We start from the raw sequence: 58,249 nt of genomic DNA on the forward strand, positions 1-58,249 counted from the left end.
GCTGGTGGGGTGGTAGGTAAGGACAAGGCGAACCCTATCCCCAGTGGGGTGGCAGATGGGTGGGGTGAGGGGAGATGTGTGGGAAATGGGAGAGATGCGTTTGAGAGCAGAGTTGATGGTGGAAGAAGGGAAGCCCCTTTGTTTAAAAAAAGGAAGACATCTCCTTCGTCCTGGAATGAAAAGCCTCATCCTGAGAGCTACTGTGGTGGAGATGGAGGAATTGTGAGAAGGGGATAGCATTTTTGCAAGAGACAGGGTGGGAATAGGAATAGTCCAGGTAGCTGTGAGAGTCTGTAGGCTTATAGTAGATATCAGTAGACAGGCTGTCTCCAGAGATGGAGACAGAAAGATCAAGAAAGGGGAGGGAGTTGTCGGAAAAATTTCACCCTGCCCTCAAATTTACCTGGTAAAACATCGACGACTGCATTGGCGCTGCCTCTTGCACATATGCTGAGCTCGTCGACTTCATTAACTTTGCCTTCAACTTTCACCCTGCCCTCAAATTTACCAGGACCATTTCCGACACCTCTCTCCCCCTTCTTGATCTTTCTGTCTCCATCTATCATTTTGCATTTTCCCCTCCCCCACTACTTTCAAATCTCTTACTATCTTTCCTTTTGGTTAGTCCTGACAAAGGGTCTCGGCCTGAAACGTCAACAGTGCTTCTCCTTATAGATGCTGCCTGGCCTGCTGTGTTCCACCAGCATTTTGTGTGTGTTGTTATTTTCTCAAGCACCTCTGCTTCAACCACAAAAAGCAGAATTTCCCAGTGGCTAACCACTTTAATTCCTATCCCCATTCCGACATGTTGGTCCACAGGCTCCTTTCTGGTTGAAGGAGCAACACCTCATATTCCATCTTGGTAGCCTCCAGCCAAATGGCATGAACATAAATTTATCCCACTGGTAATTTTTCCCTCTTCTTCTATTCCCTACTCTAGCTTCTTAACTCATCTCCTCACCTATCACCTCCCCCTGATGCCCCTCCTCCATCCCTTTCTCCAATGGTCCACTCTCCTCTCCTGTCAAGTTCCTTCTTCTCCAGTCCTTTGCCTTTTCCATTTATCTTCTTACTTCTTACTTCATAACCCCTCCCACACACACCTGGCTTCATCTGTCACCTTCCTGCTTGTTCTCCTTCCCCTACCCCCCATCTTCTTATTCTGGCTGCTTCCACCTTTCTTTCCAGTTGTGATGAAGGATCCTAGCCCGAAACATCAACTGTTGATTCATTTCCAAAGATGCTGCCTGACCTGCTGAGTTCCTCCAGCATTTTGTGTGTATTGCTCTGAATTTCCAGCATCTGCAGAATCTTTCGTGTTTGCAATCAGATTGATCTTGTTGTGCTATTAAGATAATAGCAAATAGCTACGGCAACAATGAATATAGAATTGAGTCCGGTTTTTATATAAACAAAGAAACATTTATTTAAACTCAGCCAACAACAAATGGAAAGTAAACAAACGACTAACTTAACTGGAAGTTAACTGCTATACGGCAACTTGAACACTTCTTAAAGCTATAAATGCGAACACAGTTCTTAAAGCGATAAATGCAAAAGTCCAGTGATTTATAGAGTCATTTAGGAGAGACTTTCCTGAGTAGCAAATTCCTCGACAACATGATGTTACTGCTGATCCCAGCCGAAATATGCCTTGCCCGAAGGATTTACAACGAAGGAAATAAAAACGGCTTGAAGGAACTGACCTTTTCCTTGGTGAATAATGCTGTGCCCAACCCTTTCTGCTTTCATAAATGCAGGGGCTATCTCGGATGCAGGTTACTACCTCCTTGATCAAAGATTCAACAAGGTCGATCCTGTATTACCGCTGACGACACCAACTTTACTCGATCCTTCGGGTCCCTGTATCTCAGTAAATCTTCACTCTCCAATACTTAAATTAAATCAAAGAGACATCAAGCATAACCAGCAGTGATTTTCAAAACTGCCAGCACAACTTACAATAGAAAGCAAAACTCCACTTTGAAACAAAGCTGCGTCATGAAACCAGATATGCAGAATAATGGAGTAACTGACAACTTAAACGACGTCTCAACACAAAAAAACTCCTGCGTCACAGCAGGCTTTCCCATTTATACCTGTTGGAACAGGCCATCACATGACCTCTCACTGATGGGAAATTACATCAGCCCACCATCACAAGACCATTACATCATTCTCACCAGATACTCAATTACATCATGGTCATGAGGCAGTCACAAGATACCCAGAATGAAAAGTCCAGTGTCAGAGATTGTCCAGGTAAATTTGAGAGCAAGTTGGAAATTGTTGGCAAAGGTGATGAAATTGACAAGATCAAAGAAAATGCTGGATGAAGCATCAATACAGTCATTGATTTAGTGGAGTAAGATTGGGGAGTGGTGCTCTGAATTGATTTGGAGCAATGTAGCCAACTACAAGACAAGAGTAGCTAGGGCCAATAAGAGTGCTTATGGTGACACATTTGATCAATAAAGATAGGTCAAAGGCTAGGAATCCTGTGGCGTGCAACTCACCTCCTGACTCCCTGAAGCTTGTCCACCATCTACAAGGCTCAGGTCAGGAGTGTAACGGAATATTCGCCACTTGCCTGGATGAGTGCAGCTCCATCAACACTCAAGAAGCTTGACACCATCCAGTACAAGGCAGCCCACTTGATTGGTACCCCTTCTAATCCCTCCACTATTGACAAAGTGTGTACTATCTACAAGATGCACTGCAACAACACACCAGAGTTCCTAAGGCAGCACCTTCCACACAAACAACCACTACCATCTAGAAGGATGAGAACAACAGATACCTGGGAACTCACCACTTGAACATTTCCTGACTTGGAAACATATCACCATTCCTTCAATGTTGCTGGGTCAAAATCATGGAATTCCCTCCCTAACAGCACTATGGGTGTACCAACACCTTAGGACTGCAGCAGTTCAAGAAGGCAGCTCACTGCCACCTTCTCAAAGTATTCTGGGGATAGGCAATAAATGTTGGCTTATGCCCACATCCCATAAATGAATTATAAAAAAAAGGAATTGGGAGGAATCAAAGAGAAGCTGTTCAAAATGATGACAGTGATAGTAAAGGGGAATGGGTTAGTTCTTAGTTTCAAAAGACGCAGAACGCCCCAAAACATTTCTAATGGGGATCGGACACTGGATGTCCATGATAATGATGTTGTGACTAGTATGAAATCATGGACAGAACAGGTGGCACCCCGGAATCTTGGACAAGATAGAGTCAAGATATGAAGAGCATTAGTGGAGCAACAGCGAGCAGGCTCAATGGGTCTACCAAGGCGGTCTTGTTGACTGATTTTAGGAAAGAGGTAAAATGGGCAATGTGGGGTTGGGGTATATCAGTTAGAGGCTGATGAGATAAGATCTGTAATGGCCAGGGAGGCAGTGGCCTGGTGCTCCGCAGTATTGTCCAGGGAAATGGATGAGATGTACAAAGCCTACTGTCAGCCCTCTGCAAGGTAGAGACCTTCCATTGTTTTGATGATGAATGTCAGTCAACTGATTGGGCACTAATCAACTGGATTAAATTCGTCCAGCTTTGGTGAATTGCATAAAGCCATTTCTAACCTCTTCTGGCTTTTAAATAGAGGAACAGAGTTAAAAAATGCTAATTATGCCAATCCTTCACAACGTGCCGTTTAGTCCTCAGCTGGGATACTATATTTATCTTTCAGCACCAACCTTCAGGAAGGATGTCGAGACAACTTCAGAGGATACGAGAAGCTAGAAACTGTATCATTGGAACATAAAAAGGGCTAAGCGCAGCCTTGTTAAAATTTCTAGAATCATCTTCCATAACTTCTGATCATTACAGCACTTCACAATCAAGAAAATTAATTTTAAGGTATGACATACATTAATGTCACAAGAGCTATTGAAACACCCAGAAATTTATAGTGATCAGATAACCTTCTGATGATGTCACTTGAAGGATAGACATAAAGGACAGCAGGGAAACAAACTTTCTGATTTTTGACCTTTTACTTCTAAGATCTTGCTTAGAATTCAATATATAAAATACTCCATATCATCAGTATTATATTAATATGGCAGCATATTTTTGTGTTCAGATCCCTCAGAAAGAAATTGAATCCATGTTCTTTTGATAAAGAAATCAGTCCCTGCTTATTTCAATTTCTTTTCAAAACACAGTGGTCAACGTGAGTAATTTTTAAATGGAGTGGCTTGTTATTTAATGTAATGCACAATCAAAGAGGAAACAAATTCAATGATTCAGCAAAACCAAAACAGAATTAGATAATACTAGATAGGAAAAGTATGCACTCAGAGCTGAGTGGGGTTAATTGAATAGCTGTAACAAAGAGCCGGCACTAGCAATTTGCTACATGGTTTCTTCTACGATTTGAAAATAGAGGCATGTGGTCTTCGTAAAATATTTGCAGTTTTACTCTCTCCTCCTGAAACTGTGGCTCTTTGGGTCTTAAGCTGTCTCTGTAAAATCAGAACTGTTCAGATCAGCTGGGGTTCAAAGGTATTTAACTCAGCCTTAACCGCTACATAAATATAATCTGATTATATTAACAATTCCAAACTAAAACACACGGATCAAGACATGCGACGAATACTTTCCAGCTGGCTGCAATGCAGATAAGATGCCGTTTGTCCTGAATTATATGTATATGACTGCTATACTTAGCCATCTCTCTCCATGTTGCTTATTGACCACAAGTACTTCACCTCCGTGAACTTCACCCTGGCATTTATTTCTAGCCTTCACCTTTTAAAGATGAAAAACACTTTCATTGTTGGTACTCCTGAAACAACAAAGGCTGACTGTGGGTAAAGAAGATTCCCTCTACTGTCCACACATTTACTCAGAGTCTGGTGACATGGAACAGAGTTGGCTTTCCAAGTTGCCCCATAATTGCAGTTCAGTCTTGACTTCCTGTGCTGTCCACATGGAGCTTTGACCTTCTCCCTGTGACATGATGGGTTTCCTTCAGATACATTTGTTTCCTTCCACACTCAAAACAGTTGATTAATTGGCCATCATAAATTGACCCAAGTACGTTAGCAAGTTGTAGAGTATTGGATAAAACAGATTAATGTAGGATTAGAGCAAATAGGTGCAGTGTTATTCTCCTAATATGTGCACCCAATACAGTTCAAAATTCTCCAGGTTAAGTCCTAAATCCTGGTCATGAAAAGCAGGACAAATCTATTTGAATCCTCTCACTGTATCAGTATGTATTCAGTTAACAACAAAGCAATGAAAGGTGTCACAGACAGTAAAAGCAACAAGTAAACAAGTTAAAGTGTAACATAGGGAAAAATCAAACAGTGATAAATACAAAACTAAAGGAAACTATTTGAAAGCATGCAGTATGTGGAATTAGGTAATGATCTTATATTGCTTTTAGAGATTGATAGTAACAATGCTGTGGGCATCTGAGTTGTGGCTGAAGGTAGTTGGGAGCTAAACATCCAAGGTACACTTTGTATCAAAGACAGGGAGATAAGAAGAGGGGCTGAGTAGCTGCGTTGGTTAAAAAAAAATTGAATTAAATCCTTAGAAAAAGTTGACATAGGATTGGAAGATGTAGAAGGAAAAGAGGGCAGATAACATAGCAAGAATTAGTGGGAAGTTGGAGGTTTGGAAGGCCTAGAAAACAGAAGGCAACTTAAAAAGCCATAAGGAGATAAAAGATAAAGAAGATACCAAAAGTTATTTCAGATATATAAAGAGTAAAAGAGCAGCAAAAACACTGGAAAATGACACTGGAGAGGTAGTACTAAAGTACAGAGAAATTGCAGACAGACAAAATAGGTATTTTACACCACTGTGGAAGACACTAGCAGTATGCCAGAAATTCAAGAGTGTCAGGGGCAGAGGTGAACATAGCTGCTATTAAGCTGCTTGGGAAACTTAAGGTCTGAAGAGTTATCAATAATGACTAGATTCTGGAATGATTCTTGACAACTGGCAAATTGCAAATGTCACTCTACTCTTTAAGGGAGGCAAAAGAAAGCAAATGATAGGACAGTTAGCCCGATTTCAGTGGTTAGGAAGATGTTGGAGTCCATTATTAAGGATGAGGTCTCAGGGTACTTGAAGGCACATGATAAAATTGGGTGTAATCAGCATAGTTTGCTTAAGGAGGAAACTTGCCTGACTACCGTAAATTCAGGACTATAAGCCGCTACTTTTTTCCCACGCTTTGAACACTGCAGCAACACTGCGGCCTATACTACGGTGCGGCTAATGCATGTTTTTTTTCATGCCGCCAAAAACATTTTGCCTCATAACAGTAGACTTATGAATCCCGTAACTGGAGAACTTACCAGCAAAGATAGAGAGGTCCGTTGAAGTCTGATGTCACTATTTTCAAACGTTTTATTTATAAAGGGACACAAAAGTAGGGTTAATACATACATTCAGATAGTGCACATCGTCAACACTCAATCTAAAGCGCGGGTATAGTAAGACTCATCATTAAGTGAGCTCTGCTGTTGTCTAGGGGTTAATAGATTGTCCGTTGGAAATATAAAAGTCACTCTGAAAGTCTGCAGGCCTCAGCCCGTTGGAAATCACGTGGGGCGACCGAGAGAGAGAGATTGGGGGAGAAGAGAAAGAACTTGCCGAGTCTTGATGAGGCTTCCGTGAAATCGGGGGAGCGTTGGTTTCCTCTCCCCGATGTTAGTTAAAAGCGGTTTTCTGTGATTCCAGCCACAAATTCCAATCCCGGAATCTAACGCACGTGGCTTCCTTCAGAATGGCTTCCCACTGCTGCGGGTACACTCGTGTCTTCTTGGTGCGTCTGAGGGGCTGTCCCCCTGAGACCCTCCTTTATACTTCCTCATGGGGTCGCAGGTGTCAATCAGGTTGGGATGATGCAATCTCTCTCTCAACCAGCCCACCTTGCCCGAGGGCTTTTCACGTGGTCTCCATGAGACAATAGTCGCTGTCGCCTTATTCTGTATCCCGGGTGGAACGTGCAATTTGTATTGTTATGATCCCAGCCCCCTCCTTTGTGAGAATCGCAAGAGCACCCGTCGAAAGGTGGGGGGGGGGGGGTCAATAGACCCAGTCGGGGGGGGGGGGGGGAGAGAGAGAGAGAGAGAAACGTGTCAAATTGCAGGTCTCACCAGGGATACAGAATAACAACAGCGACTATTGTCTCTGAATGTTTGTATTAACCCTACTTTTGTGTCCCTTTATCAATAAAAACGCTTGAAAATAGTGACATCAGACTTCAACGGACCTCTCTATCTTTGCTGGTAAGTTCTCCAGTTACGGGATTCGTAACAGCACGTTTCTCTCTCTCTCTCTCTCTCTCTCTCCGACTGGGTCTACTGACCCCCCCCCGGACGGGTGCTCTTGCGATTCTCACAAAGGAGAGGGCTGGGATCATAGCAAGACCAATAAAATTGATGAGTAGTTCACAGAGGTCCAATGAAATTGTACGATAAATCAAGCACACTTTCACAATTAAATTATTGTAAATCAGTCATTTGTACTCACCCTCATCAACATGGAAAACACTCGAAGAAAAGCATATGATGCAGCTTTTAAGTTAAAGGCGATCAATAACTTTTCCTGGTAGGCTGCAGTATATATATTTTTTTACCAGTCGTTAGGAGATATTGGAATGTTGTTCGTGCACTGTTCAGTAAAAAAGTATACGCAACGTAATTTGTGTGCTACCGACACGTAGGTATATTTAAAAGTAGCTGTGTTACAGGCACTGTTCGAAAAAAAGCATTTGCAATATGTATTTGTTTATGTCACCATACGGATTTAATTAAAAGTTAAAAAAATCCTCACGTGTATTATCTTTCTGTGTAAATATCTCATATTACAAGGTGGGACACCTGCGGCTTAAAATCCGGTGCGGCTTGTACAAGTACAAAATTGATTTTCTTTCTAAAATTAGAGCGTGCGGCTTTTAATCAGGTCCGGAATCTACGGTAATCTGTTGGAATTCTTTGAGGAAAGAACAGACAGGATCGACAAAGGAGAGTCAGATGTTGTTGTTTACTTGGATTTTAGTTAGGCCTTTAACAAGGTGCTGCACATGAGACTGCTTAACAAGAGCCCACAGTACTGCAAGGAAGATACTGGCATGGATAGTGGTTTGTCTGACAGACAAGAAGCAAAGAGTGAGCATAAGGAGGGCCTTTTCTGGTTGACTGCCGGTAACTAGTGGTGTTCCGCAGGGGTTACTGTTGGGGGTGCTTATTATCATAAGTCAATTATTTGGATGACGGAATTGGTGGCTTTGTGGCAAAGTTTGCAGACGATACAAAGATAGGTGGAGGCGCAGGTAGTGTTGAAGAAGCAGGGAGACTGCAGGACTTAAAATAGATGGGAGAATGGGCGAAGAAGTGGCAGATGGAATAGAGTGTGGGGAAGTGTACGGTGATGCACTTTGGAAATAAAAGGCATAGCCTATTTTCTAAACAGGCAGAATTTCTTTTTTTTTAAATCAAAGTTGCAAAGAGACGTTGGAGTCCTTGTGCAGGATTCCCTAAAGATGGACTTGCAGATTAAATCAGCGGTAAGGAAGGCAAATGCAAAGCTAGCATTCATTTTAAGACGACTAGAATTTAGGAGCAAGGATGTAATGGTTATAAGGCATTTGTCAGACCATCTGGACTATTGTCAGCAATTTTGGACCCCTTATCTAAAAGATGTGCTGGCATTGGAGAGGGTCCAGAGGAATTCTCAAGGAGGATTTCAGGAATGAACAGGTTAACATATGAGCAGCATTTGATGGCTATGGATCTGTACTTGCTGGAGTTAGAAGAATTGAGGGGGGGGGGTTAAAAAGAGGAGGGGACTGGTCTCATTGAAATCTATTGAATTTTGAACAGCCTAGATAAGAGTGCATGCGGGGAGATTGTTTCTTAGAGTGGGTGAGCCTAGGACCAGAGGGTACAGCCTAGAAGAAGAACATCCATTTAGAACAGAGATGAAAGGGAACATCTTTAGCCAGAGGGTAATAAATCTCTGGAATCCAGTGCCACAGATGGCTGTAGAAGCCAAGTCATTAAGTATATTTAAAATTAAGGTTGATAGGTTTCTAGTTAGTCAGGGCAGCAAAAGCGACGGCAGGGAGAAGGCAGAAGAATGGGATTGTGAGGGATAACAAATCAGTCATGATGGAATGGTGGAACAGACTCAACAAGCCAAATGGCCTAATTCTGCTTCCACATCTTATGGTTTTATGCATGAACTGCACACAAATTGCTGGAGGAACACTTTTGCCTTCATTTGTGACTACAGAAAGAAATAAGCAGTCAACATTTTGGCCCAAGACTCTTCATCAGAACTGGTAAGGAAGCCGGGGGGGGGGGGGGGGGGGGAGAAGGGGAAGAAAGGAAGAAGACAAGATGCCAGAATAAGAAAGTGGGAAGAGGAGTTCATGCTAGATGATAGGCAAGTTGAGATGAAGGGGAAAGTGGGAAGGGGAACTATTTCTTACTTTTTAAGTGCTTATTTATGAACAAGCGCCGTTAGCAAGAGTAAGTTTATTAACCACCTCAAACTGCCCTCAAAGTGTTGATAAATTACCTTCTTGAACAGTTTTTCCTGTGCAGCTAGGAATGTGCAATAAATACTGCCATTGCTAGTTACATTTTTGCGAAAAGGAATTACTAAGAACAGGAATAATTAAGCAAAGAGTGGCACAGGTGCTAATTGAATGGTTGTATATTAACACATGTTAAAAGGAGAAATCAAAATTTAAAAACAAATGCCTAGGAAACTACAATTAATTAATTTTTAAGCATAACAGGACATGACATTTGGTAATTCATATTTATTTAAACAGCTGAGAAGGATTTCATTGAGGTGTAGCTTTAAGCCAGCCAACAATTCTGCACTCCATGAAGAACATTTACAATCCACCTTATTTTAATGCTCACCTCAAAATACATTGTTAAATATAAAGTTACAATCAATGAATGTCCATACATTTTATGATTCTTCATAGTGTGCATAGCCACTTGCGTAAGTGCTCCCCAGATTTAGACCAGCAAAAGTGTCCAGATACCCTTTATCATCATCTTTTTCTGTTTTTTCATCAACTTCTTCATCCTCCTCATCATATTCCTCATCATCTTCACCATATTCTTCATCTTCATCAACTGTACATGATCCACCTCCACCAGATGCCATATTTTTCCAGTACTCATCATAGCCAGATGCACCACTATCGTCTAAGCCACTCTGTCTGCCGAACTTCAATGCACGAGCTACAACATAAAAACAATTTACTTGACATACAATTTAGGACTTTTTGGGATTCAGTTAATGGTTTACAGTTCATATTCAATATAAGACCATAAGGAATATTTCCCTTTCTATATCAATTTGCAAAAACTAGTTTGCAAGTTCTACTGTTGTATTGAGATTTGAGGTGACACAGCAGTTAGCGCTGCTGTCCAGTTCTGAAGCTCCCTTAGGATCTTATGTTTGAATAAAGTCACCCCTTAATCTCCTAATCTTCAAAGTTTATAGACACAAACTGTTAAGCCTCTCCTGATAGGGCACTAGGCCCGGTGAATCTCCTTTAGACTGCTTTCACTGCCACTATATCCAAAATAATGTCTTGTATCCCAGTAATCTCATCAAAAACCTATACAATTGTAACAACAACTCCTTACTTTTAAATTACATCTCATTCAAAATATAGGCCAAATTGGTGTATCTGCCTGCTAAGTTTGTGCTTCATGCACTAGAACACTCAGGTCCCTCTGAAATTAACTCAGTGCAGTCTCTTTCCATTTAGAAACTGTAATAGTCCACCTTTTGATTCTTCTTAAAGTACATGATCTCATACTCCTTTATATTAAACTGAACTTGCCAGGTTTTCACCCAAACACTGAGTACATCTGCATCACACTGCAGCCCTTCCAAATCATTTTCATATCATTGGGAAATTTGGAAACCTTACATTTAATTCACTTCTGTGGATCATTGTTGTAAATGGTAAACTATGGAGAGCCAAGATTGATCTCTAAGGTACTCCATTAGCTACATCCTTCAAGACTGAAAATTACCCATTTATTCAACTTTCCACTGTCAATCTGATAGCCAGTCTTCAAACCACACTAACTTACTTTCTGCAGTACCTGGTGCTATTAATTTATCCACCAACCCTTACATGGCAGCTTATCCAATCTAAATATACAACATCTACAGGTTCCACACCATTAACCCTCTGGTCCCATCCTCTAAGAATTTAAGCAAATTTGTCAAGCATGATTTACCTTTCATAAAACCACGTGGACTAGGTTGATTATATTCAGCTCTCCTAAGTTATTATTTATCTTTTCTTTAATCGACTATTATACCAACAGTACATGTTAAACTAATTAGCCCACCGATTCTTGCCTTCTGTCTTCCTCCTTTTATGAACAAGGAAGTCATGTCGGCATATCCCCCACCTCACTGCAATTTTCTGGTATACCCCTAGAATTCAACAAGCTTTGAGGAATTTCATTCAATGAATCCACAAACTCTTAAGCCCAGGCCACTGAGTCCTGGTGATTTGTCTGCCTTTAACCCCATTACTTTCTCTAATACTTTATCCCTTGTGATTGGGATTTCTACAAGTTCTTTCATGCTATTTGAATTCAGACTGTCTGAGGGCCCTCTTCCTTGATGAAGGGAGATGCAAAAAATAACTGTTTCCGTATGTCTGCTGTCTGTTTTCCATTATTAATTCATGAACCTTGTTCTCTGGAGGTCCCACACTTGCCCTATCTGCTTTTTTTTTTAATGTATACATCTATAGAAATTCTTACTGTTGGTTTTGATATCACACAGTTTTCTCTAAAAATCTTCCATTCATCAGTTTCCAAGTCTTTCATTGCATTTTCCATTTTGCCTGCCCTACTTTTCAATTTTACATCATCTTCACATCCCTTGGCATCCCTCTTTCTAACTGTCATAAATCCCCATTGAACATCCTGGACCTGCTGGTTGATTTGTTGTCTCTTGGATTACTTTCTGTAGTCCATCTCAAATAACCCTGCCTTTATAGCACTGCACTATTTCTATACACATTTCTTCTTTGGAATCCTAAATTTCAATGCAACATTTGGTTGAAATGTACATCATTTGTTGAGAACAGGTCAATTTCTGTTGCATTTTATTGTACATCTTAAACTGCAAGAATTACCCTGTTTGACAATTAGCACCACTTGAGATCAATCAGGCCAGACAAAGTAACTAGCCTATGGCTTCAGGTGGTTGGCTTTTCACCCAACTGATGTCAATTAAACATTCATATGGTTCAAAACATTTCATTTCATTTTGTATTCTAACAAAGACAGGGCCAGAAATTAAACAAACTACAGCTGTAATAGAGTTCCTTAATAAGGTTCAGAGTGGAAGTTAGTTTAAAGCTGATGATTCAAAAGCCACTCGTTTCTTCCCCACCACCTCCCCATACATACAATTTTGCAAATTATCATTCGCTTTCTCTCTCAAGTCCAAGGTGAATTTGGATACAAGCCTAGCCTGCAATTTTACTGTCTGAGACAAAAATAACCAAAATTGTAATCTACAACCTGTAATTCAGTTATTTTATATTTTGGTTACAGCTGCCTGAAGATCTCTCAAAAAAAAGGGTCATGAACAAAGTTGAGGAAAGTGTGTCAAAGGAGCTCTTTTGACAAGGCACACAAAACTGAGTAATAATTTAAAAGTACAGAAGGGAATTTCAGACCAAGGGATTCAACAGCTAAAAGGCACAGCCACTATTGCAAGAAGAAAAAAGGCTGTAAATATAGGTAGGGAGATCTATAAAACCCAATGAATGCAAACAATGACTTTGAATTCACAAGAAGAGAAGCACAACCAAAGCGTGAAATCTAATAAGTTATTTAAAATCTCTTCAGCATGTTGAATAAAGTGGACTTTGAATTAAAGTAGACTTATCCAACCAACTCATTTTTTGAACATAGCATGAATTCCCTACAATAAGGTTTCACCTTGTTGTAGGGAACTGTTGGTTCAAATAATGACTGAACTTACTGGACATGCTTAAATCCTTTGTTTCCTGTGTTCCATGGCCACATTTAGGACAGGGTGGCCCCTTCCCCTTTTCCTGTTTGAAAATCTTGCTGCGAACATGATCATCACAGTAACAGGCCTTCAGAGAAAAGAGGGATTTAAAAAAAACAATTATGAAACAGAAACACAAAGCTCTGCAGATGCTAGAAATCCAAAGCAACACAAAATGCTGGAAGAGGAGTAAACAGTCAACGTTCGGGTCAAGATACCTTTTCAGGACTGAGGAGGAAGGGGGAAGATTCCTGAATAAAAAGGTGGGGGTGGGGGAAGGGGAAAGCAGTTACAGGCAGGTGAGAAGTGACAAGTCCAGGTGGGGAATGCGGGATTTGTTCACCGGAAGGAGAAATCAATACTCATGCCAACAGGTTGGAGGGTACTTAGATGATGATATACAAGGGGCTGTTCCTCCACTGAGGATGGTCTCATACTTCCACACTCACCCCATCTATCCACCACCGTAATAGTGATAGATTCCCTCTTGTCCTTACCTAGCACCCCATCAGCCTCCTCAACCAACACATTATCCTCTGCAACTTCCACCATCTCCGAAAGGATCCTACCAATAAACATACCTTTATGTCCCTCCCCAACCCCTTGGCTTTCCACAGGGATTGCTCCCCAAGTAATTCTCTTGTCCATTTGTCCCTCCCCACTAATTTCCCTCCAGGCACTTATCACTGCAAGTGGTCCAAGTGTTACACCTGCCCATACACTTCATCCTCCCTCAACTCCATTCATTGCCCCAAACAGTCCTTCCAGGTGGAGCAACACTTCACCTGCGGATCTGCTTGGGTGGGGGGGGGTCATTTATTTGAGCCCATGCTCCCGATGCCTCCTCTACATTGGTGACACCCATCATAAATTGGGGGACCATTTTTTCAAGAATCTCCACACCATCCGCCACAAGCAGGACTTCCCTGTGGCCCAACATATTGATTCCAATTCGCATTCTGATGTGTTGATCCATGGCCTCCTCTTGTGCCAAGATGAGGCTACCCTCCGGATGAAGGAGCAACACTTTACATTTCCTCTGGGTACCCTCCAATCTGATGGCATGAATATTAATTTCTTCTTCCAGTGAACCAATTCCACCCCCCCCCCCCCCGCCACCTTCCTCTATACCCCACTCTGACCTTTCACTTCATCTCATCTGCCTATTACTTCCCCTGGGTCCCCTTTGTCTTCACTTTATCCTATTGTCCACTCTCCTCTGTCAGATTCTTTCTTCTCCAGCCCTCTACTTTTCCCAGCCACCTGGCTTCACCCATCAACTTCCTGCTAGCCCCTTTCCCTTCCCCCAATGCTTCTATTCAAGCATCTTTCCCCTTAGTCCCGAAGAAGGGCCTCAGCCAGAAATGTCCGTTCACTCTTTTTCCCCACAGATGTTGCCTGAGGGGCAGTTCCTACAGCACTTTGTGGGAACCATGTGTCAAAGGAAATGGAAGCTTTACATGTCAATGGAAGTTATCATTTTACAAAACAAAACAAATGCTTCTACTCCCATTACAAAGAGGCAAATTAAATTACCCAGTTTGTGGATTCAAGTCCTATCTATGGAACAAAAGTATTTTAAACCCTTATTACCTTACAGCGTAGACAAGAATGTTGCCCTAGACGATTACAAGACATGCCTGCCAAGAAAGCAATTCTTTTAGTGAGGTAGAAACATAAACAAATCATGAACTGGCTTAATGATAGTCTTTTCCCAAGCCCCAAACTTTATTACAAGAAACCCGGGAACTCCCCCACCCATGCTTATTTTGTTGGTTGATTACAAGTATCATAACAGAGATACAATGGAAAGAGTAAAGCTCTTGTATTGTTAATCACAGTTTTCCAATTAAACCTGTAAATCTCTTAGTGCTGTGGTACATCCCAAGAAAAAATGAAAAACCTCTATCTTGAAAGCCTTTAGATAGCTGGAAAGCAAAGATAACAAGGCCTCCGTTTTGATTTTATCCCTTTTCACCACCTAATATCATTTTTTTTTAAATGTACACCGATATCCTAAGAAAATATTTAAGAGTTCCTCATCAAATGAGAATGTTGATTCCTGCCCATTGTAACATGTAACTGTATCTTGAGTGACTGCAGTGCTTTTGTTTCCTTGAAATTAACTGGTAAATGTAATTTCCTCTGCTGAAGTTCTCTGCCAGTACAGATTGTCCTGAAATCATTTAGCCACTTCCAGGCCACAGGCAAGATTTTTAACCAATATAGCTTGATTCCAATATGGTTCTAAGTGTACAGCATTTAGGACACATTTTACTAAACCTGCCTCTGGACAACCACCAAAATGAAAGCTTACAAATACCATCAACTGATTGGTGGTATTTTTTCCCACTACTTGCGGAGTCAATACCGAGAAGATCTGCATCTGACAACTAAGTACTTACACTTATAGGTTTCAGAGTCCAGAACTTGACAGCTGGCTTGATGCTCAAATTGATCATCTTCACAGAGGAAGTTGTTACAGAAGGAGCACCGGAATATTCTCCCCCCTGTAATAAAAGATGTGAATTATGATCTGAGAAGTTTAGAAAATCTCTTGTGAAAGCCAAGCTACCAAAAATTCAACTTTACATCAGATGGAAGCTGGTGCAACAGAAATTTAAATAATCCAGGCTAGGACCTGGAAAACCCAAGTTTAAAAAAAATTCATGGGTTATCATGAGCTTTCCATTCACTTAATCTGTCCGTAGATTTTGCAATTTAAAAAAATCACAGACAGAGCAGGATATGACATCTTCAGCATTAAAATATAATACACTTATTACATGGAATTGAGCAATCTACAAGGGGTGATTGATAAGTTTGTGGCCTAAGGTAGGAGTCAATTTTAGAAAACCTAGCACATTTATTTATCAACACAGTCCCCTCCTACATACGGATCTTGGATCTCTAGAAAGTGTCCACAGTGTTGATTGATAAGTTCATGGCCTGAGGTAGAAGGAGATGAGTTATTCAAACTTTCTGCTTACTCGCTCAAAAAGTTGCCCTGCATGTGCATGTAACAAGAGCTGTATAACTCATCTTCTACCTTGGGCCATGAACTTATCAATCACCCCTGCTGTGGACATTTTCTGGAGGTCCAAGATCCGTATGCTCCACAACTGCTGGACTAAGTGTAAATGTTGGAGGGGACTATGCTGAAAAATAAATGTGCTAGGTTTTCTAAAATTGACTCCTTATCTATCACCCCTTGTATTTTATTACAATGATTAAATGGATGCCAGCCAACAGTTTAAAATCTAAAGTGACAAGTCAGACATAGATTATTGGTTAATATATGGTAAATTATGTTCAGTATTTCAAACCAATTAACTAATGGGATATGGAAACAATCTACTTGACACATCATAAATCAAGTTCAGAAATAATTACATCCATTGGTTCACTGCTGTTTGAAAGGAGTTTGTACATTCTCCCCGCAATCACGTGGGTTTCCTCTAGGTGCTCCTGTTTCCTCTCAGAGTCCAATGACATACCTATTGGTAGGTTATTTGGTCACTGTAATTGTCCCATGATTAAGCTAGGGTTATTTTTTTTTTGGGGGGGGGGGGGGTTTGTTGGCTGGCATGGCCCAAAGGGCCAGAAAGGCTTATTCCACACTATCTCAATAAATAAACTTAATATTAATCTACTATTTTACCACGTGCATTTCATGTTGTAATGCTGGTCTCCAAATACAGAATGTTGCTATCCACACTGATGGAATTTACTAATAGAGCCAATGAGAGGCACTATGGGTTAATCGTCATTGACAGTGCGAAGATTTGCAGGGAAGAAGTCTAAATGGGAATGCAGAAAACGAATCTTTAGTAACATGTTGCACTTCATGTTTTTGTATGCTTGAAGAATATTGTCAACCAACTACATGTAGCTTGGTGCTTTGCAATTGCCAAGAAAATTTTCAACAACATCCTTGAATGTCTTCCATGCGATTTTCTCCAATCCAACTAGAAGTTCTCCGAATTGCCCGTCACTAATGACCTATTTGATTTGTGGACCAACAAAAATGCCTTCCTTAATCTTGGCACGAGTTATTCTGGAAAACATCAAATATCAAAATCTTTCACTGTCCTTGTTCATCGCTTTCACAAAATTTTTCATAAGCCAAACTTTTATATGAGGAGGCAGAAATATCTTTGATCTACAAGTGGCTTACGTGCCACACTTTCCTGCCCTGGAGCCAACTATTTGCGGAGTGGGCAATCCTTTTTAGTGAGATTCTTTAGCACAGCCATCCCATTCACAAATTAAACTGTACTTGGTGTGTCCAAGCTGCATTCCTAGTAACAGCACTATTTCTGTTAGATCACCAGATATTCCAGTTGTGTTGCTGTACTGTACGTCTTTCAACAAGACTTCCAAATTTCAGTAGCTTTCTTTTATGTGTATCACATAACTTATTGGTATTGATGGGTGGACATTGTCGTTGTGTAACAGCACAGCTTTCAGGCTCAACACTGAAGAATCAATAAAGAGATAACATTGTTGTGGGTCACGCTGGCAACACAAAATATGCCTGGACAAGATGGAAAACTATTCAGCTTACATTGGCTCAACATTTTAAATGACTTCAATTATGAAATGAAATAATAAATCTAGGCAAATCCAGAAAAATTGCACATATTAAGGGAATTTCATAGTGATTTTCAATAAGTTACATCCAAACCTATTCATGAAGCAAAATCTTTGTTGTCCAGTGATATTTATATGGCATCTAGTTTGCTACAACTAAAACGCCTAAATACTTTCGTGTTACAGACAACACATAAGCAGATTTGATTATGCTATTCTTGCACATATGCAATGACAACAATTTAAAAAGTGTTTTTATATTTCCCCTTTCATTGCATTATCAAATCATTGAGGAGGCCACTCTGAGTAGATTCCAAGACAGAATCTGACTACATACTCTTGGCATTCCAATCATCAAGTTCCCCACATTCATCACCCTGGGCAGAAACTCAACAAGACCAACCCCAGGCAAGAAAGTCTCCCACTGAGTAACCTGGTACAGATCCACCAGATACGCAAGAACTGGATTCCCGATTGGTAACTTTGCCAATAGAAGCCCAGAAGAACTGGTTCCAAATAGCTGTGAAGAATGGAGAGTTCTGGTAGAATGTCATTTATTTGTTAATATTTTTTGGGTTTCTGCCAAATCCGGTGAGGCCAGCATTTACCGCATCACTCTTGGGCAGTCCTGATGAGCAGGGAGCTGAAGGATTCAAACACAGAAGAAAGAAAGTACCAGTGATATATTTTCAAGTCAGAATTCTATGTGATTTAGAAGGGTGATTGCTTTCCCATGTACCTAAAGCCCTTCTTGGTGGTAGATGTCATAGTTTGGGAGATACAGCTGAAGGTGCTTTGGTGAAAAAATATATTTTGAAGATAGTCATAGGAACTGATAAGTGAACAGTTCACTGATTATGGAGAGAATGCAACTGTCTGGCAATCGATGGTTGCTTTATCCTGGAAGGTTTTGAGCTATTAGAATACAGTGGATTCAGTTAATTAGGCATCAGTTATATCATGGCAGCCACTTATTTGGGGTATTATGCCACTTAATTGAGACAGCTGTCTGTTGCCAGTTTATAACTAGTGTCAAACATGTTCACTACACCGTGCTAAGAGCAAACAATTTTTAAAGAGTCAGTTGCATGTACTTGTGTTTAAAAAGCAGCATTTTTGTCAATGAAGGTTAGTAAGAAATAAGCAGCAAGACAATTCAGAACTGTTTTGCCCACTGCGGTTTCAAGCATTCAGACTTGGAGATGCCAGAAACAGCCAGGAATGAAAATGAAATAATTCCACTACTTTAACAAATTTGGAACAACAAAGAATTTGAAGGTATTGACAATCACCAATGAAAATGAAGATTTGGAGGGTTCAAGTGCCCATAGCATTGTACTAAGGCAGTCCATTATCTAAACTAGGTGTCTGTGCTGATTTTTGTTCATTTACAGTCAAAAGAATCCAGCAGGATACACTGTATGAATTCCTGTCAATAACAATTAGTAACCAATAGTTTTCTAGTACTGTAGTAGTATTGACAGGTGTTCTAATTTGTTCTGTATTTCATACAGCATAACTTGTTACTCAGTTAAAATCAGTTTTTAAAAAAAAATCTTTTAAACTATTTCTATGAAACTTTGTTGGGGCAACCGCTTAATTGGACCGAAGTGTACTGGTCCCACTGATCCCAATTCCACTGTACCTCTAGTGCTGTAATCATCCAGGCAAATGGAGATTATTCTATCATGCTCCTGATTTGTGGCTTAGAGATGATGGAAAGGTTTTGGGATGTCAGGAGATGAGCCAGGACCACAGGATAGCCAGCCTCTGACCTACTCTGGTAGCTGGTAGGATATTAATATGGCTATGTCCTATGGAGTGGTGTTCAATAGCAACTTCTAATATCTTGATAGTGGACAACTGAGCAACAATATTCTGTTGAATGTCACGGGTCTTTCTCTTGATGTAAACTGCATTTGTGCGCACTTCTGTGGCAAGAAAGTTGATTGTCATACATCAGCCCAAGCTCTAATGCTGTCACTTCTTAATGCATTCAGGCACGTACTACTTCATTTGCTGAAGAGCTGTAGGTAGAATTGAGCATCACCAAAATGGAAGAATGATTATAAACGAAGCAGCTGAGACAGCTCTGCTAAGAATTTGCTGCAATAATACCCAAAAGGCAGGGATGATTGACTTAAAGCAACTATAAATCACCTCCCTCTGAGCCCAGTAGGAGTCCAAGCACTTTTTTCCCCCATACTGCCCACCCTTTTGTTCCACAAGGACTCCTTGATACCACATCCAGTCAAATTGCTGGCTTGATACCACAGACAGGCCATGTTCAGCTTCCATCTAAAATTCAGCTAATTGGTCCAAGTCTGTGACAAAGTCTAGAACAAGTGATCCTGGGAAGACAAACTGAGTGACGCCATTTGATAGTACCAGTCAATGACATTTTTCATTGCTTTGATGATTGAGATAGACTAATTTTGCATTAAATCAGCAGTTTTGAAATTGTCCTGTTTTTTGTCAATGGGAATATCCAACCCATTTTCCAGTCCTGTATGTGCCAGTGTTGTAACTGTACTGGAACAGCTTAGCTAGTCTTGGATTGCAGATCTTCAGTACCATAACCAGCATGTTGTCTGCATGCAGTGCTCTTAATCATTTCTTGGTATTATGGATAACTGAATTGACAGAAGATTGGCTTCAGTAATGGTGGGAATCTTGGCTGGAAATTTAGATGAATTATCTGCACTCGCTTTCACCTGAAGATGGTTGTGAATTCCTCAGCCTTGTCTTTTACATGCTGGACCCTGTGATTGCTGATACCGTGAATAGTGCTGGAGTCTTCCCCTCCCCTTTCTGTTAGCTCAGGATTTCTCAACCAGGGTTCCACGAGAGGTCTCTAGGGGCTCTGTGAGAGATTGTGATTTAAAAAAAAACACACACACTTCATGTTTTGAATTTTGTGCAATGCACAAAGCTAGCACTCACAGTGGTGGGCAGTGACCAAGAAGCCCTGTTAGCAATCTCATTAGCAGTCTCTCAATCCAGTAAGGCAGTGCGCAGTAGGACTGTTTATTTGGATGAATGCATCCTCAGTTTTTGATGTGAGATGGGGAGGCGATTGATAATTGGTGAGCGCTGTATTGCTGGAGGGGAAGGCAGTAGGCTAATGAGGAGCATTAAGTGCACACTTTGAGCATTGAAGGGACTCGCCCAACTTAGGCAGGATTATCAGTCTCTCCCTCCCAAATTCCCCTTGCACGCTGCCAAATAACTTAAGGAGCGAACAAACTCTACTGGTGTAGTTGGAAATTGGAGGGTAGTTTTCATTCTACAGATGGTCCAGTGTGATGATTTTTGAACAGGAGGATTCCAGGTCTAGGCCTATGGACAATTCTGATAAAGTTACTGGTGAAGAATTACAATCTTTGAGTCGTTTCAGTACCCTAGTGTAACAACAGACAAACAGTCCATCTTTACAATGAAAGCTTCTAATCACTGGGTTTTATATGAACTGGTAATCCAAGTTGCTCTATTCCACTGTGCCTAGTCTGCGGCAAACAACAACCACAGGTTTCAGATGCTAGGCTTATACTTGAGCCTGATCATGTCACTTAGTAAGAAAATGTTTTTTATCCCCCCAAAACTTTGTATAAAATTGTGTCAGGCTATATTTTTATTCATATTGTTCTGGCTTATTGTTTTCAGTAATTTTACTATTCAATATTATCCATAAATTGTCATGTTGTAAATAGCATTAAAATGAATTTACAACTTTTATTTAAATCTACTGAGCTAGAAAAATTAAATTCCATTTTAGCTTAAGCCAGTTATTTAACAGAAGTTTATTATGTTTGCCTTATCAGTTCTTAAAATTTATGAAAGGGAAAGATAGATTAGTTTCCAGAAAGGTAAGCTAAGCTTAACTGTTTTTTTTCAGGAAAGGTTGGCTAAAAATTCATTCTCCACTTAAAAGAGCATTGACAATTATTTTTGGATTATTTTTTCTACAACTTAATGATTACACTAATGTACTGTGAGCTGTATATATAATTTTTTTAAATTCAGGGCTCCCTGAGATCTGAAAATTATTTCAAGGATTCCTCTAGGGCAAAAAGGTTGAGAAAGGCTGCAGTAACTATTTGGTCAGTAGAATGTTCATCTCAATGAATGTCACGCCAAAAACATACTCAATATACTAATAAAAGCAGTAATTTTGTTTCCAGCTAATTTTAAAGTTATTTTTATAACCTTCAACTTTAGCAAATGACATAGATAAAAGATTATGGGAAATAGTTTACATCTCATCTCAGTTGCCATCAAGCCAGTCCATACTCAATAAATAAAATAATTATGTAGTCATTTAAGTGTACCATCAATAACATTAGGTCTAAGAATAGGAAAAAAAGGAATAGGAATTGGTATAGAAAAATAAACTGCAGATGTTCAAATAAAAATAAAAAATGCTACAATTAATCAAGCAACATTAGTGAATAAAAATGCCATATGATTGCCTAGTAAAAGTTTTAATATTTCTCCAAAGAGGCAAAAGGAGGTGATCCTTACCATGATCCCATACACCTCTCTCACACTCGATACATTCAACATCAGCAAGTGGGCAGATACAAGCATGTGTGCTCAGACATTTCCTGCCATGACACACCCAGGCCTCACAGAAATCACAAACTGCTCCCTACAGGGGTGGAGAGAGGAAATGCAATACCTGTTATCACATATTCCATTTCATGTATCTTGTTGTATCATATTAAATCAACTTAAAGATTTATTACAGCACCAAATTTCTATTGGCAACTGTTGAAGTTTTACATTCACCACTCAAATTGATAACACAAGAGAAAAAGCTTGTTCATTCTCAGACTTACAGCTTGTGAGCTCCTTTAATTCAGCAACACAAGTGATGTTAAGCTTAGAGACCATTACATTTGATGAAGAAAAATGAATACAATTAAAAAACATTCAGAGCACATTTGAGAAAAATCTTGTCTATAGCATATTCTGAAATAGAATTCTTCCAAACAACCCGGAGAAAAGCCACGTATATACTCACCACCATGGCAAGCCCCGTACTGTAGACACCAGGATGTTTAACAACACAGTCTGAACTTTTCAACATACATTTTGTTTTACCTAGAGTGCACAAAAAGATGCAAATTATAAAGGAGACACACTGTAGGAGGAAGATAAATACACTTACAATATATTAAATTTGTACTGTAGGCACAAACTCATCTGTTTTCTGTAATGACCTGCTGAAAATCTTAACTGGTTTTGTTTAACCCTCCTATCTCCCGCATCTGTAGTATTTTATGTTCATCACTGCGTTATGCATGACTGCTGTCAGTTAAAAGAACCAAGTAATGTGGGGATGAATCACCTCCAGTGCACGAGCTATTCACATCAGACAACAAATCCAGAGATCTTTCTCACAAGTGTGTTAATAGAAGGGCACCTGGTCCATGCTAAATTCTGATAAACCTGTCACATTAGGTGACAACACCTTCCATAGTAGAGCCCTGCCAATACCAGGCTCTTTCTGTATCCCCAATATTCAGAATAACAACTGTTGGGAAGTGGTAGCCACTGTCAAGAGGGTAATTTATGTTCTTTTGGACAATGCTACTCATATGATGCTACTGAAAGTAAATTATTCTTTGCACCTGTGCATAGATGTACTTGTGTTTATGATAAAAAAAACTTAACTTTGGATTTTAGAAATATATTAATATAAACAAAAAAAAGTTTCCAAACTACTTCCAAAGTTACAAGCAGCAATTGGTTTTGAAATTACAAGGATAACTGCATTAATAAAACTCTACAATCTGTAAAGGGAGCAGGCTAAAAGTTCAAAGCACGATACCACTAAAGAGACTTGCTTTGGAAACTGTGAAACCAAAGACCAAGTTGAAGGCATTGGAATTAAGAGAGCTGCATTACAATAATGTAACACACTTCAAGAGGATACAATAGGTAATGGTGGTGCTGTGTCCACAAGAATTTATGAACTACAATAGTGCTATAAAGTTTGTGAACCCTGTAGAATTTTCTTTATTTCTGCATAAATATGACCCAAACTGTGATCAGGTCTTCACGCAAGTCCTAAAACTAGATAAAGAGAACCCAATTAAATAAACAAAAACATTATATTTTTTCATTTATTTATTGAGAAATATGACCCAATATTACACATATTTGTTGGGCAAAGTATGCAAACTTCTGGGGTAATGCCTTCTACAAAACGATTTGGAGTCAGGTGTTCCAATCAATGAGAGGAACTTGGAGGAGTGGGCTGTAGATGTGCCCTACCCTACAAAAAAAGACACACAAAGTAGAACCTCCCTTTCTCAAGAAAGATCTGTTCATGTGCACCATGCCTCGAACAAAACAACTTTCAGAGGACCTTAGAAGAATTGTAGAGTTGCATAAAGCTGTAAAAGACTAAAAAGACATTTCTAAAGACCTGAGTGTTCGTCAGTCCACAGTAAGGGAAAATGTCTACAAATGCAAGAAACTCAGTACTTTTGCTACTCTCCCTAAGAGTAGGCATCCTGCAAAGATCATGCTAAGAGCACAACGTACAATGCTGAAGGTGGTGAAAAATAACCCAAGGGTAACAGCAAAAGGGTAACCTGCAGAAATCTCTAGAACTTGCTGGTCTCTGTTCATTGTGTCCACTATAAGAAAAACACTGAACCAGAATGGTGTTCATGGAAGGACATCATGGAAGAAACCAATGCTCTCCAAAAACAAAAGACAAAAACACTCCTGTATGTCTCAAGCTTGCAAAAGACCACGTGGGTGTTCTACAATGCTTTTGGGAAAATGTTCTATGGACAGGTGAGACAAAAGTTGAACTTTTTTTGGCAGAAATGCACATCGTTATGTTTAGAGGAAACAGGGCACTGCACACCAACACCAAAACCTGATCCCGACAGTGGAGCATCATGGTTTGAGGCTGCTTTGCTGCCTCAGGGCCTGGACAACTTGGTAGTCATTGAGGGAACAATGAATTCATAATTGTATCAAGACATTTTACAGAATGTTGGGTGGCAGTCCATCACCTGAAGCTTAAGAGAAGTTGGATAATCAACAAGACAATGATCCAAAAGACAAGAGTAAATCAACAGTGTGGTTCCAAAAGAAAATACACATTTTTGAACTGGAGGCAAGCAGTTCATGCAAGGAAGCCCACCAACATCCGAGAGTTGAAGCCATTTAGTAAAGAGGATTGGCCTAAAATTCCTCCAAACTGATAAGCAGAACTGATCAAATTACTGGAAACATTTGGTTGAAGTTATTGCTGTACAAGGAGGTCACACCAGTTACTGAAATCAAAGGTTCACATACATTTTCCAACAAATATATATAATAATGGATTATTTTTCTCAATTAAGTGAACAAGTAGAATGTTGTTTGTGCCATTCTGTTGATTTACTGTTGTCTTTTGGATCATTGTCTTGTTGATTGTCCAACTTCTTTTAAGCTTCAGGTGATGGCTACCCAACATTCTCCTGTAAAATGTCTTGATATAATTATGAATTCATTGTTCTTCTGGGTTCTCTTTATCTAGTTTTAGAACTTGTGTGAAGATCTGACCACATTTTTGGTCATATCTATGCAGAAAAAGAGGAAATTCTATAGTGTTCATAAACTTTCTGGCACCATCTTGCAAACCAAACTTTATCAATTATACTTGTTTCATTGATCGGCATTTGGAAGCAATGCTATGTATTCAAACAGCTGTTCCTCACAATATGCAATTTAAAGGAAGGAAGAATGATATGACTATCTAGGTTTTCTTTCATTCTCAGAAGTACTTAAAATGTCAATGTGATCCATCTCAAAAATTTTGAATATTTGGAGTTGGCCTTTTATTCAAGATGTGTTCCCATCATAAATATACAAATTCTGTACAAAGATTTGTCAACATACAAAACATTTAAGTACACTATTGTAACTTATTTTTAGTAAAAGCCCCATTCTTCATCACTCCAATGTCCTGTTTGTAAAATTATTTTTCCCCAGTTCCACTACATTACTCAAGTCTTTCCACTGCTAATTTCCTTTTCACCTCTGCTGTTATTTTTTTCTTCTCGTCTTATTTTGAAACCTTTCTATGCTGAGTTTTAATTCCTGGCTATGTCTGTTCTAAAGTTTACTTGTTTTTTTTTTTTTGCAGATTTCATTTTTGGCTAATGTCTAACATTCTCATTCATGGAAACTAATTTCTCCTCCACATTCACTCCTACTCATTCATACAACCAACACCAGCAACCCCTCCACTCATGGCCTTTTCCTGTAGGTCACCAAACCCCTAATTCTGAAAAGAAACATGCCCATTTCCAACCACATCTTTGCAACTCTCACCACATACATTTCCCAACTCTTACGCTGCATCCACAACTGAAGAAAGATCTGTCCTGCAATAATCTATTTTCCAAATTCTCCAGTGTCTATTATTTCATCCTGATTCACAAAGCTGGTACTTGGTGAACTTGTTCAATAATCAATAGGAAAGGCATTGGTTTAACTGAAGTTACACGAGTCATTTATTTTAACCATATGCAAGTCATTAAATGCACATGCAGAAAGAACTCTAAAAACACTTCTAGCTACTAATGTTGTTGCAAGGGCCTTAGTAGAGGTATTTAAAACATCCTTAGCCTTGAGTAAGGTGCTGGAGGAGTGGAGGAGAGATAATGTTCCATTATTTTAGGAAGGCTCTAAGAACAAGCCAGGGAATTATAAACTGCTGAACTTGATGTCTGTAGAGAGCAAGCTATTGAAAGGTATTCTAAGGAACAAGACATACAAGTATATGGACAGGGGTAGTCAATAAGGCTTTGTGCGTGATATGTCGTGTCTGATCAATCTTAAGGGAGACTACCAGGAAAGTTGATAAAGGAAAGGCAGTGGATGTTGTCTACTCAGACTTTAGCAAGGCCCTTGACATGAAGGTTGGTCAAGAGGTTAAATTGGATTTGACATTTGCTTCGCAGGAAAAGACCTCCAGTAGATAATTGCTCTATGACTAGAGACCTGTGACTAATGATGTACCATAGGGATTGGTGCTGGGTCCATTGTTTTTGTCACCTATATCAATGATTTGGATGAAAATGTGGTAAACTAGATCAGCAAATTTGCAGATGACACCAAGATAGGGGGTGTAGTGGACAGCAAGGAAAATTATCAAAACTTGCAGTGGGATCTGGACCAGCTGGGAAAATGGCAGATGGAATTTAATGCAGACAAGTGAGAGACATGGCATTCTGGGAGGACAAACCATGATAAATATTACACAGTGAATGGTAGGGCACTGAGAAGCTTGATTAAACGGAGGAACCTGGGAATACAGATCCAAGATTCCTTGAAAGTGGAATCACAGGTAGATGGTCAAAAAGAGAGCTTTTGGCAGCTAGGACATCATAAATCCAAGTATTGAGTACAGGCTTTGGGATGTCATGCTAAAGTTGTACAAGGCATTGGTAAAGTCCAATTTGGTGTATGGTGTGCAGTTTTGGTCACCTTCCTAGAAGACAGAAAATTACTAAGATTCAAAGACTGCAGGGAAAATTTACAAGGATGTTATCAGGGCTTGAGTATCTGGGGTCTATGGAAAAGCTAAAGGTTAAGACTTTATTCCCTGGAGTATAGGAGAATGAGGGGAGATTTGAAAGAGGTATATAAAATTATGTGTATGTAAAGTACAAGCAGGTTTTTTTTCCCCACCAGAAGTTAAACATTTTGAAATATATTAAATGAAATCTATTTGTACAAGGTCACTCAGGATTCCATTGACAGCAAACCCTGATAAATCTATATTAGCACAGGATAATCTATACTGTTCTCCCACCTAGGATAAGGTAATGCTAGCAAAGCTGGAACAGATAAGTTTCAAGAGTTCTTGCCATCAGCACTATGTTACTCCTTTTACACCAACAGATGTGTTGATGTAGATTTATTCACAAATAAAAATGTTCTTTTGCAGCAGCCTCTCTATAAACTTCTTAATTATTACCAAACATTACAGGTAGAAAGCATGTTAAGACAAATGAAATAATTCAATAAATCACTGTATACAACTTACCACACTGGGCACAAATAGGTAACTTTTGCACCGAATTACAGAAGTAACAAAAAGCCCGGTTCTTTTGCCGTCTTGTTCAAAGGAGGAAAATGAACATGGAAAATAATGCAAAGTTAGGCACAGAAACATTAAATGATATGCATCTACTCCACTATGATATGGACACTGTCAACGAATCCAAATCATGAACAATTAGTAGGATCCTTTGTTTAGGAGATTACAAATACAAAGAAAAATCATTAATAGCAAGCTAAAATTTCAATGAGGAAGTCTAATGGTATAACACTGTAGCAGACACTCAGTGGCCACTTTACCAGGCTCCCCAGTACTCCTGCTTGTTAATACAAACACCTAATCAGCCAATCATGTAGTAGCAACAATGCATAAAAACATGCAGACGTGGTCCACAGGTTCAATTGTTGTTCAGACCAAACATCCGAATGGAGAAGAAATGTATTTAAGTGACTTTGACCATGTAATGAATGCTGGTGCCAGATTGGGGTGGTTTGAGTATCTCAGAAACTGCTAACGTCCTGGGATTTTCATGTGCAACAGTCTTTAAAGTTTACAGAGAATAGTGTGAAAACAAAAAAACAAGTTAGTGTTTTTAAATTATCATTTAACCATAAACGAACAAAGCCAAACGAAACAGTGTTCCTCCGTGGCCAAGGTGGAAAACACAAGGCAGACATAGCACAGATAAGATTGCAGTAAGCATACAGTCACAAGAAATACATATACAAATTTAAAACAGCTCACCCCCAAGTGACATGTCCTGTAAATTGATGGTGTATGGGTGCTGTCGGCAAGAACAAGCACTCAGCATTCGGCACACTAATACGCACGCACACACACAATCCAGCTCGATTTCCATCAAGCGAACACTGGAGGGCAGCAATGACAGGAGGGACCAGACTCCAATCCAGCATGGATGCTGTACCACTTCGCCTCCACTGCACACCCCCCCCCCCCCCCCGCCAGATGACTGCAACAGGCAAGCCCATGGCACTAGGCTTAGTCCTCACTACAACTGAGGCCATGCAGCTCCTCCCGCTGTCCATCTCACCAATAAAACAGTGAACCAGGCTTGCAATATTACATTAGCAATGTGCAACAGGGTCTTGTGATGACAAAAACATCCAAGACAATCACTTGCAATTATCCCACCTTCGCGTATCAACTCCGATGGCTTTTCGTAGCACACAGCAACACAGTCCTCACTGTTCAGCTCCTCCACTAATGAGCAACTTGCTGATGGGATAGACCTGTAGAACTTGAAGTTCTTAATGTCCAGCGTTGTCTTGCCATCATAAAAAAAGACGCTCAGAAAAGTCAAAACCATTTTTGGTAAGCCCCAGAGAGGTCATTGCGACTGAGCACGCCACCATCTTACTGGAAGAACATGCAGTGAGTGGCAGTTCTGTGGCCAAAAATGCCTTGCTAATGAGAGAGGTCAAAGAATAGCCAGACTGGTTCAAGCTTACAGAAGGATGACAGCTACTCAAATAGCCAGGCATTACCACAGTGACAGGCAGAAGGACATCTCTGAGCGCACACCACATTGAATCTTATTCAGCAAGTGAAGTCTGCACCAAGTTCTACTCCTATACCTAATAAAATAGCCACTGGGTGTACACAACACAGCAACATGATGGAATTATTGAGTGATTAAAACTACAGAAATTAAATAAAAAAACACACTGATACATAAGTGCAAAAACTGAGCATTAATTCTCTCTTCACTTACCTTTGGCACTTGTCGCATTCCTGTTGAAAACAAGGAGAAAATATTTTCAGGATAGAACTAAAACAGAACCACAATATAAAAATTGAATAAGTGCAACTTTTTAAAGCACTCTCAACTAAATGGAACTGACTCATTTTCAATAAACCTGGAAAACTCAGGATGGATAATAAACAGCAGCAATACCAATGATGCCAATGTCAACAATTATATCACAAAAAAATCACAAGCATTATTTTCTTTACTATATCAACATTTCTTCTTTATTGCTGCTAAAGGTGAGACCCCAGTCATGCAACAATAGATTAGGACTACAACAGTGGTGTCATCAGCAAATTTGAATATGGCATTGAGGCTGTGCTTAGCCACATATTCATAAGTGTAAAGCAAGTAGAGTTGGAAGCTAAGCACACAGTGTTGTGGTGCACCTGTGTTGATGGAGAACGTGGAGGAGATATTGTTGCCAATCTGAACTGACTGGGGTTTACAGTGAGGTAATCCAGAATCCAGTTATACAAGGGAGTATTAAGGCCAGTGTCTTGGAGTTTATTGATTAGTTTTGAGGGGATGATGGTATTGAATGATGAACTACAGTTGATAAAAAGCATCCTTGCTATCCAGATGTTCCAGGGTTGAGTGAAAAGCCAGTGAGATACCATCTGCTCTAGACCTGTTGCTTCTGCAGGCAAATTGGAGCAGACCAGGTCACTTCTCAGCCAGGACTTGACATGCTACATCACCAGCCTCTCAAAACGCTTTGTTACTGTGGATTAAGAGCTACCGGGCAATAGTCATTGAGGCAGGTTAGTGCGCTCTTTTTGAGCACCAGTATAATTAAGGCCTGTGGGTACCACACACTGCCAACATGAGAGGTTAAAGATTTCAGTGAACACACCAGCCAGCTAATCAGCACAGGTCTTTAATACTTGACCAGGTACCCTGTCCAGGCCAGATACTTTTCATGGGTTCATCCTCCTGAAGGCAGCTCACATGTTAACTCCAGAGACTGAAATCATAGGATCATTGGGGGATGGGGAGTTCCTTCTTGATTTGACAATCAAAGTGAGCACTGAGTTCATCTGGAAGCGAAGCCCTGCTGACTCCAATGTTGCTTGATTTAACTTTATATGAGGTAATAGTATTCAAGCCCTGCCACAACTCTTGAGCATCCTTCATTGATTCAAGTTTGGTCTAAAATTCCCACTTCTTCTTTGACAGGCACCAGGGTGAGGTGATAGCCAGGTGAGAAGAGGCAAGAGACCAAAATAGGGAATTAGAGAGGGGGAATATTGGAAGTTGGTGAAATCAACGTTCATGCCATCAAGTTGAAGACTACCTAGACAGAATATGAGGTGCTGCTCCTTGAACCCAAGTTTGGGGGGGGGGGGGGTGGAAAGGGTAAAGATGTGTTGATGGTAAGCAGTCGTTAAAGATGGCAGAAATTGAAGAAAATGATGTGTTGGATACAGAGGGTCAAGGAGTAGTTGGTGAAGACAAGAAGAACTCTATCCATGTTAAGGTGAGGGGATGATGGGATGAGCACAGATGATCAGGAATGGAGGAGATGCAGGTGAGGGCAGCATCAATGGTTGAGGATGTTCTTTGAAGGGGGACATCTATGATGTCCTGGAAAGGAAAGGCTCATCCTGGGAACAGATGCAGTGGAAATGAAGGAACAGAGAAAAGGGAATGGCATTTTTACAGGAGAAAGGGTAAGAAAATTCAATGTAAATTTACTACCAAAGTACATATATGTCACCATATACATGCAATTCTGAGATTCTTTTTTGTGGAAAAACTCAGTTAATCCAAAAACCACAACAGAATCAATGAAAGACGGCACCCAATGTGCAAGACATCAAACTATGCAAATACAAAAGAAAGAAAAACAATAATAAACAAATAAGCAATAAAAATTGCTAACATAAGAGTCCTTGAATGTGAATTGATAGGTGTGGGGATCATTCAGTGATGGTGTAAGTGAAGATGAATGAATTTAATCCCACTGGTTCAAAAGCCTGATGATGGCTGAGGGGTAATAACTGCTCTTGAACCGGTTAATATGAGTCCTGAGGCTCCTGTGCCTTTTTCCTGATGGATGGAAAGAGGTATAGTCAAGATCACCGTGAGAATTCATAGGTTTATAAAAAAAAATAGCGATAAACTATTTGTCTCCTGAGATGGAGACAGAGATATTGAGAAAGGGGACAGAGATGTCAGAAAAGGACCAAATGAATTTAAGGGCAGGGTGGAAGCTGGAGGCAAAGATGATAAAAATTCATGAGCTCAGCATGGGTGCATGAAGCAGCACCAGCAAAGTTGTCAATGTACTGCAGGAAGAGTTGGGGAACATTACCAGTGAAGGCTTGGAACATGGCCAATGCCACATAACCAACGAAAAGACAGGCATACATAGCTTCGGCCCATGTGGGTGCCCATGGCTACACTTGAGTTTGGAGAAAACGAAAGGAGCCGAAAAAGAAATTATTGTGGATGAGGATCAGTTCTGCTAGGCGGTGGTGGTGGAGGGAACCAGCTCTGCCAGATGGAGGGGAGTGTGGAAGGGTTCTTAAATTCAGAAAGTTCAATGGCTTACAGTGAGCTGCTTCCACTCAGCCATGCTGAAGTCAGGACTGCCATGCAGTAAAGTTACAGAGGAGCAGTCCAGTTAATGTGGAAGAGGGGAGAGCAACAGATGAGAAAAGCAGAATCCAAAATAGGGCGAATAGAGAGTGAGATTACAGGCAAAGGAAAAATGCAGAGCTGAAAGATATACCCGGCAAGTCAAGCTCTGTAATTTGTTTTTATTTCAAATTTCTACACAAGTCGTTTTTTGCTCTTCCTTCCCCCACCCATTTTCAAACAGTATAGTGGATTTGGACACCAAGACTAATGAGTATTTTTTTTTTAAATGGCATTACCAAACAAGAGCGAACACCAATTAGGTGTTGGATGTGTGCAGCTTTGCACGAGTTAGGACAAGATTAGGGAAGTTTTAGATGTCTGAGCTCATGAAGAATGGAATACGAGGGACTCCTAAAACTATGTCCGCTCCAGGACACCATCAATGTAACAGGGGAACTGACTCTTTCATGTCATATATTGCAATATACACAAACACTTGTTATAATGGTCCATTTCAGGTAATTCACTTTTCACTGCTTCAAACGCCAAGTTAGCTGACTGCATGGAATAACAATTAACACTTCTACTGCGTTACCTTAGTGGAAACAATTGTACAACAGACACAACGGAAATGGAATTAATAGCTTATCTTTGGATAAACAGCAATTTTATGGGAGCACTGGTTCTAAGTCTGGGAGTGCACATTTCCAAACAATCAGACATTAGAAAGAGAGAGTCTGACATTAACAGAGTAAATGGCGAGCAACTGCCTCCAATGCCAGCAAATTCTTGGGCCTAACTCCACGGCATGCTCGCCACCGCCTGACAGGCTACCTGCCGCCGGGCTTGCTCACCATGGAAGCGTTGCAGGGCTGCTTCGCCACATCCACGTTGTCCTTAGCAGCCCGGATCAACTTTTCGCGAACTTTGCGACTTTCAGCCTTCTTTCGCGCCCCGGTCTTCTTTTTCGGCATCCTGTAAGCCGCTGCGATGTGCCCGCCAGCGAGACGGGGGCGACGGCCCGGCCGGAGGGGAGGGGAGGGGAGGGCGCGGCGCTCACCGGACCCGGAGCCAGCGAACCGGCAGCTCGTGCCTCATTCCGCCCTGCGCTTCTGACGTCGCCGGGAGTCGTGACGAAAGCAGAACATCCGGCGCGCTCGTGACGCTCCGCTGAGTTGCCCGGCCGATGTCAGATGGCGTGTGTGACGCCAATGGGCAAATAAATAAATAAATTGTGCAACCAAAAAAACGCACGGAATAACGTGGTAGGAACGCACATGAAGTGCTGGAGGAACTCAGCAAGTCAGGCAACGAGGTAGTGTTCATGGGTTTATAGACTTTGGAAATCTGATGGTCTTCAGTCTCCCGAAGCTCCTTGAGGCATGCCCCGAATGTTGAGAGTCCTTAATAATGAACACTGTCTTTCTGAGGCACAGCCTCTTGAAGATATTCTCGATGGAGGGGAGGGTTGTGCCCATGATGGAGCTGCTTAGTCTACAACCTTCTGCCTGTGTATTCGAGCCTCCGTACAAGGCTGTGATACAACCAAAAAATGCTCACCTCCATACATCGATAGAAATGTGCTGCAGTCCTTGGTGACATACCAGATCTCAAACTGCCAACGAAGTCCAGCCACTAACATGCCTTATTCATGATTGTATCAATGAATTGGGCCCAGGACAGATCTTTAGTCATGGTGACACCCAGGAACTTAAGTCTGTTCACCCATTCCAGGAGGATTGCTGTCTTCTCCAGGCTTCCTCTTCCTGAAGTCCACAATTAATTCCTTAGTCTTGCTGATGGTGAGTGTGAGGTTGTCATTACAGCACCACTGGAGCAGACAATGCATCTCCTGTATGCATCCTCATTGCCATTTGAGATAGCTGTGCCATCTGCTGATTTATAAATGGCATTTGAGCTGTGCTTAACCACATTCATGAGTCTAGAAAAGTAGAGCAGTGGGTTTAGCACACATCCTTGAGGTGCTCCACTCTTGACTGCCAGTGAGGGGGAGATGTTATCACCAATCTGTACTGACTGGCCTCCTGATGAAGAAGTTGAGGATCCAGTTGCAGAGTACAGAGCAAAGGCTCAAGTTTAGAAGCTTGGTGATTAATAGTGAGTGGCCAATGCCAAGCTGTAATTGATAAATAGCAGCCTGACGTATCTTTGTAGCTGTTTAGATATTCCAAATAAGAGTAGAGAGCCAGTAAGTTTGTGTGCAGGCCTATTGCAGTGGGTCCAGGTCTTTGTCCAGGCAGGAGTTAATTCTAGCATGACCAACCTCTCAAAGCACAACATCACAGTGGATGTGAGTGCTGTGTCAATAGTTGTTGAGGCAGCTTACGCTGCTTTTATTGGGCACTGATTTGCTTGCTGTGCTTTTGAAGCAGGTGGGAACCTCTGACTGCAGCAATAAGAGGCTGAAGATGTCCTTGAACACTATGGCCAGGTAGTCAGCACAGGTTCTCAGTGCCCTGCCAGCTACACCATTTGGGACCTGATGCCTTGCAAAGGCACACCCTCTAGAAGAATGCTGACATCGGCCTCTGAGAGAGAGATCACTGGATCACCAACTGCAGTGGGGGTTCACACAGGTGTGCTGTTATTCGCCCTTTTAAAGTGACATTCAAGGTGTTGAGATTATCGAGAAGTGAATCTTCACTGCCATTTTATGCTGTTAGGTTTTGCTCCATAGGAACAAATTGCATACAAGCCCTGTCACAGCTGTTATGCTTTAATTTCACTTGCAACTTGCATGATGATTTCATGAAAGTTTTTTTGCTTCCATGATGCCCTTCCATAGCTCATGCCTGAACTTGTTGTGAGATTTTGGATCACTGATCTTGAACGCAACGGGTCTAGTCCTCAGTAGACTGTGAATCATCCAGGGCTTCTGGTTTGGGAAAATCTGGTATGTTCTCAAAGGCACACTCTCATCCACACAGGTCTTGGTGAGGTTGGTGATGGCCAAGGCATATTTAGTCACATAAAAAGATGAACCCATGAATATGATCAAGTCCACCAATTCAAAGCAATATTGTAAACAGTCCTCAAGTTCCCTTGACCACTCCTTCATGATCCTCACCACTGATGCTGCAGCCCTTGCCTCGAGGTCTTCAATTTTATTCTCCTGATACTGGACATCTTCAGCGTGCTGCATTTCAGTTTTGCCCGGAGTCTGCATTTGTGCTATAAGGAGAGATTAGACAAACATGTTCTTTTCTCTGGAGCAGCGGAAGCTGAGAAGAGATCTGATAGAAGTGTTTTTTAGAGATACAGCGCAGTAGCAGGTCCCTCTGGCCCAACAGGCACATGCTGTTCAATTATACCCATGTGAACAACCAATCGACTAACCTGGGAACATAGAAGGAAACTGGAGCACCCAGAGGAAGCCCACCTGATCACGGGGACAATGTACGATCTCCTTACAGGCAGCGGTAGAATTGCACCCTGGTTGCCATTGCTGTAATAGCCTCTACTTCTGTGGAGATTTGGCATGACATCTAAAACTTGTGTTGTGGAGGGTATTGACTGGCTGCATTACAGCCTGGTATGGAAACACCAATGCCTTAGTGTGTTAAATCCTACAAAAGGTAATGGATTCAGCCCAGTACAACACAAGTAAAGCCCTCCCAACTGTTGAGTACACCTACATGAAAAGCTATCATAGGAAAGCAGCATCCATCAAAGATCCACACCACCCAGGCTATGCTTTTTTCTCACTGCTGCCAACAGGTAGAAGGTACAAGAGCCTTGGGAGTCACACCACCAGGTTCAAGAACACCTAACAACCATCAATCAGGCTCTTGAACAAAGGGAGTACCTATACTCACTTACCCATCCATTGAGATACTCCTACAACCAGTGATCTCATTTTAAGGACTCTATCTTGTTATTTCATGTTCTCATTATTCATTGCTATTTATTTATATTTGAATTTGCACATTTTGTTGTCTTCTGCACTCCAGTTGATCTTCCATTGATCCACTGTTATAGTTATTCTTCTATCGTTTTGCTGAGTATGCCCACTGGGAAGGAATCTCAAGATTGCATTTACGTTGAGATGGGATACGTTCAAAGGAGATGTGCAGGGCAACTGATTTTACATAGAAAATGGTGGCTGCCTGGAATGTGCTGCTAGCAATGGTAGTAGGGCCAAATACAATGAGAGGCCTTAGCTGGGCAAAGGAATGTGCAGAGATTGGAGGCACGTAGGCAGAAGGGCTTGGTTTAGTTAAGGATTTAATTAGTAGACTAGTTATTTCAGTAGAACATCTTAGGCCGAAAGGCTTGATCCTGTGCTGTATTGTTCTCTTTTCTATTTCCTTTTAATGACTGGTTAAGCTACATTTACAGTCCAGTTCTGACTAAGACAATATAATGAGAATATAAGACCTTGCAGAGAAGGAGAGCAATGTATCATGCCGAGGTGATAGTCTTCAACTATGCTGCAAGACTGGAAAAGATTTTTTTAAGAGACTAACAAATGCATTTGCATAACTTTTACAAAATATTTAACAGAGTTTTAACTGTGCGAGAACAAAAATACTTTAATATTGATAGATTATCATTAATATATGCAAATTTGCATGGTTCAGGAAGGGATAGAGAAAAGAAACGGGATACAAAGTGGATTGGCATGGATAATTTCAGAACTGAATGACTATCAGAAAAGATTACCTTGGGTTGGATTCCTCTCTCTGAACAAGACAAAGGGATAACCCAGTGAAATTCTTTAATTTATGAAGGAATTTGATAAGGTTAAGGTAGAAAAGATGATTTTAGGTGGAGTAATCCAAAACTAAGGATGACAAATAATAAGTAAGACACTAATAAATTCAAAAGCCTTTACTCCAAAAAAATTGGAAAATTGAGTTGATGAATCGTAGAGCTCGGATGTACTTAAAAGAAAAGCAAGCTGAATTGAAGGAAACAGGGAAGAGTGTTAATGTAAACCTGTTGTGTTGATTGGCTTGCTTCTGCGCTGTCAATTCTGTTAGTAAGTGTATGGGAAAGCAGCAGTGGAAATGATTGTTATTGATGCAGCTTGCCACATGGTGGTGTATTATCCCTGATATCACAAGTTAGTGTATCTGCGGCATCTGTGCTCTGGATCCTTCTTCAGATTAAAATGTCATCTGACAACTGTGCAACATTTGTTAAGAAAAAAAAAATTTGCTATATGCAAACTAGTCTCAAAACTGCAGTAATACTGTCAATCAGGCTTTAGATGATCTGAGCAATGGGATCAACATGCTCGAAACAGCACACCCTAACACCTTCCCCATTGTTTTGGGAGAGTTTAACCAGGGCCAGCATGAAAAAATCACTAATCAATTACCATCAACAGATCACTTGCAATACCAGAGGAAACACACACTGGACAATTGCTACACCACCATCAAGAATGCCTACAGTGCTATTCCACATTCTCACTTTGGGAAGTCTGATCACCTGTCTGTCCTTCTACTCCCTGATTATAAGTAGAGACTGAAGACTGCAGCACCAGCAGTGAGGACCAAGAAGGTATGGACAAGGGAAGCACAGGAGCACCTACAGGACTACTTTGAATCAGTGGACTGGGCTGTATTCAGGGATTCGTCTTCGAACCTGGATGAGTATGCTGCAATTGTCACTGACTTCATTAAAACCTGTGAGGATGAGTGTGTGCCTACAAAGACTTACTCTACATTCCCAAACCAAAAGCTGTGAATGAATCAGGAGGTATGTCATCTGCTAGATCTGTGGCATTCAAGGTTGGTAACCCAGGCCTGTACCAGAAAACCAGGTATGATTTGTAGAGGGCCATTTCAAGGGTGAAGAGACAATTTTGAACGAAGTTGGAAGCAACATCAGATGCACGACAACTCTGGCAGGGTTTGCAAGACATTGCTTACTACAAAGCAAAGCCCAATAACATGAATGGCAGCGATGCTTCACTACCAGATGAACTCAATGCTTTCTATGCCTGCTTTGAAAGGAAGAACATAACTACAGCTGTGAGGATCCCTCTTGCACCTGATGACCCTGTGATCTCTGTCTCAGAGGCCTATGTTAGGCTATCTTTAAAGAGGGTGAACCCTGTCAAGGTGGAAGGTCCTAATAGAGTACCTGTTAAAGCTCTGAATACCTGTGTTGACCAACTAGTGTGAGTGTTCAAGAACATTTTCAACCTCTCAATACTATGGGCAGAAGTTACCACTTGCTTTATCGCCTGGTAGCACTCAAACCTACAGTGATGAAATGCTTTGAGAGGTTGTTCGTGACTAGCCTAAACTCCTAGCTCAGCAAGGACCTAGACCCATTGTAATTTGCCTATCACCACAATAGATCAACGGCAAATACAATCTCGAGGGTTCTTCACACGGTCTTAGACCACCTGGACAACACAAACAGCTAGGTCAGGATGCTGTTCATCAACTATAGCTCAGCATTTAATGCTGTCATTCCCTCAATCCTGATTGAGAAATTACAGAATCTGTACCTCACCCTGCAACTGGATCATCAACTTCCTAACCAGACCACAATTTGTGCGAATTGGTGATAGCATCGCCTCCTCACTGATGATCAACACTGGTGCACCTCAGGGGTGTGTGCTTACCCCACTGCTCTACTCTCTATATACACACGACTCTGGCTAGGCGTAGCTCAAACACCATCTATAAATTTGCTGATGATATCACCATTGTTGGTAAAATCTCAGATGGTGATGAGAGGGCGTACAGGGGTGAGATATGCCAACTAGTGGAGTGGTGTCGCAGCAACAACCTTGCACTCAAAGTCAGTAAGATGAAAGAGCTGGACTTCAGGAAGAGTAAGATGAAGGAACATATACCAATCCTCATATTGGGATCAGAAGTGGAGAGAGTGAGCAGTTTCAAGTTTCTGGGTGTCAAAATCACTGAGGATCTAACCTGGTCCCAACATATCGATGCAGTTATAAAGAAGGCAAGACAGTAACTATACTTCATTAGGAGTTTGAAGAGATTTGATATGTCAACAAATACACTCAAAAACTTTTATAGATGTTCTGTGGAAAGCATTCTGACAGGCTGCATCACTGGGGGGGGGGGGGGAGCTACTGCACAGGACGGAAAGAAGCTGCAGAGGGTCGTAAATTTAGTCAGCTTCATCTTAGATACTAGCCTACAAAGTACCCAGGCCATCTTCAAGAAGTGGTGTCTCAGAAAGGCAGCATCCATTATTAAGGACCTCCAGCTACCAGGGCATGTCCTTTTCTCACTGTTACCATCAGGTAGGAGGTACAGAAGCCTGAAGGCACACACTCAGCGATTCAGGAACAGCTTCTTCCCCTCTGACATCTGATACTGAAATGGACATTGAACCCGTGAACACCAGCTCACCTTTTAATTATATTATTTGTTTTTGTATGATTTTTAATTTATACAATATATTATACATAATTGATTTACTTACTTATTTTTATTATTATTTTTTCTTTTTCTTCTATATTATGTATTGCATTGAACTGCTTCTACTAAGTCAACAAATTTCACAACACATGCCAGTGATGATAAACCTGATTCTGATAAAACAATGTTAACTACCCTCAAAATGCATGATTGAACACATTTACAATCATTAATTATCCCTGACATTCAGCTTGCAGAAACTGATATATTTGGACCCATCCTTTTTCAGTCTATTTTCATTATTCATTGATAGCATTGTTCGAAACCCACTTTCCAGCTAATAGAGCAAGAACATTTATATTTTTTTTCTTAAATATTGATTTTTTTCGAGGAAGGGCAGTCAATGGAAGAACATTTTTTCACAGGATTGTGTCTGAAGTTAAAACAAGCAATGCTGTAATGTTAACGAATAACTACACAACAATAACTCCAATATTCTTCCTTCATTCTGGTAATATAATTATTATTAATGGAATGCTTACATGTCTAAATATACCTTGTTGAATATTTCCAAATACTTCTATTATTGGATGTGAGAATTTGACTATTGCCTTTGTTTATGTATTTTCATTCATCTCCATTGGGAATTTTTGGCTTTGATCTTACCCCTAGCAATTTTAGAATTTCATATGCCTTACTGTACTTGGATCATTGAGGTCCACATCCATTTTGGCCTTGGACCATACATAAACAAAGAAGTATTCCTGAGGTGATACAAGAATAACTCACTTGACACGAGGCCAAGTATGCAGTATGGAAACTAGTAAAGTTGAATTCAGTGGGAATCATGTTAAGATTAGGTAGATTATTGTTGATGCTGGAGGACAATGGTTTCAGCCCAGGAAATCTACTTTAGGATTTCATTGAGGTCATGTCTTAGGGACAACCATATTCAACCACTTCCTCCATCATAGGGTTAGGAGATGGGTTTACACTGATGATTATATAGTGTTCAACTTTAGAAGTAACTCCTCAGAAATTGAGCAGTTCAGCTCTACATGCAGTAAGATTTGTATAGAACTACTTGTAGCACATGAATGCTAGGTAATGATTGGTTCCAGGAAGAAGGACTGTCACATCTCCACTTAAAATGGAATTGTATTTACAGTACCAATTCTCCAGCATCACAATCAGTAATTTAGGGGGCATCATTGACAAGAAGCCGACTGGAATAACTACATAAATTTTGTAAATATAGGAGCCATTTAGAAGTGGTCTTTTGTATCTTCTGACTCTTAAAGCAAGATATAGTATTCAGTTTGGCTGTATGCTGCAAAAAATAGTAAAACTCAATAACATTAAAAATCAAGCATCTGCTTGATTGACAATCTATACTCAACCAAACCCTTACATCCTCTCATATTGTAATATTATGGCCACAATACTTACCACCTGCAAAATGCACAGCAGCAAGCCATAAAGGCCTCTTCATAACAATCTGGCCAAATTTTCCAAAGTAAATTCTACTTCTTGTTGCCCATAATGATTTAATCTGATGTACCATGCCTTCCCAAGACAAGTCATTAACCTGAAATACTACATTTATTTTTCTATCTGTAGATGTTCCCCAAAAGGCCAACAATTTACATTTGGGTGCTATTATTCCATGTGTAATATTAAGTAGCTTCAATCAATGTTGCACAGTCGTCTTGAGATCAAAGTTGTAGATTTAAATCCTTCTCTAGGGACCTGAAAACATAGTTTAAGCATACTATTCAGTTAAAAATGGAGAGTGTAGTATTGTTGAAGGAGCTTCATTTTAAATGCTGTATTAAACCATAGTTGCTTCTGCCTTCTCACATGAAGACCTTACCTGAGGAAGAATTCAATCTGATAGTGATTCCTCAGCCTGCAGTAGCACAACTTGCAACAAAGCTGTAAGTGCAAACTTGTTGTGAGCAAATTGTTTTCCAGATTTTACCACATGATTAAACTTCAGAAAATGATTAGAGGCATTCTGTGCTTATAACTACAAACTATGTCAATCAAAGAAGTTTTACGGCAAACAACTAGTGACACAAGAAACTGTAGATGTTGGAAATCTGGAGCAACATAGAAAAAGCAGGAAATAATTAGTGTCCATTCCGCAACATAGATGTTGGCTGAGCTGCTGAATTCCTCCAAGGTTTTGTGTGTTGCTCCAAGAAAATTAAATATGCACAACATAAATTGAAATTAGAAATGAAAAGCAAATTAAAAGTAGATGTAAGGATGACCATGCAATTCAAATGTTAAATGAATGTGAGATTTTAGCACATCCTGCTTCTCATACCTATATTTTAGGTCACTTCAACATCATGAAAGTGGAGAAGTCATATAGCAGCTTTAATATTTTCAGTTGTTTGATTAAATTGCCACAGTTATATGGTTTAGGAACAAATCAGCAAACATTATTATGTTAAACATAGATAATTCATCCATCTTCCTGACGGATGAATGAATGTGGCCATGATGTGACAAAGATGAATTAAATGAGGATGGAGTACCAATTAAGGAGGTTGTTTGGTTTTGTTATATTCTCAAATAGAAGTACAGTAGTAATCCTCACTTTTATTGCTGCAAAAACATCCTAAACAAAATACAATAGTAATGGTGAGAGACAGGATTGCAGTTTGACTTTAAGGATTCTTAAATACAAAACTCTCCAGCTCTCCAGAGCTGACAAATTGTAATCACTAAAATGTGCTAATTTAATGTGCATGATAGAATACATTAGGTGATTGTCATGCAGAACTAATAGGCTTTACATTCCCAATTATGGGATCTCCCCGTGGCTCAGCAATTTTCTCTCTACTCTTTATATCTCCATTGCTGTTCATCTCTCTCATTGTTATGGTCCCATCTGACTGTTGGTATCAGCGAAAATCAGCTTGTAAAGCTCTTTATAAGACAGCAGCATTAAAGCTGTATGTTTTCATCAGCAATTCAGGAGCAGAAGTTTCTAGCTTCCTCAGCCTTAGTGACAAAAACATTTGACCATAAGAAATATGAGCAAAATCAGGCTATGGGTCAATTGCAATAAACCATATTTTATTCAGAAATAAAACTACCACTAGAAGTTTAGTTTTTTTTAAATAGAAAAAATCCCAACTTTCTTTACAAAGGAAAACAAAAGAACATAAATTGAAGCAAAGATGGTCCTATGAAGGTAGACAATACAGAAGAGCCGATGGAGGAGAATGATATCATAAGCTGTATCAAATATTGTAGAGAGGTTGGGCAGGATAGGAAGTATACACACCATAATTAGAGTCATGAAGGATGTCCGTTCTAAGTTTATCTAAGGTGTTTTGGTGTAATAAGCAGAACAGAAGCTAGACATTAGGATTTGGAGAAATGGCACAGTGTTTAAACATCCACAGCTCTTTCAGAGGAAAAGAAGGAAATTGATGTAGCAATAGATGATAAGTCAATCGGGAGTTAATCAAAATTTGAATCAGGCATATTAGAGTTAACAACTTCCTGGCTCCAAATGAGAACATATTTCCCTTTCTCTCTTTAGATATTTTGTAATATGTATAAAACTATGCATGGCAGAAACTCAAAAGAAGCCAAAGAAATTTGCAGAAAAGGTATATGTGAAAATACCACACATATACAGGCCTTCTCTCATTTCCAAACATTGAAAATATTAAATAGTAATGAAGATTAAATAGCTTAAAAGACAGAATAGTCTAATGTAAGCAATTCAGTATATGGTACTGCTTTTGTGCCTTCAGATTTATATCTGGCTGTAACCAATTATTTTTAAACATAATTGAAACAAGATGACCTCTCATTTCCCCAGATGAAATATTATAAATCTAGACTCACTGCCTCATGCTTTGGAAACAAAGCAAAGTTCAAAGTACATTTATTATCAAAGTATGCATACATTATACAACCTTGAGATTTGTCTCCTCCCAGGCAGCCATAAAACAAAGAAACCCAAAAGCACCCCATAAAAAAAACCATCAAACACCCAATGTGCAGAGAGATAAAAACACAAATTGTGCAAATAAAAGTAAACAAATAGTATTCAGAAGTGATTGTATAGAGATATTGCAAACTTTGTGTTTACACTTCAAATTCAAATTTCAAAGTAAACTTATTATCAAAGTATTTATTGTCACCATATTCTGTATGACCTTGCAATTCATTTTCTTGCAGGAATTCACAGTCGATACAAAGAAATACCATATAATCAATGAAAAACCGCACACAAGACGAACAAACAAACGATATGCAAAAGACTGTGTAATACAAAAATAAAAATAACTAAATAATAAAATATACATAAATAAGATAAATATTGAGAACATGAGATGAAGAGTCCTTAAATATCAGTCCATAGGTTGTGGAAACTCTTCAATGTTGGAATGAGTGAAGTTGAATGAAGTCATCCCCTCTGGTTCAAGAGCCTCATGGTTGGGTTTAATAACTGGTGGTGTGAGTCCTGAGACTCCTGTGCCTCCTTCATCTCAGCACAAATCCATTCCCTGGGAATATGAAACAGTAGAGCGACAGATCTTATCTAGTTTAACCTGAGAGAATTTCTAGAACTGAATTAAAGGATTGTAATGATGTAACTAGTAAGCCATAAAAGAAACAAAAATCGTGAAGCCCTGGGGTAATATTTAAAATGTAGAGTTAGATTATCTTAGATTACTTTTAGATTGCTCTTTATATTGTCCCATTTATTTTATTTTGCTTCATCTGTATTCAATAAAGGCAATAATTGTATTATTTTGTCCCATTTTCAATTTATACTTATTTTTTTCTGTTTGCAGATATTTCATTTTGTTTCTTGTTCAGATTATTTTCTCATTCAGGCTCCAAAACTGATATAAAAATTAGAGCCAACATATAAACACAACTAACCAACAAACAAAATAATTAAAACCAAGCTGTAGGCGATCCTGTACTAAACTTAATAATGAACAACTCCTTTCCCAAGACTTTCATTTAGTTTGGCTTATTAATTTCACATCAGAAAGGAGCTTGCTGAAAGCTAATGCAGAGGTAATTTAAGCTTCCTTTTTGTCCACTTACAAGCATCTCAAGTCAACTACTTGTTTTAGGTAGGGCAATCCAGGACCTAAGCCCATCCCACGCCTTCTTGCAAATAGCCAAAAGAAGGAAAGTGAGGAGCAGCTTCTTTGTCTCAAGTCTGTTGGTCAGGAAGTCAGCAAAGGGAGGTTTTGACTCCCAGGACCTGGAGCTTGGTGATGAGTTTGTTTGCAATTGAAGTGCTGAAGATGGATCTATAGTCAATAAAGAATAATCTAATGCTGAGCAGATGCTCCAGGGATGAGTGTTGGGCCAGGGGAATGGCATCCAGCATAGGCCTGCTTTGTCAGGTGAATTGCAGTGGATCAAGATTGTTTGGAAGACAGGAGTTAATGCCGGCCTTAACCAACCTCTTGAACCACTTTATGTTGGTAGATGTCAGAGCCACTGACAGTAGTCTTTAGGACACATTATCTTGTTTTCCTTGGATACCAGGCTGATAGTGGTTCTCTTAAAGCAGATGAAAACCGAGATTGAAAAAGGGAAATGTTAAACATATTTGCTAATATCCCTGCAGTTGATCTAAGGACAGAGGTAGTGACACCATCCGAGCCCGATGTTTTCCACCGGCTCACTGTCCAGAAGACTTACTGTCCATTTTTTTTAACTGGTAATTCCAATGTCTAAAATAAAGAGACCCAATCTGTGGCTCCAGGCTTCTCCCACAGCAGAACTGGAAGAACTATGTCATACTTGGGGCCCACATTAGTCAGCTGATTTGATAGTTTGGTGATATCATGTGAAAAGGGAAAAGTCAACTTAAAGCCATTCACAAAACAAATGCAGGGGTTGGAGGGAAGGGGATAGCTAAACTAAGTTAAAAGATGTCCAGGTTGATGTAGAGTTATTAACTTTGATAGATGAATGGTGCACTAGTACTCAAGGATAAAATAGACAATGGATGGTGACCCATGAGACTGCAGATGCAGAATCTAGAGCAACGAATGGACTGTTGGAGGAATTCAGCACGTTGAGCAGAAGCTACGGCCAGGGAAGAATTGTCAATGTTTTGGGTCTTGAAGCAGAGTCTTTACATGAACCATCAACAATTCTTTTCTCGCAACAGATTCTGCTCCATTGACTGAGATTCCCCCAGTAGATTATTACAAAAGACAGTCTTGTCACTTTGTATGTCCTTATTTCAAAACTTAGCTCTAGTTCTATAGTTCAAGTAATACTTTTGACCAAGCACAAACTCACTGAATTCTTTCTTAATTTCCATTGTAGTTATATTTCTCCAATAAAACAAACCCTATGTATCCTCCAGTTCAATGATAAATTCTCTGTGTATTCTACATAAATCTGTATAAACATATTTAAATTTTACCATAGTGTGTATTATCAGAAACAGAACCAGACATTGTTTCATAGTCTGCATAAATTACCCTATCACTTATGCCTCGTCACTCATTTCATGAGCGCTTTACAAAGTTGGTCAATATTGATATGCATGTGGACCATCCGGGTGCAATTATTTGCATAGGGTTCCTCAAGGAGAAATCTATCCCAGATTTTAGTCTAAGATTCAGTTATTCAAATATCATAGATAATGGCATTGTGTCTGTTACTGATGCATATATTCCAAACCAGGTCCCTTGAGGGATAAATAAGTCAAGTCAAATCCAAGATTATTGTCATCTGACTGTAAATATACAACCAAGTGAAACAACATTCCTCTGGACCACACCACACCCACAATACACATATCCCATACAGCACATTAAACAAAACGTTACCAAAAATAAGTTAATAAAATGTTATTAAAATGCATATAGTGCATAGCACAGGTAAACAGTAAACAGCTCAGTGTCCCAGTGATGAGACCTTGATGATGGCAGGGTATTTATTAGCCTTAAAACTGGGGGGGAAGAAGCTGTTACTCAGTTTGGCAGTTCTAGACCTGAAGGTCCTGTACCTCCTGCCTGACGGAAGTTGGTCAAAGAGATTGTGGGATGGGATCGTCAACAACGTCAACAATACTTTGGGTCCTTTGTATATAACACTCTGTGGAAATATCAGAAATGGCGGGGAGGGGGGGAAGAGACCTGGTGATGCTCAGCAGTTTTTACTATCCTCTGTAGGGTCTTACACTCTGATACCTTGCAGTTTTCATACCATACAATGATGCAGCCAGACTGGACACTCTTGATTGAGCTCCTGTAGAAAGTTGGTAGAATAGGGGTGGGAACATTGCATGCCTCAATCTCCTCAGAAAAGTGTAGACACTGCTTTGTCTTCTTGACTAATGAGTAAATGTTGTGGGTCCAGATTAGATTGTCCATTATGTGCACACCAAGGAACTTTGAGCTCTTCACTCTTTCCGTGGCAGAGTCATTGATGTGCAATGGAGAGTGGTCAACCTGCACCCCCCTGAGAGAATATGTTGAATTCACTGAGGTACTCCAGGTTGAGTCGGTTGTGGAGAAGGCAAATGAAATGTTGGCATTCATTTCTGGAGGTATGGAATATAAGAGCAGGGATTTGATGTTGAGGCTCTATAAGGCATTTGTGACACCACACTTGAGAGTATTGTGTGCAGTTTTGGGCTCCTGATTTTCGAAAGGATATACTGACATTGGAGAGGGTTCAAAGAAGATTCACGAGAATGATTCCAGGAATGAAGGGGTTACCATATGAGGAATGTCTGGCAGCTCTTGGGCTGTATTCCCTGGAATTCAGGAGAATGAGGGGGGATCTCATAGAAACATTCCGAATGTTAAAAGGCCTGAACAGATTAGATATGGCAAAGTTATTTCCCAGGGTAGGGGATTCTAGGACAACAGCATATGACTTCAGGATTGAAGGACATCATTTTTGAACTGAGATGTGGAGAAGTTACTTTAGTCAGAGGGTGGTAAATCTGTGGAACTTGTCGCCACGAGTGGCTGTGGAGGGCAAGTCATTGGGTGTATTTAAGGCAGTGATATATAGGTTCTTGATTAACCAGGGCATCAAAGGGTACGGGGTGAAAGCAGGGGAGTGAGGATGACTGGAAGAATTGGATCAGCCCATGATTGAATGGCGGAGCAGTCTCGATGGGCCGAATGGCCTACTTCTGCTCCTCCACCTTATGGTCTTATGTATGAATTTTTGTTTCAACTTTATGAGGACACACAGATGAATGATTTATATGAACTTTCTTACTTAACCACAGACCATCAAAGACACAGTCTGTTGGTAAAGAATGCATTCAAGAACATGCTCTTATGTAAGCATTCCACTTGAACTGTATATTTGGCATATTACAGCAGATATATTTACGATGAGTCTGTTGAGTAAGAATCAAATGAGGTTTTCCATGTTATGCAGAGAAGGAGAATATCTCTGTATGTTTCATAGTCATTGTCACTGATAGTGGCATGCTTCTTTATTCCAAACACAGTATTCATGCTGCATTTTCTTAAATAAGATTAGACCCTGCTACTTTATTGGTTACACCCTCACCAGTTTACAAAAGGTGCTCAGTTATTCGGGGATTATTTATGCAAAAACATTTTTATTTCCTGTGAAGTCTGAAACATTCTACCTTAGTCTTTTACATTTACCAGACTAAGCACAATGGGTCTCAACTGACCTCTTTGAATCTACACTGTGCCATATACACTCTGCAGCATAATGACTGTTCTGACAGGTTTGACAAACCCCAATCTCCCACCAAGATTTATATAGACTCTGGAAAAATGCTTCAGCAAAACAGAACCTATGTAAAATCAATCATCACCTTTAACCCTCTGTGTATTCTGTCAGCAATTAAAATGTCCAATTAATAATTCACCATGGACAAAACCATTTATTATTTTAAAAATTCATGTTAACTTTATAGTTTTTATAAGCGGAATGACAAAAAACGGAAAAAAATGTGTTGAGATTATTACAATTTAAAATAGCAAAAGGAGATCTTCAATAGGGCTTTGTTTTCATAGAAAGCAACAACAAAAATGGGGATATATTGGTTGGGATCTAGAGCCAAAAGAGGGATCACTTATCGTTTTGTCCAGCAGTATTTTCTGGTTTAGGATGGACATTCATTTTTGAGATTGATTCAATTTTGAGGCTGTGATAATTTAAGTACATTACCTTACTAATTCTTGCAGAAACAGAACATAGTGCTCTGTGTAATTTTGTTCTATTACTATATGTTCTCTGGTTAATATTCTATTAATTGGCAATCTTGTGGAGATTAAGTCATGCAAACATTGATCTGAATTACTTCTGGTCACTTTGCTACCACATCCTTAAGATTCTGTGCCACCACCCAGGTCTTATCCTGTGTGAAATGCCGGTAGCATTATTCTGTTTATTTATTATTTGTTAATTTATCTGTGGTAATATTACTTTATGTGTTGTGTGTGAGTTATACAGTATGTTCTATGTTGTGCATCTTGCCTGGATGAATGTTGTTTCCCCACATTCTCACACATTGCCCCTAAGTTCCACTGCCAATCAACATATTATTGAAAACTTTTAGTGCCAGTTAATCTATCAAACTGTGCATTTTTGGAATGTAGGAGGAAACCCAAGTACCTGTGAGAAACACACTTGATTCCAGGAAACACATGTAAATTCTGCTTGAGCAGGATTGACTGGGTTACTAGATCTGTACGGCAACGGCTCCACTAACTTTGCCTCTATTTTATGCCTCTGACCTTCCACTCATTATACAAATGGCAAATATATACCAAACATTTGAAGACATGAATCTTGCTATCTATTCCAACATCATAAATTCAACAAGGGCAAAAAGGTTTCCTTTTTCTGCTCAAAATTTCTCTTATCTCAAGTGTGTGTGTGTGTGTGTGTGTGTCCTTAACCCTTAACTCCTGGTGGAGTCGTCGGGGCGCCGTCATGACAAGCTTTTTGCACCGATCTTTATGGTGATTGCTCATCATACAGCGTGCCTTGGGCATCTGAAACCTGGTGCAGCCCATCCCTCTCCAGGTTTTTTTTTACAAGTTCAAGTTGCTAGCTCGATACTCAACCCAGGCATGGATGGAGAGCGTGCAAAGGAGCCGGCCAGATTTGAACTTGTGACCTCTCGCTCCAAAATCCAGCTACTATGCTACCAGCTGGCACATCTCAATTATACTAGATAATAAATTTTTCAAAAGTGTTACTTACAAGTATAATTTCAGACTACCTGAATATAGAGAAACAAAAAATTAACTTATTGAATATAATGCCTTCAATTGCATAACAATGCTGACGCTTTGCAAAAGTTTAACTAATCTGAAGATGTTTTGTTGATAATTTTCATTTCTACTCATTTCTTTCATTGCTTCTCATTTAAGTGTTCAACAATAATCTGCCAGCATTGATGGATTTCACTTGCCTGATATGATTACCAGTACTCCATGATCGCAGTGTCCTGGTGAAACCTTTCACAATGCTTGTCACGGGGAGTGACAAGATTTGCGGGAAGAAGTCTAAATGGGAATGCAGAAAATGAATCTTTAGTAACATGTTGCATTTCATGGTTTTGTATGCTTGAAGCATGTTGTCAACCAGCTGTACATAGTTTGGTGCTCTGTAGTTACCAAGAAAATTTTCAACATCCTTGAATGCCTTCCGTGTGGTTTTCTCAGATCCCACTAGAATCCCTTTGAATTGCCTGTCACTGCTGACCTGTTGGATTTGTGGACTAACAGAAAGGTTTTCCTTAATCTTGACATCAGTTATTTTGACTTGAATTATGAATTGAAATAACAAATAGAGACAGTTTTAAAAAATGGTGTGTGACAAGGAAATTTTATGGTGATTTTCATGATCAGCAGCCCAAAGTCCATAACATACACCCAAAGGTATTCAGGAAGAAAAATCTTTGTTGCCCAGTGTTATATTTAATGAGCATGCATTAAGTATAGAATTCTGATTGTTTATGTTGTTTTTAGAGTATCAATATAAGCATTATCTAATTATCCATAAGAAAAATATCAATAATTAGGTCAAATTCATTGAAATTAAAATTAATCCACTATTTAATCATATCTCAATTAATTAATGAAATGCAGAGAATGTCAGAATCACTAAATGATAACAATACAGAAGGAAGCCATTTACAATCTTCATAATCTCTGACATTTCTAGGAAAGTTACGAGAAGGTAGGGCCATGATAGATTTTCAGTTGCCTGTTGCATTCATTTTGTTTTGTGAAGAAACATCTTTTTCATGGCCGTTAATGCAAACAACACATTTCACTGCATTTTTCGATGCATAAATAAATAAACTTGAACACGATAAATAAACTTGAATCTTGGCTGACAAACATCAAGGTGATCCATTTCAGATCACAGGTCAAATCCATATCTTATCTGGCTTAACTTTCATAAGAAATGGCAATAGTTCCAAACGTGCTTCTTTCCCTAAATAAGCATGAAGAAACTCTGCAACAAAAATTTGCTGGCAGATCTCAACATGTTGAGCAGCACCTGTAATATTAACTCCATTTTTCTCCCTCTCACATTCTGCCTAATATTTTGATTATTTCCAACATTCTTTTAAATTTCAGATTTCTTGCAATTGAAGTCTTTTGTGACTTAGTGTTCTACCATATTTCCTCTGCGTTATGTTGTCTTCCATCACTTCCTGTTTACAACTTCTCCAGTCAGATCAGATGGAATTAATTTCTCAGTCTCTATACATCACAGACATTAACTTTGTTTTCTCAATCTCTTTTCTTTCTTTCTAACTTAAATAATGATTGATTTTCAAATCTTCCTAATTCTGGTGAAATTCATCAGTTGGCAATTTTCATTTTCTTTTCACCCAAACCGCCACATCTGCTCCATATCTCAGTATTTATGGTTTTTAATTTCAGATTTCCAGTCTGTAAGCAACACATGCGAAATGTTGAAGGAAATCTTTTGAGCTAAAATCTTTCTTTAGGGTTGAGAAGGAAGGGGAAAATGCCAGAGTTAAAAGGTGGGGGAAGGGAAGGAGGCTAGTAATATTTTGTTGTTCAGAAAAAATGTAGTCTATCAGCCAAAGTCAATATATTGAGGCTGATAGTGGGAAAGAATTTCATAATTCAAATACATTTTTGAAACATCTCTCAATATTAAAGACACTTAGATGATAAAGCCAAGCTTCCACATTAAGTGTTCCTAAGGGGTCACGTTCAGGGCATGTTTAATATGTGAAAAGATAGTAATAGAACAGTAATTTACAAGCAACAAATCATGCAATCAGGGGTGGAACTCAAGATAAAACATTACATTCCATCAGAAATAATAAAATAGTAATGTGCCAAACAAAAGAAAAGCTATGCTAATGTCACAGAAATATTGTAAATAGGATTACATAATATATAAGATGATTATTGGATTAAAGTGTTACATAGTAATTAAAAATAACTACGTCTTATAATTATATTAGCAATAGTACAAAGTGCAATGAAAACAAAAACATCGAGCAACTTGTAACCTTGACTAACTGTAAGAAGATAAGAAATAAAGAATAACAGAGGAGAATTATGAGAATTACCTGTAGCAGTAAACTGGTGATCATCTTTGTATATTGCATTCATTTGTAAGTAGCTGGTGTTGCAATATTAAGAACAAAGAGACAGATAATGCTGGAAATTCTTAGCAGGGTACATAACAGCAATGGAGAGAAAAAGAATTAAAGTTTTAGATTGATAACTTTCATTGGCTACCCATCTAATATGATGGATAGTATGTTCCAATCAAATCTGGGACCACTTCAACCTCTCCCTGCCTCATTCAGAGGTTCCCACCTGCTTCAAAAGGGCAGCAATCATATTGGCACCCGAGAAGAGCAGGTGAGCTGCCTCAATTACTATCAACTAGTAGCACTCACCTCTGTCGTAATGAAGTGCTTTGAGAAATTGGTTACTGCTAGAATTAACTCTGCCTGAACAAGGAGCTGGACCTGTTGCAATCCAGCTGGGTGTTCAGTATCATCATCCCCTCAGCATTAGTCACCAACTTTCTAAACCTGGTCCTCTGTACCTCTTCCTCCAACTTCCTTCTCAGGAGACTCCAGTCAGTGAGGATTTGTAATAACATCTCCTCCTCATTGACAATCAACTCAAGGATATGTGTTCAGCCAATTGCTCTGCTCTCCCTCTAGCCTCAAACAAAGCTTAATTCATCAGACACTCAATACTCACCTAACAACAGGCTGTCAACGAAAACTCAGATATCACATTACGATGCACTATATCTCACAAACAAATAGAGACACCCCCACATCACTTCACTTGCAAAAGGTGCAATTTCACACAAATATCTCCATCCTCGTTACAGGAAATTGTTATATAATGAAGATCAGCAGGGGTAACGATCAATATTCAGATTGTATACATATCCTAACCTCGAAGAAAACATGAACACTTCATTGAGACTTTGACTAGCAATAGGGTTATGACCATTGAACATCATAGCCCTAACTACTGGTGATCTTAGGCTCCCTGTCACTATTTTGTAAGCATGCACTTCTTGCTTTTCCTCTCTTTGTGATTTTACTCATGTTCCTTTTGGATCTGCAATTTGGCCAAACAGTGGAAGAATAGAAAAGTGCAGTGATGATGAAGACACAACTAATGTTTGTCACAACTAATACAATGTGCAATCACCGCACTGGCACCAAAACTAATTTAGAGAAAAGCCTAAAGACAAGGTGCATATTAGGTGAGATATTTAGACATCATCATAATTTTAGCAACCAAATCATGCCAACTAATCTAGCACAATTCTATGAATTCTAATTCTAATTAAGTTCAATACTACCTAGTGCAGATTAAATCCATGCCTGCATCTCTCAAAGGGGCAAGGGGGTGGATGAGAAGGGCAGAGTGAGCCCATTGCCCACTTCTAGGAATCATTTTAATTTGGGAGGTAAGAACAGTGAATAGACATATTGATTTTCAGATATAGGAGGAGGTGATTTGGTAGATAAGGTGATGAGCAGAAAGATTCTCTACTCACATGGGACCTGGAATTTTTCCAGGATCATTGCCAAACAGCAGTGGAAGCAAGTATAACTGGAAGGCAATGTTAGTATTCAACCCCAAATGACATGGTCACTGTGTCACCAGAAGTTTCATGGTTTCACATTCATGTTCAAGGTCAAGGAAGACATCTTTGAATTGTATTTCCCAATAAATACATCAGGCTTTTTCACATACTATCAACCCAATAATAGTCACTTGTCTCACTTAGCCAATCTACATTTCTTTGTAGCCTCTTGATGTCACCGTTGTTTCCCACATATCTTTGTGCATGTATCCATGCATTCTATTTATACATCACCTATTGAAGTTCACAACAATGAAAATTACATGAGTTATGATTTCAAGAACATCAGATGAGGCAGTTAAAAACTGGTTAAAATGTATCCTTATCATTTTCTGAAGCCACTTTACATAGAGACCACATATATGGGCCAGCAAGGATTGACAACTTTAGCAACTGATATATTTCCGGCTTTAATGTCAAAGGGCAAATTATATGTGTAGTCTTTCAACCTTGTAAGCGGTCTGATGAATCTTTAAATAGAAATTAAATTAATAAAACCTATGCGAGGAAATTGCTGTTGCATCTATACGTAAATGTGTAATTCTAAAGTGAAAGTAAAGATGAAGATTATTATTTTTAATTATGCCACTTCTGAATCCTTCTGATTCTTACACATATTATTCTACTTTCCATTTATGATCCAATTATTGAGGAACTGGATTACTCTTTGACAAAAAATATAGTAGCAGTATTGCCAAATCAAGAACTCTCTGTACTTTGGAGTAACCGATAATCTTGATCATTAGAACACTGTCAGTTAGTTAAAGTGCTCTAATGACATGTTCAGTACCTACCTAATGAATTCTCAGAACATTAAGACGAGCTTGAACTACTCTTAGAAGGTTTGTTACCTATTAAGAGCATTAGAAATAGGAGCAGGAGTGGGCCATCTGATTCATCGAGTCTGCTCCACAATTCAATATGGTCATGGCTGATCAGGCAGTGAACTCAGCTCCACCTATCCACCTGCCTTTTCCCCGTAACCCTTAATTCCTCTGCTATGCAAAAATCTATCTAACTGCTTCTTAAATATATTTAATGAGGTAGCCTCTATTGCTTCCCTTGGTAGAGAATACCACAGATTCACAACTCTCTGGAAAAAAATGCAGTTTCTCTCCATCTCTATCCTAAATCTATTACCCAAAATCTTGAGGCTATGACCCAGTGTCCATCATCAAAAAGATCCTTACCTTCCAGGCCATGCTCTTTCTTGATGCTGCCATCAGGTAGAAGGTATAGGTGCCTCAGGATTCACACCACCAGGTTCAAGAACAGTAATTACACGTCAACCATCAGGCTCTTGAACAAAAGGAGGTAACTACACTCACTGTATTTCTGGTGTTCCCACAACTGGTGGTCTCACTTTAAGGACTCTTTATCTTGGTATTTCATGCATGTTACTTATTGCTATTTATTTATTTTTGCATTTAAACAGTTTGTTGTCCATTGATCCTGTAAACAGTTACTGTTCTATAGATTTGCTAAGTATGCCCGCAGGGAAAAGAGTCTTAGGATTGTATGTGATGACATGCATGTACTCTGATAATAAGTTTTACTTTGGATGTGGGAAATAATCTATGGCATATTGAATCATGAGCAAATATTTTATAGATTCAGTCATATTAAATTAACAATCTCTTCTTACCTAAATGAATAACCTTCCATTTTCCAGCCATATTTGCAAACTTCTTGCCTGCTCACATTATCTACCTACATCCATTAACAGGTTATGTCCTCTTCATAACTTGCTGACCCATCTGTTTTTGTATCATTAGCAAATTTGCCTACAGTATATTCTGTCCCTTTATCCAAGTCATCAATAAATGGTTAATATCCCAGTACTGATCCTGTGGTATCCAATTAGTTACTGATTGCCAATCCAAACCAGCCCATTTATCTTCATTTAACTTCTGTTTTCACTTTGCTGTCTGTCATGGAATTACTTCTCAAGAAATCTTCTATTAGATTCATTAATCTGATGTTCATATCCCATGATCTCATTCCCCATCATCTCATAGCCTATGTTTGAATGATCTGAACACTCCTTATTGGCATCAGCATTTTTAAGGAGTTCAGTGTTAGAATTTTTGGCTTGCCATTTGTTTCTTATTATATGTCACATGAACTTCAACAAGATCCTGTCAGATGTATAGGTTAATATAGTATAGGTTTGGTCCCTACACAATAATTGTATAATCTTCTGTGTGTTAATTACCTCTAAACAAAGTTCATAGTAAATTTAATATCAAAGTATATACATGTCACCATACAGAATACTGAGATTCATTTTCTTTCAGGCATAATCAATAAATTCACAATAGAATAATAACCATACTAGAATCAATGAAAGACAGTATCAACTTGGGCAAACTGTGAAAATACAAAAGGAAAGAAATAGTAGTAATAATAATAATAAATAAATAAGGAATTAGTATTGAGAACATGAGATGAAGAGTCCTTGAAAGTAAATCCATGGGTTGTGAGAACATTTCAATAATGGGGCGTGAAGTTGAATGAAGTTATCCCCTTTGGTTCAAAAGCCTGATGGCAGAGGGGTAATAACTGTTCCTGAACGTGGTGCTGTGAGTCCTGAAGCTCCTGTACCTCTTCCTAACGGCGGCAGTGAGAAGAGAACATGTCCTGGGTAGTGGAGGTCCTGCTGATGGATGCTACCTTCCTGCAGCAATGTTACATATAGATGTGCTCAGTGTTGGGGAGGGCTTTTACCCGTAATGGACTGGACTGTGTCTGCTACTTTTGAAGGATTTTCAATGCAAGGGCCTTGGTGTTTCCATACCATGCTGTGATGCAACCAGTCAATATATTCTACACTGCACATCCATTGAAGTTTGTCAAAGTTTTAGATGTCATGCCGAATCTTCCCAACCTCCTAAGGAAGTAGAGACGCTGTTAAGCTTTCTTCCTAATTGCACTTATGTACGAGTCTTCTGAAATAATAATACTGAGGAATTTAAAGTTGCTGACCTTCTCCTCCTCTGGTCCTTTGATGAAGGCTCACTCATGAACCTCTGGTTTTCTTCCTGAAGTCAATTATCAGCTCCTTGGTCTTGTTGCCACTGAGTAAGATCCATGATTGTTGTTATAGTACCGATTAGCCAGATTTTCAATCTCCATCTTATATGCTGATTTGTCACCACCTTTGATTAAGCCTACGACAGTGGTGGTGTCAGAGAACTTGTATAAGGCATTGCTGATGTGCTTATCCAAACAGTCATAAGTGTAAACCAAGTAGAGCAGGGGGCTAAGCACAGAACCTTGAGTGCACCTGTGATAATGGAAACTGTGGAGACGATGTTGTTGCCAATCCAAACTGACTGGGGTCCGCAATCGAGGAAACACAGGATCTAATTGCACAAGGAGATACTGAGGCCAAGGTCTTAGAGCTTATAGATTGGTTTTGAGGGGATGATGGTATTAAATGCTGAGCTGTAGTCAATGAAAAGCATTCTGGTGTATGCATCTTTGTTGTCCAAATGTTACAAGTTTGAGTGAAGTCAATGCGATAGTATCTGCTGTGGACCTGTTGCTCTGGTAGGCAAAGTGGACTGGATCCAAATCGCTTCTCAGGTAGGCGTTGATATGTTTCATCAGCAACATCTCACAACACTTCATCACTGTGGATGTAAGTGCTTCTGGATGATAGACATTGAGACAGGTCACCACTTTCTTTTTAGGCACCGGTATAATTGAAGCCTGCTTGAAGCAGGTAGGTATCTCAGACTGCCAAAGTGAGAGGTTAAAAATCTCAGTGAACTCACCAGCCTGTTGACCACCACAGGTTTTTAGTACTTGGCCAGGTACCCTGTCTAGGCCAGATACTTTTAAAAAAAACTTAAGCACATTTCTTGAAAAAAAATAACCTCTTCACTATGATCCTTGTTTGTTATGGCTCAACCTAGAAGAAGTGTATCCCGGAGGGCAGTGACCACTTTGAATCATTGTGACAGGAGCACACGGAGACCATGCACAGAGAGCAAAGGGAGTACGGATGTGCTAAACAATCTAACCACTTGCCTTATCCAGTGTAATGTTTCTCACCTGCAGTGTCCAGGGTAGGATTAACCAGTCACCTCAGAACTGGAGTGGAAGCAAGTCATTTCTGATGATGCAGAACTGCATAAAGCAAATCTGGAGCTGTCATCATTACAGGATTTGCAATGCATTATTATATTTCTACTATTAATAGATAAGAAATGCATTCAAAGAAGACTAATACTTTCTCTACATGAATAAGTTGACATTAGGAAGAGTATCATGTTCAGACTCATATAGCCTGGAGAATAATATCACGATGAAAATTATAGCTGTTAAATATAGGTTACTGGTTTACCTTTCTTCACTATTGTTACGAATATGGAGCAACTCTGAAGGGCCGAAGGGTGCAAAGTCACCCCCTCCTTTTTGAGAATCGCAAGATCGCTAGTATTTCGGGTATGAGACCCAGGAGATGAGAGAGATACACAGCATGCCAGGAAATGAGAGAAACGCAGAATACACAACAAGGTGGAATGTCTCCTGACATAAGCGGAACGGAACCACTGATTACTGCTATTGTCTCTTGGAGAAGGAATTGTGTATTGAGTACTGTACTATTCATTGAAACCCCTCAGGGGATGACCAGAGTGGTCT

General features: G+C 39.6%; 1 protein-coding gene across 1 annotated transcript; it reads right to left on the reverse strand.

Annotated features, from left to right (window-relative positions):
* Nucleotides 1-9,787: 9,787 nt before the first annotated feature.
* znf330 (zinc finger protein 330) lies at nt 9,788-33,204 on the reverse strand. The gene is made up of 9 exons (XM_059965153.1): nt 32,933-33,204; nt 29,457-29,476; nt 27,710-27,780; nt 22,673-22,752; nt 22,171-22,297; nt 15,462-15,566; nt 14,650-14,696; nt 13,027-13,144; nt 9,788-10,238 (listed from the first exon to the last, which is right to left on the reverse strand). The coding sequence occupies exons 1-9, from the start codon at nt 33,050-33,052 to the stop codon at nt 9,961-9,963; spliced, it is 966 nt and encodes a 321-aa protein (XP_059821136.1). The 5' UTR covers nt 33,053-33,204; the 3' UTR covers nt 9,788-9,960.
* Nucleotides 33,205-58,249: the final 25,045 nt, after the last annotated feature.

This window comes from Hypanus sabinus, chromosome 3, assembly GCF_030144855.1.
Source record: "Hypanus sabinus isolate sHypSab1 chromosome 3, sHypSab1.hap1, whole genome shotgun sequence".
NCBI classification, from domain to species: Eukaryota; Metazoa; Chordata; class Chondrichthyes; order Myliobatiformes; family Dasyatidae; genus Hypanus; species Hypanus sabinus.

Excerpts from the sequence above, each read along its gene's own strand:
- znf330 (XM_059965153.1), bottom strand. The coding sequence starts at position 33,052 with ATGCCGAAAAAGAAGACCGGGGCGCGAAAGAAGGCTGAAAGTCGCAAA. Across the intron at positions 27,781-29,456 it reads GAATGCGACAAGTGCCAAAG|ACGGCAAAAGAACCGGGCTT; the intron begins GTAAGTGAAGAG and ends CCTTTGAACAAG. Across the intron at positions 13,145-14,649 it reads ATTCTTGTCTACGCTGTAAG|GCCTGTTACTGTGATGATCA; the intron begins GTAATAAGGGTT and ends TTTTCTCTGAAG.